Source organism: Pipistrellus hanaki (assembly GCF_964339955.1).
Source record: "Pipistrellus hanaki genome assembly, chromosome: 3".
Lineage (NCBI taxonomy): Eukaryota > Metazoa > Chordata > Mammalia > Chiroptera > Vespertilionidae > Pipistrellus > Pipistrellus hanaki.
The window spans coordinates 142028815-142083305 of NC_140505.1; the positions used below are offsets into that span (position 1 = coordinate 142028815).

The following is a 54491-nucleotide window of genomic DNA, read 5'->3' on the forward strand; positions in this document are numbered from 1 at the left end:
GCATTGGGGAGATGAAATCGGGCCACCTGTGTGAGCAGTGTTTGTGAGCCTGGGTACTCATCTGGGTAATGGGGACACGTGCAAGGACTTCCTCCTCCTTTTGTCCCTAAGACATGGCGAGTGGGGCTGGCCCTGGACCAGCCTTCCGTGGCCTCCTCGGAGACTGCCCACATCTCGCTGCATCAGGAGATTCCCCAACAGGTGCTGGGGAAGAAGCTAGAGGGAGGGAGGGAGAGTGGACCCAGCTACCTGCATAAGGGAGGCCCTGATAATGGTGCTGAGTGCATGAAGTCTCACCTCTGAGCTCCTCCCGCTTGCCAGGCCCCAACCCCGTACTAGGGAGGCCAAGATGAATGAACCATAAGCCATGTGTGAGTCCCCGAGATCTGTCCTGAGAGACGGCTGCGTGCCCTGTGTGGGCACTGAGGACCCCTGGGGGGTGGGACGTCCCTGCATGCGGGGTGGTCTGCAGGCTGGTGGCTACCCACCTGGCTGAGGCTCCCCAGGGCTGGCTGGCCCAAGTCAGCTGGCACTGCACCCAGCGCCACCCTGGGCTGCTGCCATCCTGGCAGACTGGCAGAGGTCGGGCACTGATTATTCAACAGGGAGCTGAACATGGTTTCGGTCTATTATCAGGGCAGATAAAGGCAGTGGCTGAAGCTTGGGGAGCGGTTTGGGCTTACAAATAAGAATCTCCAAAAGCCCTACCACTCCCCTGCCCTGCCTTTGTCTGCCGCTTTGCCTTCCAGTCCCTCCTTGATCCTCTGTGCAGGCAGCCCCGGGGAGGGCACAGCTCCTAAAGAGCCGTGTGCAGTGCCAGGAACAGAAGGCCGAGGACACTGGGACCAGGGGCTGCTGGATGGGAGGAGACCCCAGAGTTCAGAAAGCTCTGCGCGGGAGGCAGAGGGAGCCCGGATGCGAGGAGAACACCAGTCACCACTTTCCGCATTTATCCTTGTGTTTGCCCCACAGCCCGGCACCCAGGATCAGGCACCCAGGAGAGAGGCAAAAAGCATTTCCTGAATGAAGGCACAAATGCCGGGTAGGCAAGATGGCGGGCTGGTTTCTCCAGGGACCAGAATTCTGTCCTGGGGGCACTCAGGAGAGGGGAATCAGGGTCCCCAGCCCTGTCTAGTGGTAGAAGAAAGAGACCTTGACTAAGGGAGCCACAGAAACAAGTGCTAAATAGTAGCCGGCACCGGGCCTTAATTCCACAACTATTTCCTGCCCACCTACTATGTGCCAGTGATGATAGAGCAGTGAACAAAACTTTCATCCTGGGGGCTGTTTGCAAGAGCTCTTCTGCTCAAAGGACATGGGAGGGTCTGTTTGGGGAAACTTTCTGCAGGGAGGGGCAGGCAGAGCAGGCTGAGTGGCCAACGTGAAGGCTCGGAGGCAGACAGGAAGGTGGTGCCTGTGAGCCGAAGGAGAAACACGGTGTTTGGCTCAGGGCTGAGAAACGAGGGTTGCTGGAAGAAGCCTTCCTTGTGGGCTGAGCAGCCAGGCACAGGGGTGGGATGGGAAGTGGCAGGAGGCCACTGAGAGTGCTGTGGCCAGGACCTGGAATGTCCTATGGAGGAAGGAAGCCGATGGGAAGGCCCGGTGTGTCCGAGGAGCAAGGAGCTTCTGTCCCTGGCCCATCCCCACTCCAACTCTTCTCTCATCTCCCTAGTCCCGCCTGGGAGGCGGGAGCCACCAGAGGAAGTGGGGCCCTGTTTGAGTTTCCCTTTGTGCAATTCTCCTTCCTGCTCTCTCCACCCAGGAGCAGGCCTGGCAACCGTGCCAAATGCCACTGACATGAACCCAGCACCCCCATCGCCAGGCGTGGGCTGGGGTTCCCTGTCGGCTGGGCCTACCCTACACCTGGCTCAGGGGGACCAACCCCCACGTGCTTCACCCACAGGCGGGACACCTAAGGAGAGGGGCGGGGGCCTATGGCTGGGTCCCTGCCCTGCCCCAAATGCATGCCTCCCCAAACCCTAGGCCTCATGGGCCTTCGGCAGTTTAGGAGCCTTCCTCTGCCTGTTTCTTTCTCAGGGAGGACCATCAGTCTTCTCGCCCACCGACGGCATTTGGCCAGGAAAGGCGGTTGTCAGAGCCCCCTCCCAATGCTGAGCAGGAACTGCCACCAGGCCTCTGGGGGTCGACTGGTGGTGCTATATGTGACACCCTGGGCCAAGGACCCAATGTCAGCCACGGGCCGGTCCTCGTCAGCCCAGCTCAGCCTGGCAGGGAAGCAGCCAGGTCCTGTGGGGCAGGCTCCAGAGCTCCCTCCAGAGGTGCAGGGGACACCCCGTCCTGACCTTCCTCCAACCCACCTGGGGTCTGGCCACCTACACTATCCAAAGCTCTTTTAAAATATATTTTTTAACTGATTTCAGAGAGGAAGGGAAGGAGAGATAGAAACATTAATGATGAGAGAGAATTATTGATTGGCTGCCTCCTGTATGCCCCACACTGGGCATGTGCCCTGACTGGGAATCAAACTGCGACCTCTGATTCATAGGTCAACACTCAATCACGGAGCCACACTGGCCAGGCCACCCGAAGCTCTTGACGTACCCTGTCACCACAAAGAGAATAAGTGGCCTGTGTGAGAGGGTGGCCTCTTGCTCGTTCCAGAAGGAAATGGCCAGTGAGCACCTGCCGTGGGTCAGGAATGTGCCAGGCGCTGGGACACGGGGGCAGCAACAGCACCTCGTAGGCCTTGTGTCCACGGAGCTGCCACGGGGAGGCAGGACACATAAACAACCAACAGCAAACAATTACAAATTGGGCTAGGTGCTCTGACGGCAGGAAAGTGCAATTAGCCTCCACTCACCTTCCCGCTCCCGCGGCCTGCCCTCATTCCAGAAGGCCCACACCGGCCCAGCCTCCCAGCACGTGGCTGGCCCAGGAACCCGGCTCACCTGGCATTGGGAGAGGGTTGGCAACAGTTTGAGAAACACTGATTAGCTCAACCGGAAAACAAAATGTAAATGAAAATAAAAACAACAACAATTACCCAGGTGGCTCTTACAACCGATGTTTACAAACCACGGAGGCCCAGAGAGGCCAAGCATTTGGCCCCAAACCACACAGCTGGAGAGTGGCAGAGCCCAGACCTGAAACCAGGTCTCCTGCCCAGAGCTCTGCCGTGACCCCATGCTGCCCCCATAACCCTCCTGAGCACTTCCCAGCCTGCGGAAACCTGCAGCCTCCTGGCCCGTCCCAGATCCTGCCGGGCGGAGGGACCAGCGCTGTCAGTAGAAGTGCCCGCGATGATGGCAGTGGTCCATGTCCGCACTGTCCAACACGGACACGTGGCGTCGCTCGGCAGGTTCAGAGAGATGGGGTCAGTTTGGCGGGGTGGAGGTTGGCAGGGGATGTGGAAGAAGGGTATAGAGGAGCTGAGACCCAGAGAGAAAGAAGGGCAACAGGTGCAAAGGATCTTGCTTGATGTTCCAAGATGAGTCTTCTAGGCTTTACCCCCAAGTCCTCAGGGAGCCATGGAAGGACCTCATGCGAAGTAATGAAATGCTCTGATGGTGTCCTCCCCCCGGCCCGGAGCGGTCCCAGCATCTCTGACACTCCCGTGACACTGGCTGCCGTAACCGGCACCGTCCCACACAGACAGCTCTCACCCCCACAAGTATCTCAGCCTGAAACACATGCCTGCCTCCTGCTCAGGTCTCCCTCCTCCTCCAAGCCTTTGCTCACTGCCCCCCCCACACACACACACACATCTCCGGCATCGCAGACACCCTCACGGGGTCGGTGCCTCTCGGGTCTCCACAGCCTTGCCTGGCAGGCAGAGGAGGCTTACTAGACACGGTCTTAACTTCTCTATTCTCGCTGCTAGTTCCCCTTTCTTGGCCCTTGCCCATCCCAAATCTACTTCCAGCTCCCCTACCCCCAGCTGTGGGGCCCTCAGGAGTGTTCTCCACACAGCCATAGGGGCTCAGAGACCCTCAGCCCCGGGCCTGGCCATCCATCCCCGGAACGCAGCCGCTGGACAGGGCCTCCCTCCTGCAGCCTCAGGACAGGCCTTCCCACAGGGACAGTCCGGACAAAGGACAGTCCGGACAAGTCGTCCAGCCTCACCAGGGAGCAGGCCCTGACCCAGGGAGCCTGGCCGCGGAGGTGCCTTAGAAGAGAGGAGGAGCTATGGACAGAAACCTGGGCAGGCTCCTCTGGGAAGCCTTCCTGAAGGAGCAGCCTGACCTCGCCATCATGCCCTGAGTCTAGGATTCTTCCCACCACAGTCCCTGCCTGTCTCTCCCAGCGCCCTGTCCTGCCCCAGAGCCCCAGCCAGGCTGGGATGTGCTCATGAGACATTCATCCAACAACTATGCATCGCTGTCCCGCGTTGTCCCAGGCCTGCCGGCTCCACAGGCCAGGATCCAGGCCAGAGGGAATGAGGAGGTGCTGAAACTGTGACACAGGGATGCCATTCCCATCATGCCATCCGCCCGGCGGCGGGGGCTGCCCAGACGCCTCTCGCCCCGGGGCTGAGACAAAGGCTCTGAGTGGGCAGGACACTGAGAGGGACAGGTAGACAGGAAGACAAGAGAGAAGAGGTGGATGAGAATGAGAGGGAGAAGGTCAGAGGTGTGGGAAGGAGAGAGGTGAAGAGGGAAATGGAAGGCAGGAGAAGGCAGAGCAAATGAGAAAACCCTTTGCTTCTTTAGGGAGCCCCCTCTCCTTGCCTCTGGCTCTTGCCTCTTGCCCTGCCCCTCCTGCCTTCTCTCTGCCTCCTGAAAGATCAGAATCACATCCTGTTGCCAGCTCAGGGGACCACAGGCAAAGCTGGAGACTTGAGGAGGAGAGAGGAGTCGCTGAGGTTTCTGTCCCCTGGACTATGCAAGGACCAACCAGGACAGGCCTCCAGGGTCCCAGAGGGCCTCACTCACTGATGCTGCTCTGCCCCTGGGGTCACCCAAGCTCACGCCCCACAGGAAGGCTCAGTTTTGTGTGGGAGTACTCTCAGGGGGCGTTTGGAGTCTGCCCAGGTACCTCAACATCCCCAAAGAGAGGGAAAATGATACCCACTCTCCGTCTTCCCTCCCCAAACCTGAACGCTTAGGAGCTCGGGGCTCCGTATCAAGGCAGGAGAGGGTCGGGTCAGGTCTTCCATGGGGGTGAAAAGGCAGGGGCCTGGACACTTGACCTGGGACAATGCCAATGCAGGAGGGTTGGCGGAGGGGGGGGGGGGGGGAAGGGTGGAGCTAGGGGAGATTTGGAGAAGGAAGGGGAGGGCTAGGTGTTTCCATGGAGCTGTGTTTGTTTGGGGCCTTTTGACTGCTCTTCCTGTTTGGCAGCCACCGCTGTGACAGCCAAGACAGCTCTCTGACGGCTCCCAGGAGAGACTGCCGGGCCAGGGAGGAAGCAGCAGTGGGTTCCAGGTCCCGGCCGGGCCCAGCCCAGGGCTCAGCCCCAGGGCCCACCCTCCAGCAGGCCGCCCCGTGCTCAGGCCCAGAGACCGCTCTGCAATGCCAGCCTCGAAGCCAGGGACTCAGCATTACCTGTGGCCTATCTAACCCCGGGGGCTGACAGAGGCACCCTGAAGAATCGGGCCTCCAACTTAAAGAAAATTAGAAGGGCCCTGGCCAGGTGACTCCGTTGGTTGGAGCATCATCCTATGCACCAAAAGGTTTTGGGTTCAATTCCCGGTCAGGGCACACACACCTGCTGTGGGCTCAATCCCTGGTGGGGGTGCATACAGGAGGCACCAATCAATGTTTCTCTCTCACATCGATGTTCCTCTCTCTCTCTCTTCCTCTCTCTCTAAAAATCAATTAAAAAAAAATGTATCACCCAGCTGGTGTGGCTCAGTGGATAAGCATTGGCCTATGAACCAGGAGGTCACAGTTCGATTCCTAGTCAGGGCACATGCCCAGGTTGAGGGCTCAATCCCCAGTGTGGGGCGTACAGGAGGCAATTTATCACTGATACTCTCTCATCACTGATGTTTCTATCTCTCTCTCCCTTCCTCTCAGAAATCAATAAAAATATAATTTTTTAAAAAACTTATCTTCAGGTAAGGATTAAAGACTTTAAAAAGAAGAAGATTAGAAGGTAGACCTGAGTCCCACACAGTAAGAAGAGAGCTTCGTTTTTTATCTGCCACCCCTTCCAGGGGTCATCAGGCTCAGAGGCTAAGGTGAGAGGAAGGGCCCACAGCTCCAACTGTCTGGGCTCCAATCCAGCACCAGGACCTCAGACAGTCACCTAACTCCTCGGAGACACAGCCTCCACCTCTGCAAACCAGGCTGGCGAGAATGAAAGCATCCACCTCAAATGAGGATTAAGGAAGCTAATCCATGCAAAGCATTTGGGGCATGCATATCTGACCTGCCCGCGGTCACCTGATTGCGGGGCCATTGCCAGCCCTCCCCTCCCCCACAGAGGGCAGGGGCAGCTGGGTGGGGAGGGCCGGGTGCTGAGTCTGACCACATGCCATCCAGACACCAGGTCAGGGACACGGGGCGGCCATGCAGGTGTGTGCCGAATGTGGCAGCCATGTCAGACGTGGAAACAGACACCACTGCAGTGACCCCATCACTCAGAAGTACCTTGTCAGCCCACCCCAGCACCAGCGCCTGAAACGCAGCCTCAGGATAGACTCATGGCCTTGGTACAGATCGCTGTGCCTTAGTGAGCCAGAAATGCCCCCTTAGTGTGCGGGAAGGAGGTCTGGCGGGGGGGGGGGGGGGGGGGGGGGGGCCCTGCAGTGGCTCCCACCTCCAGCCTCTCTTCCTGCAGTTCCAGCGGGGGCTGAGAGCTCTTCCACCCCAGACCCCTGGACTCTCTCTCAGACACACTCCTCTCCCCGGTGACCACTCCACCCAGGGTGGTGCGCCAGGTCCAAGGAGGGCACACGGAGCCAGCCAGCCAGGGGAAGAGCATCCAGGGACATCAGGCCAGGGAGGGAGGAAGAGGCAGGCCCAGGAGGGGAGGCGTGGAAGGGGAAGAGCGGGCCCCTGGAACTTCAGGAAGGTGGGAGGGGGTGCGGCTGGTGGGGGGTAGGGGGAGGAGAAGGGAGGCTGAGCCTTCTCCTGCCCATCAGAGGCTCTGTAGGAGCAAATTGCCTAATTCATATTTAAAATGAAACAGGGGAAGGAGATGCAGAAGTGAGGAAGGAGGAATGGGAAGCAGGGAGGCAGGGGCCTAGAGGTCAGGTCACATCCATCTCCCCCACCAGACTCGGCTCCCAGAAGGCAGGCACTGGTCGCAGCCCCCCGTTTCCTGGGGGCTTTGTGCCAGCCCCCACCAGGCTCTCTGCATCACCACCTCCTGTGGGGACTGGTAGCTCCGCACCCATCTCACACGTGAGGACACAAACCGAGCACCTGCCTGAGGTCACACTGGTGGGGAGCGGCCAAGCGGAGTCCCAAACCCATGTCTCACTGTCCAAGGCCTGGACCATTCATTTTCTCTCCAGCCTCTGCAACAGTGGGGTGCACTTAGTAGGTGGTTAATAAATGGTAGATCCGAGGAAGGAAGGGGGCGGGGAGGGAGGAAGCATGGCAGAGGAGGAGGAGATAAGCCAGGGAGACTCTTGGGCAGCTGGAAAATAAATAATAAAGGTGTTGTTTTCCAGGACTAGGCTGGCACGGTGCCCAGCATGGCAGCCCTACACTCACTCAGGGAGATGCCCTGTACGCGGGAGCCTAGGGCCTGCGCTTGCCTCATCCCTTCCAGAAGTATGTGGGCCTGGATACGTCAGCCCTCAGGTATGCAGTGAGGTCTGCGGTGAGAGGCAAGCGCACACTCTCTCTCTCCCTCCTCTCCTTCCTTGCTGAGTCTCCCCTTCCTCTTGCCGCCTCTCCACTCCTACCCAGCCAGCTCAGACTTGCCCCCCTCCCTGGAGCCAGGCCCTGCCAGGTTGGGGGCCGTGACCTACCCCCTCAGCGAGGCAGATCCCGGGCCTGGAGGAGTGGTGCGGGGGGGAGGGGCCGGAGCACCACATCACCTCACCATCTAACAGGTTGGTCGGGCTGGGAGGTGCCCGCCCTCCCGCAGCTAATGAGCACTGTGCGACAGGTGTTTGCTCCTCAGTCCCCAGCCCGGCCGGCCTGCGAAGGGAGCCAGCTGCCAGCGCCACCCCACGGAGGTCCCCTCGCTCGCTCATCCCCGTGCCCGCCCCGCTCCGGGCCCGGGGGCCGCGATGGCCTGCCGCTCCTGCGTGGTCGGCTTCAGCAGCCTGAGCAGCTGTGAGGTGGTGCCAGCGGGCGGCCCCCGGCCTGGCACCTCGGAATGGGGCAGCTGCGAAGCCCCCGGGCTGGGCTTCAGCTCACGCAGCCTCACCAGCTGCTGGTCCGCTGGGACCATCCCCAAGGTGACGGTGAACCCCAGCCTGCTGGTGCCCCTGGACTTCAAGGTGGACCCGGCCATCCAGCAGCAGAAGAACCAAGAGAAGGAGGAGATGAAGGTCCTCAACGATAAATTCGCCTCCCTGATCGGCAAGGTAAGGGGAAGCGGGAAGAGGGCCCAGAGAGGGAAGGACGGGCAGGCGGCTGAATTCTTGATTTCTGGAGCATCACGCCCCACCCCTGCCCCCAGCCAATGGGGTGCCGGCGATGCTAACTCCGCATGCTCTGAGCAGAGAGGTGTGGAGGGAAGTCCTGAGCCATCCTGGCATTGTGGGGGGACCCCAGGATGGCCTCTGAGAGATGTCTGGATAATAGTGTGCTGTGTGGCCTGGGGTCACCCTCCCCCCAGGCAGGGGCTAGGAAGGAGCCCTGAGAGTGGCCAAGAGAAGGCCCTCTCGTGGGAACAGCCGATGAAGGCATGGCCTGCGGTCCTCCTCTGGAGCAGAGGGGCAGTGGGGATGACCTCCCAAGGGCCCAGCCTCCTGTCCAGCCCGCTGGATCCGCTCAGCTGCCTGGAGTCAGGAGCACCGGCCGAGCCCCGGAGCGTGTGGAGTTCCGGAAGGAAGGAGGCCGCTGAGTGGGGTGCAGCCATGGAGTCAAGAGATAGGAATGCAGGGGATGGAGGCGGCACGTCAGAGGCAGGCAGCCGGCCAGGCACCCACCTGAGTAGACAGACCGAGTCCCCAGAACCCTGGCTTCCCAGACCCGATGCCAGGGCAGCATGCTGGTCCGGGCACCCGTGTCACCTCCGCCCCAGGGCAAGGGCTTCAGGAGCTGTGAGGAAGCCCTGTCCCCTCCCCAAACCTGCTCCTCACTCACCTCCTTCCAGAAACCTCTCCTGCCAGGCCCTCGGCTCTGCTCCCTCCGGCCCTGCCCAAAAATAATAGTCACAACAGCAGGAGCTGCTGTTACCTAATTGTTTGTGATGTGCCAGACGCCGTGCTGCGTGCTTCCACACTTACCTCTCTTTCCTTCAACCACCTTCGGAAGGAAGTCACTTTATGCCCATTTTACTGATGAGGAAAACTCACCCTTCCTGCCGCCCCCACCAGGAGGCCAGAGCCACCCCTCTGCCCCGACTCATTCTCGCCTGCTCCTCGCTCTCCCTGCCCCTGGGTTCCTCTGCTGTTGCCAGTGTCCCAGGAGGTGGGTGCCCTCAGGGAGGGGCCCAGGGAGGAAGCAGCAGGCTTAGAGCATCGCTGGTGGGAACTCAGCAGATGTGTGTCAGTCAGCCCACACACAACACCCCCAGGCTAGTTCCCTCGCTGTGCACACGAGGAAACTAGGAAACTGCCCATCCAGAGCCCGAGTGCCTTGCCCAAGGTCACACAGCCAGCGAGTCTGAGGCTGGACTTGAACTCGGGTCTGTGAGACACAAAGCCAGCAGTCTCTTTGGAGATAGGAACCGTCTTTCTCCCATGCACGTGCCCAGACCAGCATTCCGGCACCCATACCTGGAGTGCCTGGGCGGGGGCGGGAGCATCCTGCCCAGCCCTGGCGGCTGCAGCGCCCTGCACTGTGGGCCGTTTGGCCTGGGAGGAGAGCAGCCTGCTGCTCTGGGGAGGCGGGTCCCTGCAGAGCCACCTCCTCTCCTAACCCAGATTAATGCCGTAAAAGGAATGCTTCACGAGCTGTGTAATTTGGCTCAGATGGGTGGCTTGTTCCCTGAACTCCAGAGCTGATATTACTCTGTGCCTCTGCCATGGGGGGGTAGGGGGGGAGAGCAGGTACAGGGAGGGGCCTGAGGGGTTGGGGCCTGTGCCCAGGAGCCAAGACAATGCCCTCAAAGGTCTTCGGCAGGACTGGAGCCTCCCGGCCCTCAAGCTTGGGCCTTGAGACAGGGGCTCTGCAGGGTGGGCGCAGGGAGCCTTGGGGGCCAGCCCTCGGGGGGGCCCTGGTGGCTGGGGCTCTGCCCGGAGAATCTCAGCTGACTCACCAATTCTGCGGAGATCTGTTAGCTCAAGTCCCTCTCTATCTCCTTGCAAAGGCCATGAGGCCTGGATGGAAGCAGGCAGCAGTTAAGAGTATGCAATCTGGAGCCAAATTACTGGGTTTGAATCCTGCCATCCCCAACCTCTGACCAGGAAAAATCTTTAACCTCTCTGTGCCTCAGTACACATCCGTGTAATGGGCTTGTCATTATCAAATGGGATCATTAAAAAAAAAAAAAAAAAAAAAAAAAAAACCTTCATGAAGCACTTACCATGCACCAGGTGTGCTGTTTGTTCTGTTAAAAACATCATAAATGGGCCCGGCCCGTGGTGAGCCCATTAGCCCCTTCCATGAGAAGAGGAGGGGAACCCTGCTGGGGGGGAGGGGGGAGCTCCGTGGGTAGGAGTGCAGCAAAGGGCTTGAAAGGCATGTATGGGCTGGGCTGGGGGTGAGATGCCATAACCAGTGTAGGGATGGGAGCTCTAGGCAAAGAGAAGGGACAGGCAAGGGCGCTCTGGCTCCACATCCCCTGTCCCTCCACACCCCCTCTCCCAGAGAAACCAGAGAGCCTGTGAGGAGGCTCTGGCCGCTGAGGGATGTCGGGATAACAATGTGCTGTGTGGCCTGGGGTCACACACCGCCCCCACCCCCCCAATGAGCTAGGGAGGAGCTCTGAGCTGGCCAAGAGGATGGCCCTCACAGGCATAGCTGATGAGGCATGGCCTGCCGTCCTGCTCCAGAGCAGGTGGACAGTGGGGATGGCCTCCCAAGCATTCCACCTGCCTCTCCAGCCCGCTGGCCTGACTCACATCCTATGGAAAAGACCTGTTAGCTCAGGTCCCTCTATCTCCCTGCAAAGGCCATGAGGGCCTTGGTCGTGGGGAAGGAAGAGGAAGGGGTGTGAGGGGGGTGGTATTGGGGAAGACCACCAGGAGTGGGTAAGGCCCTGGAGCAGTGCTGGTTCCTCCGCTCACAGGCTGTGTTCCTGGGCCTTACCCCCTCTGCAGCTCACTCACCCTCCTGCTCTGAGGGTGGCCCTGAGCGCATGCCAGTGGGAGGACTGGTCCAGCGATGAGAGGAGGGGGAGAGCAGAAGCAGCAGCAGGAGAGGAGGCTGAGGGAGAGGGCAATGTCACCATCCGCAGAGGCCCTGGCTGGGCCCGCTCGCCTTCACATGCAGACCACAGAGGGGGTGGAGATGGGGCAGGAGACGGGGCCAGCAGTCAGCCTGAGTGGGGAACTCAAAGGGGTGGTGACACGCCTGGAGACCGGGGTGGCACATGTCTTCCCCTGGGCCTGCGTGGCCTCTGGAAGTCACCGGAGCCGTGCCCTGCCTGAACACAGGAAGGCACATACCAGCCCTTCCTGACCCAGAGGCCCACGGGCTCCCGGGGCAAAGCCAACCTCTGGCTGAAGGCAGGGGGTCTGGCAAACCCCTCACCTGAGGAGTAGGACCTGCAGGCCCACGGACACGCCCGTAGGCTCGCCTGCCTGGAGCCCGTGGGTTGAGGCCCTGGGCTGCTGGTTTCCCCAGGACAAAAGGCACAGCTCTCCCCACCTGGTCTAGCTGCTGGGTGCCAGGGAGGTGGGTCACAGTGAGGTCTGGGCCTCTGTTTCCTCATCTGCACAATGGGAGGCAGGTTTGCTCTCTGAGGTCCCTCCTAGCACTGCCACCCTGTGACCTAAGAGCAGGGGGTCAGCCAGGCGGGAGGAAGGGGAAGGAGAGCCTGGGAGGACGGTGACAATTACCCTGGGCCTCCCTGGCCTTTGTTCGGGGAGGGAGGAGGCCCTCTGTGGGGGTTCAGTGCATCCCCCACCACTGAGACAACAGGCAGCTCCCCCAAGGGCAGCAGGAGGAAGAGGGGGCTGCTCCCGTCCCCACCCCCACAGCCAAAATGCCCCCCGGCTGGACTGGCTGGCCACACGCACCCCCTCTCCCAGGGGCTAGTGCTGCACAAAGGGGTTGGGGGTCAGACTGCGGGAACCTATCGGGTGTAAACGGTGTTTTGCTGCTGTGGGTGGAGGAAGGAGCCTCACGTCTCTCCTCTCACCCCACCCTCAGAGTAAACACGGCTCCTGCTTGTCAAAACGGAGCCGAGGTGGGGCGAGCGGATACCTCCCCTCCAACAAACCCTCTCACACACACAAGCACAACAGAAACCCTCCTGACTGCCACCCCCACTGAACCTGTTTGGCTGCGCCTGCCGCCGACGGCAGGCTTAGGTCAGCTTCAAGCAGAACTTCCCAGCGCCAGTGGGCCTGAGCCGGGGACCATCCCAACAGCCCTGTTGGCGTTGTCACTGACATGATGTGAGCAGGGCAGAGAAAGGGAGAGGAGGCCCACCCGGCACCCACATTCAGAAGGAACGGGGAACCCCTGAAGGTCCAGCACAGGCAGCCACTGTCAGGTGAGAAGCTGGGCCACCCAGTAGCTGGGCGACACTGGACAAGGCACTTGCCTGCCCTGGGCCCCCACCTCCTCCCCTGTGACTGGAGGGCACAGACCAGCCGATCCAAGGCGCCCGGCTGTGATCCTGGGAGCTGGTGCCAGCAGTGGGCAACAAGGGGCCCAGCTCCTCACCTGCAGCCACAGGGAACTCCATGGGGCTGTCCTCACTGCATCCTCATGACCATGACAGCACGCACTGTCCAGAAGCCAGGCCCCGCCACCCGCCTGCCTTCATGGCCTATCCCTGTCCCGGCACCAAGGGGTTAGGGACCCCAAGAAGGGAGCAGACGGCTGTCAGTCTGACGGGAGGGTGGTAGGTCCAGACAGGTGAGGAGCAGATAAACTGAGGGCCTCGTACTGAGGGAGTGGGGCAGGGGCAGGCCGGGGGCGGGGGCTGGGGAGGGGGCTGTTGCAGGAGGTGAGGTGGGGGCACATCTGGGCTGGGGAGGGACTGGAGTGGTGGAAAGGGTCGACCCCAAGAAGGCTGGCACCTGGAGAGGACAGGCAGGGTGGGGAAGAGGCAGGGGAGCCCAGGCTGGCCGGCCCGGACTGGGTGAGGGAAGGAGAGCACTCAGGAGGGACCCTGGCGGCCTGCTGGTGGCTGAGGAGTAGGCGGAGGGTGCCCGTGGAGCAGGAGGGTGCGAAGGAGGCGGAGGTGGAGAGGAGCAGCTGAGCCCACGGCCCCAGCCTCTCTGCTCAAGGCACAGCTGGCCTAGCTAGAGGCAGAAGGGCAGGTGGGCGCAGGGCCCACGGTGACCCGGCAGCAGACAGGAGGCACGGGCAGCAGTGGTTAAAAGATCCTAATCCCAAACTCCCTGCAGTCCACACCTGCTCCACCACTTGCTAATGCTGTGACCCCGGTCAAGTTCACCTCTCTGTGCCCCGGTTCCTCGTGGGCGGAGTGCAACTCACAGCAATACCCCTTTGGATCGCGGTGGGGATTGGATGGGGTTAGCACGTTAAGCATTAGAACAGGCCTGATACCCAGAAGGAGCCACATCATCGCTTGCTCTTGTTTCTATTTCAAGGTACATCCCAGGCGCTCCTCCCCCAACGGCCCACCTCTGTGGGCAGGTGACATTATCCCCAACTTCTAGCTGGGGAAACTGAGGCTCGGCAAGGCTACAAGCCCATGGTTGCCAGGAGGATTAGCATTTAAGCAGTAGCCAGGCCCTACCCTGCTGCGTTTCCAAGGCAAGATGAGACTAGGCTCGTCGAGCGGGGGGGGGGGGGGGGGGGGGGGGGACAGACGGGCCTCTGACACCTCAGGTTCCCTGGAGTCTCCCACCCGAGCCCCAGGCGGGCACAAGGAGCCCTCACCCTCACGCCCTGTCCCCTTCCTTCATCGAGCTGGCCCCGCGCCTCCCCTAGGAAGCTGTGCTAATTGGCTCCACCTCTCTGGATCCCTCCTTATCTCGCCATCTTCTGTTGGAACAATCAGTCGTCAGAGGTGCCATCTGAGCGCTGAGTGAGGGCCCCAGATGGGTGCGCAGCGCCGATGAGCTGCCACCTCCCAGGGGAGCCCCCGAGGGGGCGCGATGGCGGGCCCGGGGCCTCGGGGCCCGAGCCTGGCCCCGTCACCGAAGCCCTCCTGCTCTGCCAGGTGCAGGCCCTGGAGCAGCGGAACCAGCTGCTGGAGACGCGCTGGAGCTTCCTGCAGAGCCAGGGCTCCACGGCCTTCGACCTCGGGCACCTGTACCAGAAGTACGAGGGTCGGCTGCAGGACGAGCTGCGCGCGGTGAGCCAGGAGCGGGGCCAGCTGGAGGCCAACCTGCTGCAGATGCTGGAGAAGGTGGAGGAGTCCCGGATCAGGTAGAGCAGCCCTCTCCCTCGGGGGCGGGGGGCAGGGACTGCGGGTGGGGACCCGGGAACAAGGTCCGAGGCTCTCAAGCCAGACAGAGAGGGAGCTTCTTGAGGAAGCATTTCTTTACTCCAGACATACTCAGTGAGGACCTACTATGTGCTGGGCAGTATTCTAGATTCCAAGGGAATATAGCAGTGAATCCACAGTTCTCCAGCCCCAAATAGGGACGCGTACAACTAGGTCAGGTTCGTGATGGACAGCTAACCACTGCAGCCCTGTCCCCTGTCCCCTCCTCTTGTGTCCATACCACGACAGCCCACACTGTCCAGAAGCCAGGACCAGCCACCCCTCCTGCCTCCGAGGCCTATCCCTGTCCTGGCACCAAGGGGTTAGGGACCCCAAGAAGGGAGTAGGTGGCTGTCAGTCTGATGGGAGGGTGGTAGGTCCAGACAGGTGAGGAGCAGATAAACCGAGGGCTCACACATCCCACTGGCAGTGGGATGTCACGATGGCTTGGATGGGCTGGCAGGGAAGCGAGCGGATGCAGGCAGGAGACAGAAGCAGAGGGTTTTGTTAGAACAGAGAAGCCCTCTTCCACAGGTGGTGTGTGCGGACCTCGGTGGGGTCCAGAGAGATGAGGGAGACACAGCCCCAGCCTGCACTATGCTTTTAGGACTTTGGGGTACAAGCTGGCAGGTGGGATATACCAGTGGTTAGAGACCTGGTCTAGGTCTAGGCTGAAAGAGACTGACTCCCTGCCCCCTCCCACCCTCGCTCTGTGGCCTCTGTCCAGCTGTTTAGCAGGAGAACCTCCGTTTCCTCCTGTCTGGGTGGATTCCAGGTGGGGCTGGTGTGAGGAGCAGGTGGAGAGTTCCGTGTGGCGACGAGTGGCCACTCCCCTACCCCCGAGGAGGCTGAGCGCCCAGCGCACAGGGCCATCCCTGACGCAGGCTTGCTGGGCTGCACTGGCCGGTCTAGAAAGGCAGACCACACACGTGGGCGACTCAGAGGACAGATGACCCTGTCTGATTAGACAGTGGCCAGGGCTTCCCGGACAAGGAGGCTGGGCAGGGCAGAGAGGCCCTGGCCCTGCACCCCCTTCTCAGGTCTGGTTTCCAGCCAGGGTTAGGGGTGGACAGGATGTGGCTCAGCCCCCCTCTCCACCTCCCGTGTTTGGGTCCTGCCCCAACCCCCCCTGACCTGAGCTGAGGCCTGCTGTCTCCAGGGCAGCCAGCAGACAGGGCTGGAGGGTGTGGGCAGCCTGTCCAGAGACCTGGGCTGGGGCTTAGCGTGCCCATCGCCTCTCTGCACCACCTCCTCTGTTCAGGCCACATTCAGAGGGCCCGGTCTCCCAGGACACGCTCCCCACTCAGGGGGCCCCGGTTCTCTCCTCGGCGAGTCTGCCGGGAACTTTTCAGCCAGCAGGCGTGATCTGCAGCCCTGGCCAGGACTGGTCCTTATTGCTGGGCCCCTCCCTGGCCTGGAGGTCACCTCTACTCCAGCCCTGCTCTCCCAGGCCCTGGATAAACACCTAAGGAACCTGACTGCCCACTCTGACCGTAATGGGGGAAGTTATGACTCAGTTCACGGGTATCTGGTCGGTCTTTGGCCCTCGGAGGATCGGAGAAGGCAGAGCTGGGGAAGGCCTTGGGTTACGTAGGGGAGGAATCACAGGCCCGGAGCGGCCAGGGGCTGGTCCTCCGTCACCGAGCCGTGCGTGCTAAAACCCATCCCCGGCCCATGTCATCCAGGGTGAGGGCTGCTCCCATGAGCCCGACCAGATCACATCTGCGGAGATACTTTGTAACTGGAAGTTCTGTACAAACACTGCTCGTTCTAATCTGGCCCAGCCCCCTCCTTTGGCCCGCCGCCTGGTTTCTTTCCATCTGCTGCCTGATTTCACTATCTAGACTCAGGGCTCCCTGTCCTGTCTCCAGGTAGGGAACCCACCTGAGTTGAGGGGAGGGAGGCCAGAGGGCCTCCCGGTCTGCAGGCCAGAGCCCGGGAAGCTGCGGCCTGGCCCGGCAGAGCCCCGGGCCCCCAGGAGCCGGGAGACGCCAGCCCAAGCCCTGACAGGGAGGGTGTGCCTGCCTCCTCCGGGCCGATGAGATCAGCCTCGCTCCCAGATATAAACAAGTTGGGGAGCGAGGGGGGTGTGGGTGCCACGAGCTGAAAGGGCTGAGAACGGGTTTGGGAGCCGGGGACAGGCAGAGCTTGGAGGTGAAATGTGGGGCATGGCGTCTATAGGGATGGAGACTTCCCAAAGCTTGGATGTAGCCAGGGCCCCAGGGATCAGCTAGCCAACCCTCTGCTTACTAAAAGAGAAGCAGAGGCCCAGCTAGAGGCTCAGGCTGCTCCCTTCACAAGAGCACGGGGTTCAGGGGGTGACCTGGGGCCCAAATCCAGCGGAGCCCATGAGGAGGGAGGAGGAAGGCGGCACAGAAGGATGGGAAAGGCAGGGAGGGGTAAAGAGGAGTTTGGCACCACAGAGGCCCCACCTGGACAGCTCTCCCCAGGGGGGCAGAGCTCCTCTATCCAGGGAGGCGGGGAAAAGAGGAAGGCTTGTGTGGGAGAGCCAGTCAACAAGGGGCTGCTCCGATCTGGGATCCCCAGGGCAGGGAATTCCCCGGTTCCCCCGATTCCAGGGGGAGGCCTGTTCAAGTCCGCCTGGCCCGGAGGGTTTGTAAAGGCCGCGCATGCGAGAACCTCCTGAGCTCCCTCTGCAGTGAGGCCTCCCCCGCTTCTCTCTGAACATGCTGAGGCCACGGCAGAGGGGCTGAGGGCTGGAGCTTAAGTGGTAGCAGTAGCAGTAGGTTTAGCAGGCCCCACGCTCGCACGCAGTGAGCAGTCATGTTTTTGCTTATTTCATCCTCACAACATCACCTGGTCAGGAGTGAGGCATGCACAAGTAGCTTATCCAAGGTCACCCGGCTGGAGCCCACCTGGCCTGGCTCTGGGGCCCATGCTTGAGCAGCACACCACAGGAGCCTCCGGGCCCTTCTCTGGGCCTCCATTTCCTCATCTGTGAAACGGGGCCAGCAGCCTTCCTAGCAGAGGACTCTGAGGCAAAGCTTCTTGGGCATTTCGTCCACCCTGGCAAGTCCCTGGCCCGCCCTCCCCCCGCCACCATGGCCTGCACCCTCAGAGCCCCTTGCAGGCTCTGGAAGCTAAGGCGGAAGCAGCCAGGCAGCACCCTGAGTTTCAGACCCAGCGCCCTGCGGGCCCTCACCCCTGCGTCAGCCCCCTCAGCTCCTCAGAAAGGCCAGGCCGGCGGGAAAGAAGGCCTGAGGGCGGCGGGGCAGCAGCTGATGTGGGAGGGGTGACGCTGCCCTGCTGGGAGGTCAGGGACTGGGCAGGCGGCTGTAATTAGAGCCCCAGTGATTCAGGTATTCCCTGGGGAGGAGAGGAGCAAGCAGGAAGCCACAGAACCCCCACATCCCTGGGTCAGGCAGGGCTGGGGGGGGGGGGCTGGCAGACACCCCCCTGCGGAGCCAAGACAGACGTGTGGACTAGAGGAAGAGGGTAAGGTCAGGGATGCAGGGACCCATCTCCCCATCCAACAGTGTCCTTGTTCCAAACACAAGGTGGACTTGGGCAAAGGAGGCAAAGCTGAGGGGAGAGGGCCGTCTTAGCTGAGTGCTGACTGTGCACGTCTGTCATTGTGTCAGGAGGGGACTGCATCGGCCCCGGCACACATGCACGTGTGCACACACACACACACACACACACACGCTCATGCACACACGCATGCACACATGCACACAGGCACACCCCTGTAGATCAGAGATTCAAGGAAGGAAAGATAGAGTTTCCTGCCCAAAATCACACTGAGGGTTCGTCTGACTGTAGAGCCCACATTCCTCCTGCCCTCCCTCTGGAGGGGCACAATGGAATGGTGTCCCGCCATCCAGCAGAAGGGAGGAGGGAGGGGCTGCAGGGAAGGGTAGAGGTGGGAGAGGGGAGGGATGAACGGGATGCTCTATGCAGACCTGAGACTCCTAGGGGAGGAGCTAGGGGGAAGATGAGGGAACAAAGTGTCAGGGTGAAAGGGCTACCAATCCCGAGAGGCTTCCTGGAGGAGGCGAATGTGGAGCAGAGCCAGCAAGGGGGCAGACGCCAGCAGGAGATGACTGGTGAGAGTCAGGAAGGAGAAGGGGGTGGCCTGCCTCCCCAGAGCCAACAGAGGGTGTCACTGGGGGAGGAGGGCTGTGTCACAGAAGAAGAGGGGCTCCATCCACCTGAAGGAAGGACTAGTCTCTGCTCATTGTCACAAGGCACCAAATGAGACAGCAAAAGCCCTAAACCCTGCCCAGGGAGGGCTAACCAAACCCCAAGCTCTCACCACATCCATCTGAGCCACCTCTCTCTCTCTCTGTGTGTGTCTCTCTCCCACCCTCCTCGCCTCCCAGGTACGAAGAGGAGGTCTCCAAGCGCACAGACATGGAGTTTACCTTCGTCCAGCTGAAGAAGGTAGCCTGCCTCGGGCTCCTTCCCCAGGGACCCTCTGCCTGCTTCCCCCCAGGACCCCCCCAGCAAAGCCCTCAGAGGCTTGAGTCCCAAGACCACAGAGATCCCTGTCCCCACCTGCTCCTCCTCCAGGCTCTGAGTCAGGTCTCCCCTGGGAATCGCCCCCATCTGACCCAGGAAGCCAAGGCCCCCACCCCACTCCTGCCCTGGGACCCCCGACTCCCTCTCCCGTCACTCACCACTGCTCCCACCCCCAGGACCTGGACACAGAGTGTCTTCGACGGACCGAACTGGAGACCAAGCTGAAAAGCCTGCAGAGCTTCGTGGACCTGATGAAAACCGTCTACGAGCAGGTGAGGAGCAAGGCAGTGTCCCGCCGAGCCACATGCTGCCTGGCCCGCGGCCGGCGTGCGGGGGAGGGGAGGAGGTCGGTGGGGCGTGGAGCCGCACGGTCACTCTGGTCACTCGCTGCTTCTGGCCACAGTCGTAACGATTTCCGAGCCCCTTCCTGCACTGCTGTCCATCATCCAACCTGTCCCTGGTCACGTGTCTTGTGGAGCAGGGGCAGGTGGGTTCCCCAAAGACCTCTCTCCGGGAGCAAACGTGCCTTCCTGGTGCTGAGGGCACACGGGGACCAGGGGCCTCTGGACAAGGGTGAGGAGGTGGCCTCAGAGCGGGAATCTCAGAGCCACTCCTACTGAGCCTCATCCCGGCAGCCTGACTGCAGGTCCCTGGGTTCAGCTCTGATAGCCACACGCTTCGCCTTCCCTTGTTCTGAGCCAAGGCAGGGAAGACCATGGTCAGAGTCTCTGGTTCCGAGACAACACCAGCTTCTACCACACAAAAAGGACCCAGTAAATCCAGACAGAGAGCCTCCAGACACACTGCCTTGTCCCATCGTTCTCAGCAGAGCCTGGGGGACCATGGCCCAGCGAGGCCTAGCAGAGCCAGTGCAGTCGGCAGCGGGGGCCTGCACAGGCTTCTGGGCACTGCCCCTCCATGCCACTCCGTCTCCTGGGCATCCTTTGGGATATGTGTCCTCCTCTCCACACCCCCTGTTTCAGGGGTGAGACCTTAGAGGGGTGATGCTTCAATTCAGCTCCGAGCAGGCAGCCCACTGCAAACAGCTGGTGCCCGGCTATGGCAGTGCAGCCAAGGTCAGAGCAGGGATCAGCGTCACCGCCACAATCAGGAAGTTCTGCTAACATGGTCCTGGGGGCCACTGACCACCACGTCACGGCTCCTCCGATGGAGAGGGAGGGAGTGTCAGGGCTACACAGACTCTCTGCCCCAATTCCCTGTGGGCGCAGCCTCGGCAGGCAGCAGCAGGGCCCGTGTTTCTGAATCTGACCTCTGCTCTGCTCAGCCCAAAGCCCACACTCCGAGCCAGGTCAGAGGTCCCACAGGCATGGAGCTATGGCGGGAGGAAGGCCAGGCATAACCAGTTGTATAGCTGAGCATGGCAGAGCTGTTTGGCTCCTGTTCCACGTAGACCAGTGTTTCCCAAAGTGTGGTACGCGTACCCCCAGGGGTACGGGAAGAGTTTGGTGGGGATACACGTTGCACCGGAGTTCGGTGGGGATATGCACTGCACTGTGCTTAGCTGCACATAATTCTGCGTTCTAGTGAGTACGAGGGGTACTCAGTGTTATGAAAATTATAGAAGGGGTATACATATGTCAAAAGTTTGGGAAACACTGATGTAGATGTTTCAGCCCTTGGACCCCAGGCCTGACTCTGGCTCTTTACCAGTTCTATGACTTTGGACAAGTTACTTCTCTGCTCTGTGGCTATAGAACGGGGAAAGTAATAGCAGCAGGCTCGTAGGCTCATGATGAGGCCTAAAGCCATTCATCCATCTAACAAATGTGAACTCAGATGCCAGACACTGCTATCACAGCAAGTGAGCAAGGCGGCCAAGGTGCCTGCTCTCAGGGGTGCAGCTGAGCTAAGAGGGGACAATAATAAGCAACTAAACAAGCATCTGAAGAAAGAACCTTTTGGAGAGTGAGAAGCCCTGGGCTGAAAGAAACCAGTGATGCTATCATGCTGGAGGGAGGGGAAAGCTTTGGACCCCAAGGTCAAGGGGCATCTCAGAGGAGGTGCACCCAGCCCAGAGGAAACTCGAGGAGGTTTCAGGCAGAAGGAAGAGCTGTGCAAACACCGAGGGCAGACGTGAGTTTGGTGATGAAAGGGGAGAAAGAGCCAGGGCAGAGTGGGCAGGGCTTGGGCCCAGAGCCAGGCTGTGGACCTTATTCTAAGTGTTCTGGGCGACCCTGGGGGGAGGGGGGCTGGGAGGGTGCTGCAGAGCCGGGGAGGAGGGGGTGCGCTTGGCTGTGCTGGCGGGAGAGTACCATGGGAAGGGACGGCAGTGAGAGCCGCAGGGATTCAGCTCAGAGCCGGCACTGGTGCCTTGGGAGGCAGTGAGGTCTGCGTTTCTCTCCAAGGGCCACTGCAGGCTGCGAAGGCAAGACTGACTCTTTGCTAAAAAGGCTCCCTGCGCAGTGAGCTTCTACGCAGCACTAACAGAAATACAGTGAGCCACATGTCACTGTACAGTATTTTATACACAATGATGTAATTTAATGTGTAATTTTAAGTTTTCTAGTAGCCACATTCTTTTAATAAAAGGAACATAAAATAATAATTTTAATAATACATTTTATTTAGCTCAATATATCCAAAATGTGATTATTCTATATGTGATCAATATGAAAAACAGGCTGGGTTTTTTCCCTCATATTGTCTTCAAGATCTTAGGTGTAGGTTACACTGACAGCCCACCTCAGTGTGACTACATACAGCTAGTGGCCACTGCGTCAGGCAGAGCAGGGCTAAGCACAGGAGGGGCAGCCATGGCCACTCGGGGAGGAGGAAAACGTGGCAGATGTGAGACGCCCCGGAGGGCTGGACATGCTGCTTTCAACTCTGGAGCAGATACCAGATCAGCAAAGCATGGGCTACCCATGCAGGCCCACCTCCGTGTCCCCGAAAACAGCCCTCTCTTCTCCCCAAAACACACACACACACACACACACACCACACACACACACACCACATACATACACATGCACACCACACACATACACACGCCACACACATACACATACATACATCACACATACATATACCCTGCACATACCACACATACATACACACAGCCTATACACACACACACACACCACACACACCACACACACCACACACATACACATATCACACATACACACACCGCACACACATAATACATACACATGCACACCACACCACACATACACACACCATACAAACATGCATACATACATACGCATACCACACTGCATACACACATATATACACACACCACACACATATACACGCACGCATACACACACGTCACACACACACACACACACACACACACACACGCCTGAAAGCCTTTCCCAGGAGCCAAAGGCCATGGCCTGCTTGGGCCGTGGGCACACTGCATCCTCCTGGGCAGTCCCCCTGCCCTCCTTAGGGCACAGGCTGGTGAGAGAAGCCCAGGTGACAGGCTCACATCCCCCTCAGCTACCAGAGTGCGTTCCAGGCCCTGCGTGTATCTGGGCCCGGCTGCGGCCAGCCAGAACGCCGCCTCCCCCGCCCATAATCAGGGAGATTAGCCAAAGCCGAGGACACCCCCCTGCAGCCAGGCACACCTCCCGGGACACGATTGCTGCACCGGGAACCTGCCGAGGCTAAGCTGCCTTGGCGCCTGCCTCGGGGCGTCGGCTGCTCTGCCCTGGACACTTCCCCCGGCTCCACCGTCTTCACAAGTTACGAAAACATCCCTCGCCACTGTTTACTGAGGGCCTTCTGGATCCCGCACTGCACACGTGCCTTCCAGACATAATCTCATCTAATCCTCAGAGCTCTGTGAGGAGGGAAAATGGTTAAAACAACACAGCCGTCAGAGAGCTTGGATGTGAATCCTGGCTCAGTAATATGTGAACTCAGCAGGTTCTTCTGTCGCTTCAAGCCTCAGTTTCCCCATCTGTAAATTAGCAGAATAGCAGCACTACCGCACTGGCCTGCTGTGAAGATTTATGTTGTTACTATAGCCCCAAACCCTCAGAGCAGTGCCTGGCCCATGGGAAGTATTGTAAACAGGAGCTTGTAAGAGGTGGTGGCATTCAGAGCCCAATGCCCTTCTCACACTTCACTGAGCACCATGGCGGGAGCCCTCAGGCCTGGGCCACAGGAGCGTGCCCACCGGATCCACGTGGCGGCTCCTCAGAGGAGCTCTGAACTGTACTCCGGCATCGTGCTTGCCAGCGTGGAGTGACATTCTCCCGGGGCCCAGCCCGGGTGGCACTGCCGCGCCACACAAGGCAGCATTGTTCCACCCTGCGCAGCCCGTGGGGCTGGCGTGTCTGAACAGGCCTGCAGATGTCCCAAACCCTCCACTTCCTGCTTCTGTTTACCACGCTCCTGCGTACCTGCTCCATCAGCTGTTTCGCCAGGCCTGTACCCTGGCAGGGAAGCCCTCCTACTGTGTGTGTTGACAGTGCCCTGGCCTGTTCCCGAACTGAAACAAATGCCAACCTAGGCCTGGGCTGGCAGTGCTAACGGAGGGCCTTCTTCAGAACCCGCTGACCCCCGCCACCTGGTAGCTGCATCTCTGTCCCCCGCCGAGCAGGCCTGGCCGGGATGTGGGTTCCATGTGGGAAATGCCAGTCTCCGTGGTAACCAGGGGCGGCAGAGGTGGGTGTGAGTCTGTGGGCACCGTTAACCTTATTCTGGCACGGGGCAGGCCCTCCCTTGCTTTTGACCCAGGATCTCTGTTCATCTGAAGGTCACCCAAAACCCTTGTCAGGAAACCCCCTAAAGGGCAGCTGGCCACGGGGCTCAGGGCCCTCAGCTTCGCGGCAGAGACAGGATGGAGGCTCCAGCGAGGCTCAGGATGCCGGCACTGCCCAGCTTCCTCTTCCGGAGCCCATCCTTGTCAGCAGGGATGCTGGTGGGCGGAGCTGGCCAGTGAGCAGACGGGGAAGATGGCTCACTCAGCGGCCCCTGGGACACTAGCTGAGCCACCCGGGCCCTGCATTCTATGGCTTCAGGGTTACAGCTGCAGGTCAGAGGCACCTGCCTTGGCAGGTAGAGACTCCAGAAGCTCACACACAACCTCTCTGAGCATAAAGACAGGTGGAGGGTCAAGGACAGGCCCAAAGTCAGGAAACAGGGTCAGCATTCGGTCATGAGCCAAAATCGAACCTGGATCAGAGCACACCTCCAGTTCCAACTGCCGGTTTTTAGAAACGCAGCGGCAGAGGTGCATGCTAGGCACCAGCACAGAGGACAATCAGTAAAATGCAGAGTGCGGGGCGCTTCAAGACAAGCAACCCAGTGTTCTCAATTTTTAAAAATAGCAACAACAGCAACAAAAATAGCAGAGAGATGGCAGGGGTTCCTGCATATACAGCGAGAGAGGCTTAGAGACATAAGGACCAGCCACAGTATATGCACTTTGTTTGGATCCTGATTCAAACAAACAAGTAAAAATATATAAATATATCAGAAAGATATAAATATCTTTCTGGACAAAATCTGATGCCTGAAGGAGAGGCCAAGGATGGGCTGTGAATGCCGGTGGGAGCAACCACGTCTGCACCCCACTCTCTCCTCCAGGACAGCTTCGCCCCCACTGCCTGGCCTCCTCCCGGCCTCTAGGAGCCTTGGCCACCTGACTCACTCTGTACCATGCTGGCCTCCTCCTTCCCACTGGGCCCCACCTCCTTTCTCCCTCCCCCCCCCCCCCATCCTCCACTCCCCAACAGATGCCAGCAGGTCTTTAGCGCCTCCAGGGGAAGCAGCCAGGGCCAGAGAGGAGACACCTCACAGCCCCTTACGAAGACCCTGCCCCCACCTGCCTCTCTGCACACCCCTGAGCATTCAGGCCACGTGCTATTAGGTGTCCCAGCAAGAGCCAGTCTGGGGCCTTCTAGCTGTCCTAGACAGCCGCTTCCCCTCCTGTCTCCGCCCCTCTACGGGGCATTCCCAGTGGCCACATAACCTCTTTGCCCCGGGCTCCTTTCCTGTCTGTGATCTGGGCTCACACTCCTGCAGGCCTGGTGAGGGTGGAATGCCAGGCTGCCCGGGGGTCACTCAGCACACAGCCTGGCCTGGGTGAGCCCCGGGAAAATGGGAGGCTTTACCACTCTGGCCTTTTCTGAGCGAGAAGAGGACAGAGAGGAGGGACCGAGAGGGACCCTATAGGACAGAGAGAGGAGGGAAATGTTGAGGTTGAATCGCGTTGTCATTGTTGCGGGGCGAGCCCCTCAGCTAGATGGGGAGGGGCCCGCATTTTGGGGTGACCCTGATGCCCTCCGGCCTCAGGCTCTGGCAGCGGGAGGGGAGTCTAGGCTTGTCAGTCTCTGGTCCCACTCCTGCCCCTCAGCATTCTTGGACTTCCCTCCCAACATGTGTCAACAAACTGAGCTGCTCCCTTACCGGGTGTGGAGGGCCTGGGGGTGAAATGGTTCTGCCAGGCCCTCAGGGAGCTCCCCATCTGGGGGAAGGAGGGGTGTAAGCTGCACATCACTGAGCCCCAGTGGTGCAACCTGAGCAGAGAGAACACCTCCCCCAGGCCCAAAGGTCCGGCAGCCAGGAGGAAGGTGTGTGCCCAGGGGAGAGTGGGGAGAGTGAAGAACTAGGCTTGCAGAACAAGGTAGGCCTGGAGCCAGGAGTCCTCCCTGCGCCCCTCTCCTCTGCTCAGCGAGGAAAGCCCAAGGGTGGGCAAGCAGAGTGCAAGCTTGGGAGGCGGTCCCGCTCTGATGGTCTCTGCAGGAAGACAGAGGAGCCTACCCTCCCCTCGCCTTGGGGATAAAGGGACTCAGGGGCGCCCCCCACCAGCCCTGAACCCCCACGTCTGTGCCGCCAGGAGCTGAAGGACCTGGCAGCCCAAGTGAAGGACATGTCCGTGACCGTGGGCATGGACAGGCGCTGCCACATCGACCTGAGCGGCATTGTGGAGGAGGTGAAGGCCCAGTATGACGCCATCGCGGCTCGCAGCCAGGAGGAGGCGGAGGCGTACTCCCGCAGGCAGGTTGGTGGCTGACCGCGCGGTGGGAGAGGCGGCCGGGGCAGCAGGGGCTGCACGGGTGGCGGCTGAGGCCACCTCAGGCGTGTCTGAGATCCTGGGGACGGAGGGGAAGCACAGGGGCAGCGGCCACAGCAGTCAGTTCACAGGCAGGCGGGGAGAATTGGGAGCTCAGCGTTGTGCTGGGCCCCGAGGGGCGATGTGGGCCGGGAGAGCCCACAGTCTGTTCCCCGCAGAAGCTCAGGGTGCTGTGCCACCCAGCAGTGCTAGGCCAGGTGTGGGCACAGCATGTGCGGCTCAGTCTAGGGCAGCTGTAGGAGGCGTGGGGGGGCAGGACAGGGCGTAGGAGCGGGGAGGCTGGCTTCCGTGGTGGCTGCAGCGGAGGGGGCTGGGGTGAGAGGAAAAAGAGCAGCAAGGAATGAGAAGCAGGGTACTCAGGGGGGGGCAGTAGATGGGGGAATGGGACACAGTGAGCAGTTCTTGCCCACCAACCCCTCTCCGCCCTCCAGCTGGAGGAGCGGGCCGCCTGCTCAGCCGAGTTTGGGAACAGCCTCCAGAGCAGCCGCAGCGAGATTGCTGACCTCAATGTGCGCATCCAGAAGCTCCGGTCCCAGATCCTCTCCGTCAAGAGCCACGTGAGTCTGGAGGACCCCCTGGGGGTGATAGGAGCAGGGAGGAGCACGGGGACACATGTTCTCCCCCTCTCTCCCTTTCCCTTCCCTTCCCCCTCCCCCACCGCTCACACACATAGACACACAGACACTCACTCATGCATGCTGAGTACATGCAAGAGGAGTGGCCTAAGTGACCTGCAGGTCCCTGAGCACCTCTGAGCCTCCGTTTCCTCCCTGTCCTACTACATGGCTCTGAGAATCACAGGATCTCTGCCTGAGAGAGGGCTCTGTGGACCGGCCGGGGCTGTTCGGCTGTTAGAGAGCCCCCACCAACCACGCCCAGAGCCTGCCACCTCCCGCCAACCTCCCAGAGAGGAGCGAGTGATGGGCCCTCAGAGCAAGTGCTGCCCGGGAAGGACAGCTGAGACGGGTGGCCTCTTTGGTGGCCTCCGGAAAGTGTCTCCTCAGGTCGCTCTGAACTCCCTGTTGCCATGCAACCTATTACCACACCCAGGAACGGCCTGCTGAGCCCTCCCTCCCCACACACACCCCTCCCGTGAGGTGGGCTCCCGGGCCTGGCCCGCTCTCTCCCTCTCACCCCTGCTCGCTGACCCTCCCCTCTGCCCTCCTGGCTGCAGTGCCTGAAACTGGAGGAGAACATCAAGGAGGCGGAGGAGCAGGGGGAGCTGGCCTTCCAGGACGCCAAGGCCAAGCTGGCCCAGCTGGAGGAGGCCCTGCAGCAGGCCAAGAAGGACATGGCGCGGCAGCTGCGCGAGTACCAGGAGCTCATGAACACCAAGCTGGCCCTGGACATCGAGATCGCCACCTACCGCAAGCTGGTGGAGGGCGAGGAGAGCAGGTGAGGGGTGGGGCCGAGGGGGTGCGGTGGGGGGAGAGGGAGAACCAGAGAACCGGCGCCCCGCAGAGCCAGCCTCACCCTCCGGCACCATACTGGGAGCCTGGCGGGCCGGGGTCCATGTCCTGGCTCAGCCACGTACAAACTGAGACGTTGCCCAGCTTCTTGAAGTCTCATTTTCCCATCTGGAACATGGGCTGATCGTAAGCACGCTCCACCCTGTGGTGAAGAGAATTCGTGATTCTGCATGTAAGAGCCTGTCACCAATAAGCACTCGGTATATGTTCGCCATTTACGCACGGGAGAGGGGACAGAAGCATAGAGAGGGCAAGCTGGCTAGCCAGGGCCACACCGCAGGGCAGCCCAGGGCTGGGCATGACAACCAAGAGTCGCCTTCTGCCTGCCAGTCCCCAGGCCCCAAGCCCAGAGGAGCATAAGCCGCAGGCTCCCTTCTCAGCCCACCCTCTCCCTCCTTCCCCAGGATGGACCTGGCTCCGGCCGCGGTGGTCAGCACTGTGCAGTCCAGACCCAGGACGGGTGAGTCTGTTTGCCCCGCAGAGGGGAGGGGGGCGGGGCGTGGGGGGCGTGGCCCTCCCGGCATCACTTTAAGGGGCTCCCACACCTCCAGCCCCTCCCCTCCCCCGCCCCTTGTGTTCCCTGTAGTAGCGGCCTCCAGGGCCCACCTGGCCAGAGCCCCCTTCCGGAGGAAGAAGAAAAGCAGCGGCCCCGTGATCAAAATCACCGAGATGTCGGAGAAGCTGCTCCTGCAGGAGTCCGAGGCCTCGGAGTGAGGCGGCCGGACCGGGAGCCCAGGCGCCCTGCGGCAGAGAGCCTGGAGCCAGTCTCACCACGCTCTTCAGAGCCTCTGGGAGGCCAACCCGATTCTGCACTGAGAGGAGCTCAAACCACGAGTGTTTTCTCCCGGTTCCCCGGGCTGGGACAGGACCGCCACCCCTTTCCAAAGTCACTCCACTCTGCACCAGTGCTTCCCACTCCCGCCTTCCACCCTTCCGGCCAGAGGTTTCCTGACGGGGCAAACTGGAATGGGGGTCCGTTTCACCGCCACCTCCTCGCTCCTCTGAGACTCCCCCGCAACAGAGGGCTCCGGGTGGGTCCCTTCGACCCTTCCACCCAACCCTCACCCTACACTCACATCCCAAGCCTGGCCTCACCTCGCCTCAACCTCTGTGCAAGGCTGGTGCCCCCGTTCACCCAGTCTCAGCCATGGACCAGGACAGTGAGGATCTGAAGTTTGGGAGAAGGGGCTGGGTGCGCTGGCTTTCCTGCACCCCCTGGGCTCCCCAGAGATCTGACAGTATTAAGGAGCGAGGGAAGGAGGCTCCCTGGGCATTGAGATCTGAGCCTGGGCCTCTGGGATCAGCCCAAACCCCTGTGCCCTCCCTCCTGCTGCGGGATCCTCCCAGCAGGTCACACAGAAACGGGCAGGCTGCCCAAGCAGCGCCCAGCACCTTCTCCAGAAGCTATTCTTGCCATGACGAACTCCCTGGGCAGGGGGAGGCTGGACGGCAGCCTGAGACCAGGCCGCAGAATCAGGTCCTCCCTTCCCCGCCCTGCATCCTGGGGTTCACCACCCTGCCCGCGATCTCAGCTCTCTGCCCCTCCCTCAGCTCCCCACCCCAGCCTGAAACCTGGCTTTGGTGTACCAGCGCCTGGCCCCACCCCTGTCCTGAAACCGTGGGCCCATTTCCCATGAGTCCCTCCTCAGCGTCTCTGTTCTCCCCATCAAGCCAAGCAGCCTGGCCCTGCCCTCCTCTGCACTCACTGAGGAGCCCAGGAACACCCCAACCCTGTGGAGGTAGAGCTCCTCCTTTTCTCTCTCCCCCCTCCGCCCTCCGCCCTCCGCCCTCCATGTCCATTCCCTGACTCCGCCGGCGGCGGGGCCATGATGAAGGCACAGTCCAGGACGGTCTGGGACCTTCTGAGCCCCAGTGACAGCCAAAGAGAAATTCTGCATCCGATAAGATTTGAGGCTGGGAGGGGCGCTCCTCTTTCTTCCTCTTGGCTTTTATCTTTGTAGATTGCAGGGGATCTTGGCGGCGTCAGCCTCCCACTCCACAAGCCGCCTCCTCTCTTTCCCGCCCTCCTCCCGACCTGCCCCTTGCTCCCCTCCTGGTCTAGCCCCAGTCTTGGATTCATTCATCTCCTTTCCCAGGAGGCGTGGCTCCTCCTAGGGCTCAGGTCTTCCAGGCCTGTGGGGGGCGCTGAAGGGCTACTGACTCAGGCTCAGACACACTCATCCTGAGATCGCAAAGGGTGCTGATTGCTGCTTTTTCTCTGCCTATTTATTGGTTTCCAAGGGAGCAAATTTTCAGTGGGGATACAAGATACATATAAAATATATATATTATTTTTTCATAACTTATGTGGCTGTTAACTTATTGCTTCCCTTCCTTTTCTGCATAATCAGTGCTATATTCTACTTGAATAGATAACGTATCCTAGCCACCCCATCCGACTGGCTGACCACCTTGGGGCAAAGCCCCCTTCTCCCTGCCAAGGGATGAATAAAGTACTGAGATCTGTTTGCGGCTAAAGCTATGTGTCTATTTGTACATCCCTCTTGGGGTTGGTCAGTCGCTGGTCAAACACATTGACCCCAGGACTTTGGGAATTCCCCAGCTATGGGGAAAGGGAGTCAGGTACCCAGTTACTTCTTCAGGCCAATACAACTCGGGCACGGAAGGTCTCCTGCCCCACCATCCTACAAGGAACTGCACCAGGGTTGACCTACATTCCCCGTGCCTCCTGACAGGCCCAGGCACCCTGTGGCTGCCTTAGCAAGCATAGAAATGAGGTATTCCCCCAAGTGGTATCGGGTTCCCTCTCAAGCACGACATCAGGGGTTGGCCAGAATCTATTCTGATGGGTACAGGCCTAATCCTGCCAAGTCAAATTCTAGATCAACAGACAAGAATTGAGGACCTTCTCCAAGCCCAGCCCGGTGCTAGGATACCTACAATTATTCCCCACCCCTCCACCTCGGGAAGCTCACAGTCAACCTGAGAGAGAACTTCTCTACTCACGATGGCCATTCTGGGCTTCCGGGCCAAGGGAAGAAGGTCAATGAGAGGGGCTTGTGCAAGTAAACCAGGAATCAGACTGAAGGAAGAACCTGTGTCTCAAAGACAAGAATCTTAAGGGCAAAGTAGGAACTTGGAAGCACTGAGACCTCAGAAATATGAGCCTCAGTTTCCTCCTCCGTAAAATGGAGCATATACCTTCCCTACTTACCTAACAGGGCACTTGAGGATCTGACAATAGTTATGTTCATTCCTATCAGCAATAACACACCTCTGAACAGCTCTACAAATGTGAAGGATTATTAGTGATGTTGTCATTGTTATTACAGCAGATATTATGGATTAAAGACAACCCACTGGTTGGTAAACCAAATACAGGCAAGTAAGCCGAGAGCCGGGTGAATAAACCACATTCCTATGGAGGAGGGGCCTAGAGCCAATTAGCTTATTTTATCTTTGTTTTGTATTCTATTCTCTATTCTAATTTCTGAATTTTGAATTTATAAACACTAATTTGAATTTCTGAATCTGAATTCCACAGTCAAAAATATATAGCACATTGCCCTGGCCAGATGGCTCAGTTGGTTGGAGCAACGTCCAGCGCAACAAAAGGTTGCGGGTTCGATTCCTGGTCAGAGCACATACCTAGGTTTCAGGTTCGTCCCCAATAGGGGCATGTATGGGAGGCAACCAACTGATGTTTCTCTCTCTTTCCCTGCTTCTCTCTCTAAAATCAGTAACCGTATCTTCAGGTGGGAATTGTTATTTCCTTCCTTCTACTTGCTTTGAAATTATACTTTTTAAACATATTTTTATTGATTTCAGAGAGAAGAGAGAGGGAGAGAGAGATAGAAACATCAGTGATGAGAGAGAATCATTTCATTGATTGGCTGCCTCCTGCACACCCCACGCTGGGGATCGAGCCTGCTACCTGGGTAGAAATCGAACTGTGACATCCTGGCTCATAGGTTGCCTCTCAATCGCAGAGCCACTCCAGCTGGCTGAAATTATTATTTTTATCATTGTTCAACTTCTTGAGTTGAATGATTTAATTTTCCATCCTTCTTCCTTTTTAATATAAGATACTCTGAAGACCATAAATTTCCTTCTACGTACCCTTGTGACTGCTCCCTATCATTTTCAAATGTAGCATTTTTATTAGCATTTAGTTAAAATGATTTCATTCTTTGACTCATAAGTTATTTAGAAATTCCTCCAAACATGGGTCATTCGTGTCACAAGCATTACCTGAGCACACACTTAGCCTGCGCCTGGCTCTGCTCCAGATGCTTAGGGAAGACATTGCATTTGTCCAACGCTCATTTCTGCACTTGGATCCCCTCACCCTCGATGTTAGCCATGCTTCAGTTGTCTATTTTTGTGCCTTCTGACCCCTAAGTCTCTAAACTCCTTGGGGGCAACATTGGACCCCATTACGTCCCCAGGGCCTTGCACAGTGCCTGGCCCATAGTAGGTTTTCAGTAAATGTAAGATGAATAAATGAATAATGTGCCCCCCCAACTGAGCTCTCCTAGCCTAAATGTCTCATGAAGGTAGTTAATGCAATGCCTTCTACACTGAAGGAACACAGAGAAGGAAGGAGGGAAGGAGGGAAGGAGGGAAAGAAGGAAGGAAGAAAGGGAGGAAGGAAGGAAGGGAGAGAGGAAGGAAGGAAGAAAGGGAGGGAGGGAGGAAGGAAGGAAGGAAGGAAGGAAGGAAGGGAGATAGAGGGAGGGAGGGAGGGAGGGAGGGAGATAGAGAGGGAGGGAGGGAGGGAGGGAGGGAGGAAGGAAGGAAGGGAGGGAGGAAGGAAGGAAGGGAGGGAGGGAGGGAGGAAGGGAGGAAGGAAGGGAGGGAGGAAGGAAGAGAGGGAGGGAGGGAGGGAGGGAGGGAGGGAGGGAGGGAGGGAGGGAGGACACCACAAAGTTCCTACTAAACAAGGACGCTCTCCTGCCCCTGCTGCTGGCAGCTCTGAGTGGATCTCTAGGAGGCTGAGTCTGATTCCTGCTCCCGGGCCAGCTCCCCCCCTCCTCCTCCCACTCCTGCCCTCTGGAGCAATCCAGTGCTAGGGCACCGCCCTGCTCTGAGCACCGGAGTAAGGCCCTTCCTGGGCTTGGGCTGTTCTCCTCATCTCTGGTCCCGCTCACCGCTGTGAGGCGGCAGAACAGGCGTCATTAGCTGAGGCCCAGGGAGGCCAAGCGCTGTCACTCTGCTCACCCAGCCATCAGAGGAAGCATGTTGATTCCACGGAACCATTTTTACCTGAAGACTGCCTGCCACAGGGGCCGTGAAAATGACCAAACCTGCCGGAACCGGTTTGGCTCAGTGGTAGAACGTCGGTCTGCGGACTGAAGGGTCCCAGGTTCGATTCCGGTCAAGGGCATGTACATTGGTTGCGAGCATATCCCCTGTAGGGGGTGTGCAAGAGGCAGCTGGTCAATGTTTCTCTCTCATTGACATTTCTAGCTCTCTATCTCTCTCCCTTCCTCTCTGTAAAATATCAATAAAATATATTTTTTTTAAAGAAAAAAAAAAGATGGAATAATAAAAATATTTAAGAAAAAAGAAAGAAAGAAAGAAAGAAAGAAAGAAAGAAAGAAAGAAAGAAAGAAAGAAAGGAAGAAAGAAAGAAAGGACTGTCAAGTGAGTACCCGGTAACTCCAGAGAAAGCTTCCTCTAAGGGGCCCAGGGCCAGAGCCAAAGGCAGGCCCCAGGTGCTGGGGTTGCTTGCACGGCCCCACCTCCTGTCCCTGCCTCTGGTTTATGTAGGCCTGAGAAAAACAGCTAGAAGGGAATGGTCCCTGCGTTTGGGCAGCTCTGGAGGCTAAGGGAGTGGGGGAGCTAAGAAAAGACCCACAAAAATGAGAGACAGATAGAACCAGAGATGCCTGGGCAGAGCTCAAGGCCTCAGCACTGGGACCTGCAGATCAGCTGGGATTTTAGTCCAAGAGGGCTTCCTGGAGGAGGGGAGGGGGGTGGCTTGGAAAGAGGGGGTGTTCGGGCTGGCACAGAGGAAGGGAGTGGAAATGGCCTGGGGGAGGAGCAGATTCGCTCAGCCTCCAGCCGGGGCAGAGAGCAGGCTATATGTCACCAAGTACGGGCTGAGGAAGCCTGAGCTGAGAAGGAGGAAACTATGGGAGCACATGTTATAATGCACAATAACCCCTAAGCCCCCAGGAGATAAAGCATCTGTGTGCAGGGACTGTGTCTCATTCAGCTGTGCACCCGGTGTCTAGCAGGGCGCCAAGCATGCAGTCGGTGCTTACTAAATGCTGGATAGAGGAATGACAGCAGGTGCTTGCAGCTACTGAGGGATGAAAGCTTCACTATCATGAAGGACTTTGGGGCACCTGCTCTGTGCTGCACCCTGTGCTAGGCGCAGTGGGAGAGGGGGGGAGGAAATAAAGGGGTCCTTGCCTTCAAGAGGCTAAGGGCTTCATGGTCCCTATTGAACCAAGTCCTGTTGTGGTCAGCGGCCACGTGCCCCTAGGGGGCCTTGGGCAAGGTGTGTCCCCTCTCCGCAGCTGCTTTTCCGCCTGTACAATGCAGAGGTGAGCTGGGTGCTTCTGCAGATCCCTGCTGTGTCCTCCCTGCTCCCCTCAGCGCACGGCTAACAAGCCCGCTGCCCTCGCTGTGTGGTCTGGGGCAACCTCCCGCAGATAAAGCGCCCGCCTCATAGATGGCTGTGAAGCTTGGATGAGGCTCCTGAAAGGAACCCGGCCCAGTGCCCGGCACAGGTGAGTGCTCATTGGGAGAGCCTTTCCCCTGACCCCGGGGATGTGAGGAAGGACCACCTGCCCAGGCTCACCTGCATCCTGCCCGCCCCGCCCCGCCCCGCCCCGTCCAGGAGAGGCCTGGGGCCGCTGAGGACTAGAAAGGTACGAGGTGGCCCAGCCCTCCCTTTCCGGGGAAGCTGGCCGCCCACATTCCATTAGGGAAACATCAGTGCCTGCCAGGCCGGTTGCACGGTGGCAGCCACTGCCCTCTGCCAGCCGTGGTGAGACCAGCACTTCTTAGCAGCCTGAGCCGCGCCAGCTTCCCCTCTCCCGCGGAGGAGGAGAAGGGGCTGTGTGTCCAAGCGCTAAACCCAGAGCCCAGGTCCCCACACTCTCAGCTCGGATACTGGGCCGAGGCACTCAGAGGCGCCCGGAGCTGGGGCCACAGGTTGAGCCATCTCTCCACTCCTTTCCCCTGCGCTTCCCACAGGGCCAGGCTCAGCACCTTCCCCTGAGGGGGCAGCCACAGGCCTCTGACCCTCACCCCACCTGGAATACCCCAGTTCTGGCTCCTCATTTGTCAGCTCAGATGCCGTCTCCTCAGAGAGACCTGCCCATCTGCAATAGCCCCCATGACTCCACAGGACTGTTATTTCCTGCTTCGTTATGACTGGCTGTGCTCTTCCCAGCATTCAGCGCAGCCCGCTTCATCTTGTAGGCCAGGGGTCCTCAAACTTTTTAAAGTGGGGGCCAGATCACGGTCTCTCAGAGAGCTGGAGGGCCGGACTATATGAACTACTAATTCCTACTGTAACACCTCGGCTGCGCTCACTGCCCAAAAAACCTGGCGGGCCGGATCAGACTCCTCTGCGGGCCGCATGTGGCCCACGGGCCATAGTTTGAAGACCCCTGTAGGCTTTCCCGTCTCTAGTGTACCAAAAGATCCAATCAGGAAGAGAGAGACCGGCCCGGTGTTTTAAAAGGGATTAGACATGAGGAACTGGTAGTGTGGGTGCTGAAAGCATTGGAAAGGGGAGGGGGTATTCTAGAGGCCAGCACACGGGGAGGGCAACCAGCCTGGAGCTGAGGGGCCTTTCCCAACCCAGGAGCTGGGGCAAGAGCCCCAGGGGCCTGGTTCTGGGACATGGGAGCAGGGAGATGGATGAAGAAAGATGCTTTCCCTCCCCTGGGAAGAGGTGGGACATAAAGGCCTGGAGATCGCTCTGAGGAGGTGGCTGCGGCCCAGGTGAGTGTGGGTAACACCTGCAAATCCCCTGCTGGGACCCTTGTTCAGAAACCACCAACATCCTCCCAAAAATAAACAAGCGAGACTACATCAGACTCAAAAGCGTTTACTGCAACAAAATGAAAAGCAACCTAGTAAATAGAAGAAAATATTTGTGAATCTTACATCTGATCAGAAGATAACATCCAAATTATATAAAGATCTCATACAACTCAATACCAAAAACAAAACAAACAAAATCCAATTTAAACAGTGGGCAGAGGAACATTTTTCCAAAGCGATAGATAGATGGCCAATGGGTACATGAGAAGGTGCTCAGCATCACGAATTAGTAGGGAAATGCAAATCAAGACCCCACGCCTGTCAGAATGCTATTCTCAAAAAGATAAGAAAGAACTGTTGGTGAGGGTGTGAAGAAAGGCACCCTTGTATATTGTTGGTGGGAATGTAAATTGGTGCAGCCACTATGGAAAACAGTATGGAGGTTCCTCAAAAAAATTAAAAATAGAACTACTCTATGATCCGGCAACTCCACTTCTGGGTAGTTATCTCAAGGAAACAAAATCACCATCCCTAAGAGATAACTCCCATGTAAATTGTAGCATTATTTACAAATAGCCAAGACATGGAAATAACTATGTTTGGATCCATGGTTTAAAAAAATTGTGGAATATAGAGGCAGGTGATTGATGTTTCTCTGTCAGCATTGATATTCCTGTCTCTCTCCCTCTTCCTTCCTCTCTCTGAAAACAATTAAAAACATGGTGTGTGTTTTTAAGTTGTGGAATAGCCCTAACCGGTTTGGCTCAGTGAATAGAGCATCAGCCTATAGACTGAAGGGTCCTAGGTTCGATTCTGGTCAAGGGCATATGCCCGGGTTGTGGACTTGATCCCCAGTAAGGGGCATGCAGGAGGCAGCTAACCAATGATTCTCTCATCACTGATATTTCTATCTCTTTTCCCTCTTCCTTCTTCTCTGAAATCAATAAAAAAAAAAAAAATTTAAGTTGTGGAATATGTATATAATGGCATACTATTCAGCCATAAAAAAGAAATCCTGCCATTTGCAACATCTTGGATGGACCTTGAGGGTATTACATTAAGTGAAATAAATCAGAGAAAGACAGATAGTGTATGATCTCATTTATATGTGGAAATTCGAAAAAAGCAAATTCAAAAGCAGAGAATGGTTATCAGAGATGGGGGTGATGGTGTAGGGGCGAGAGAGAGAGAGAGGGGGGGGGGGAAGAAGAAGAAGGAGGAGGAGGAAGAGGAGGAGGAGGAGGAGGAGAGGGAGGAAGAAAGAGAAGGAGGAAGAAAGATCAGAAGAAGAGAGGGAGGAAGACCCTGTCCCCCTCCTTTGATTGCTAGATTTTTATCTTACGTTTTTAATTTTTTTTCAAGGGGAGAAACCTGCCTCTCCTTGTCCCAACTAAGGCATGAGAATTTGGTGGCTGTTACCATGGCCACTCATCTTCTGACCCAAAGAGAGCAAGAAAGAACCAGAATCCTCCTGCCTCCTCCCCCGCCTCACCCTTAGTCCTCCCACCCCTGCCAGGCTGGTGCCAGCTGTGGTTCAGCTGCAGCCTCTAGTCAGCCTCCTCCCTGCACCAGCCCCAAGACACTGCCACCTCAGAGCCAGCCCCCACCCCCACACCACAAATACCCAGTAATGCCTACTGTGTGCCAGGCATGCTTCCGGCTCTGTGGATACAGCGTGAGCAAATCTGCCCAGACCCCTGATTACATGGAGTTCAGTCTTATGGGGAGACAGACAAGAGAGAAGTGCATTGAACAAGACAGAGTCCGCCCAATGCAATAACAAAAGCTGTGGAGGACAATAAAGGAGACGCGTGCAGAGGGGGTGTAGGGGAAGCTCAGGGAAAGTCAACTGAGAAGCGGACATTTCATCAAAACCCAGAGGAGGTGAAGGCACAGGCCACAGGGTGCCCAGAGACCGGCACTCAAGCAGAGGGAATAGCAAAGGCAGCAGCCCTGCCCGGAGGCCAGTGTGGCTGCGGCAGAGGGAAGACGGGATCGGGATTGCCGGAGGAGACTGGGGGCCCAGACTGTGCTAAATCGTGGGTCACTGTTGGATTTCAGCTTTGACTAAGAAGGAGGGTTTGGGGTGGCGAGTTTCGGGATCTGACTTCTGTGATGAGAGGCAGAGGCCAGAACAGCAAGACCTGAATTCTCCCAGCCCAGCCTTGGACAAGAAATAAAAGAGAGAAAGGCCTCTTCTGCCGGTCTTTTACCCCATAATTTCCATCTCCAAGAATCAGAGGGTGGGGGATAGTTTTCATTTCGACAAGCCCTAGGACACATACTCCCTTGTTAGAATGCCAGCTCCTTAAGGCAGATGCCACCACATGTGACTGGCTCATCCCTGTAGCCCCAGTACCTCACAAGGGGTGGCACTTAGTAAGTACTCATTAAATCCTATTTATTTAAAAAAAAAAAAAAAAAAAAAAAAAAAAAAAAAAAAAAAAAAAATTGAAGGTTGCCCAGGGAGCGTGGCTTAGAGGTTGAGCACCAGCCTACACAGGGAAGTCACGGTTCAATTCCAGGCCAGGGCACATGCCCGGGTTGTGGGCTCAACCCCCAGTGTGGGGCATGCAGGAGGCAGCCGATCAATGACTCTTTCTCATCATTGATGTTTCTATCTGAAAGATGAAATAGAGAGGGGCCGGAGACCGGGATGCCAGGACACAGACTCTATTAAAGAGGCGAGTACCACTGCCGGCTGCTTCCAGAGAGAGAGAGGGGAAGAGAGCGAGGGCAAGGGCCGGAGTCCATGTACTTTTAAGGGGAGGATAGGGGACGGGGCTTAGAGCACTCAGCACATCCTGATTGGTGGTTTCATGTAAGGCCTATGATTAGGGACCTAGGGACTTAGGAATCGGGGGCTTAGGGTATTTGGCAGGGGCTGATTGATGGTTCAGAGCTCAGGAATGTCCGGCTGCAAGTGGAGTTTACGTCTGTCCATCAACTGGAGAAAGGGAGGATCTATCACTATCTTTCTCTCCCTCTTCCTTCTTCTCTCCAAAATCAATAATATATATATATATATATATATATATATATATATATATATATATTTTTTTTTTTTTTTTTTTTTTTTTTTTTTTAAGAAAGAAACTGCAGCTTTACCGGGGAGGAGGCTCTGGCAGCTTGTAATCACCTCCACAGCCGCTCTGTGTGTCCATGCCTCTGCTCGGCCCCTGCCAGACCAGACATCGGCCCCATTTCAGGAGAGGTTGAGGGGCTTGCTTAGGGTCACCCCAAGGCAGAGCTGGAATCAGGTCTCAGTCCTGTGTGCTCCAGAGCTCTTGCCCTCTTCTCACAGGCACAAAGGCCCAGGACACCCTGTCAGGCCAGGGCGGTCCCCCCTGCCCCCATTTGGCTCACCGGAGCCATCAAACAACAGCCCATAATACTCAGGAGGAGGAGGGAGCTGTCCTTTTGTGCTGGTCCCTCTGAGGGGCTGTGATTCTATTAGTGGGGGGTTGGAAATCTGTCCCTCTGGAGGACGGGGTGTATATCTGACCCTCTGGGTGTCTGACCCTCTTGTTGCAAAGTCCGTCGTGTCCCCCCCCCCCCCCCCCCCCCCCCCCCGTCCCCCGACTCCCACCCTCACCTGCAGGTGGGTCTGTTTGAACCAGTCTTTCAGCCCCACCCTCTGGATTCCTTTCCCGCCTGCACTGCTCTCCCCGCCATCCGCGGAGCCCGCGCGCCACCTGCTGGCCGCTGCTCCGCCTGCACCTCCATGCCCAGCAGGAGCGTAGAGCTGGGTACAGAAAGGTGGTGCAATGTGTAGTTCCTGAGGCTAGGATTTGGCCCAGCGCTGTCCCCCATACTGTGAACCACAGAGGATTCCCACCTAGAGCCTCTGTCACCCTTCAATCCCCTCAGGAGTTGAGGGGGGATTGCCTGGCACACACAGAAGTTGGGACAGGCCACAGACCCGCCCTGCGGGCCCTGGGACTCTCCTGTAGGCTCCGTAGAGAAGTTCCCTAGGAGAAGGGTAGACAGAGGAGACAGGGCAGGACCAGGGCTCTGGGCCAGTCCACGGCGGGTCCTCTGCCCCTGCTTGGGGGCTGAAGGAAACCCAGGTTCCCTCTCATCCCATCTGCCTTTCTCCCATTCAGCCCCATCCCTGCCAATCCTATTCCTCTCCAACATGCCCTTCCTTCAAACCCTCAGAGGTTCCTGTGCCCCCTACACAGCCATCACACACCCTGTGTGGTGCTGACTTATGTTCTGAGTCAGGAGCCTGGGAAGAAGGTGGTGAGCTGGAGAGCCAGGTCAGCCTTTGAGAGGACCCTGCACAGGCACACAGTTATGCACACACTCAGCATGTGCACACCTGCACACATGAATGCTGGTGCCCTTGCACACATACACATGCAGGCAGGCATGCACACATACATGTACACAATGTGTGTCACGTGCTCACACATGAGCATTGGTATATACCTCCACTGGCACCCAGGTATCCACACCTACAAACAGGCACCCCTAGACAGATACAAACCAATGCGGGTCCACCATGAAAGCCCACATCTACACACACACCCATTAGGCAATGCTCACGTGCACACACATCATACACGTCACACACATCACACACGCCTGGGGGTAAAGCCACACTCTGGAGTCAGAAAGGCCTCGGTTGGAACCTTAGGTCGGCTTTACCACTCACTTGCTCTGTGACCTTGGGTAAGTGCAACTTTTCAGAGCCTCAGTTTCCCTTTCTATAAAAGAGGGTGATCTGGGTGCCCGTCGGGGTGTCAGGATGCGAGGAGCCGATGAGTGGGCCCCGCCTGGTAATAGTAAGCGCTCAGCGAGTGTCAGCAGGCAGAGCCCTCTCAGGCCTGCGTGTGACCATCACTAAAGTAACAAGAAAGGCTCATACCCTTCGTACTCTCCTGTTCGTGTATGAAGCAATGAGCCCCCGAGCCCCGAGGCCCCGGCTCGGGCTCACACATGTGCACGCACTGTTTCTGCTGTTTGCGCAGGCTGCTTAGCGACACGCTGCGCTGACGAGCGTGTGGGCCCTAGTGGGAGCCCAGCCCGCCCGCCCCAGCCTGTTGGGACAGGACCTGGCCCGGGTGCCCGCATTCCTGCTGCCTTCCCTCTCCTCTGAGCCAGAGTGGGTACAAAATGGAGAACCTAGGGACACACGCACCTCCCAAGCCACCGAGGCTTGCCCTGCCTGCAGTGAGTTGGGGTGTTTTAGGGGACCCTCCCTGAAACAGGGAATCCAGGGGTCCTCCTGGGGCTCTCCAGTGCCTGACAGCCTCCTTCCAGCTCCGTCCAGCTCCCCACAAGCCCCAGGCTGCCGAGACTATGCTCTGGCGGGTTGACAGGTGGGGGCCCTGTCCCCCCACACACACTCCCCCGTGGCCTCCTGGGCAAAGGAAGCCAGCCGATATTTCTGTGGCCGCCTCTCCCTAGGACCCTAAGTTCCCTCACAAAACCCTGCCCCACCAAGCCACCCTGCTCCATGGCCACCAGAACCTGGGCTGGAGGGAGTGGAGCTCTGGCCCTGGCCCAGGCAGAGCCCACTGGCTGATAAGCTAACTCTGAAGACCTAGCCGGGATGAGGGGCAGCCGCGTGGCAGGTTGCCTCTTTAAAGAGTGCCTTTCAGTCGCCAAGCCCCCAGCCCACCAGGCCCCAAATGGACAATCTGGGAATCTCCCCCTGCCTGTCCTCTCCCCCAGGTGGCCAGGGGCACCTGGCAAAGGCGGACGCAACCGCTTGGACCCTTCCCCTTCCCTGTTCCCCCAAAATAGGTCAGGGCACGCCATGCCCTGGGTATGGGCTGTAGAGGGTAGTGCAGGGAAGCCAGGGGTGACATTCCAGCACATGAAGGGAGCCTGGTGCTCATTTTACAGATGGAGAAACCGGCTCTGAGGAAGGGCCTTGCTCTGAGCCACACGGTGGAGGTGGGTGTTAGGCCAGGAGCTACACTCGCTTTGGACATAGCCAAGGCTCAAGCAAATCTCACCCCTTCTCTGTGTGCTGGGACTGCCCTCCCGGTGGGGTAGAAAGGGGTGAGGGGGGCGGGGAGACACCCCAAAATCAGCTGATTTCCTGTTGGGAGGATGAGCAGGCTACAGGACTTCCCAGGGCCCAGCCTTTGGGAAGACAGGATTACCAATGCCTAGACAGGCTCCCTTCTGGAACCGCTAGGGCCAGAATGAGAGGGTCACTGGTGTGACCACAGACAAGCGTGGGCTTGGGAAAGGGGACCCTGAACAAATTCTGAGACCCACCCCCTCTCCACCGCTGTGGTTTTGTAGTTTTAATCCAACCCCAAAAACTGTGGATAAGGAGATGGAGAAAGTGCACTGGACTGGGCGTCAGGGGCCCTGTGTCTAGCTCTGCTTCTGCCAACAACTCGCAGGGGGAAACTGAGGCTCGGTGGACCTATCTGTCGAGTGGAAATGGAGTCTGTGACCGCCTTGGCTCCCACCACCGAGTGCTGCAGGAAAGTGCCCTTCCCAGGCTGTCTCTCCCTCACGCCAGGGAGGTGCCTCCCCGTGCCCTCGTCTTGGCCCTGCTGGCCAAGGGCAAGGTCAGCCCTCCCCAGCCCCCTCCAGGCTCCCTGGGCCTTGTCTCCCACTGAGACAGCAGACGAGAGAGGCCAGGCCGGGCCTGTCGCCGACACAGACCAATGGTCCCCTGCCACCTGGGGGCTGCCACCAGCTGTGGGTGGGGTGGGGGAGACCGGGAGGCCCCTTCTGAGGAGCCCTGCCCTGGGGGAGCGGCCAGTCTGGTGGGGGACGTGGGCAGGGGCGTCCTCTAGTCCTGTCTTGAGCCACTGTCCGTGAGCCTCTCCTCTGGGTAAACGCTCACAAAATTCTTAGCAAAACAGGGTCAGGGTCAGCTTTCAGCAGATGGGGAAACTGAGGCCCCGGGCCAGGACTCCAGCGCAGCTCCCATTGCCTCCAGCGGGACAGGTGGAGGCGGGGGGGGGGGGGGGAGGGCGGGGGGGCACCGAAACCCACCCACAGGGCAGGTGTGTGTCACGCTAATGGTCGCACAGGGTCCTCAGACCCTGAAACTGGAATCCGGGCCCATCCCAGCGGCCCAGACGGGGGCGGGGCCGGGTGTGGCGCCAGGCCGGGCGGGGCTGGAAGCCAGTGTTCCAGGGCAGACACCTGGTGCCGCCCTCCGCCCGCGGGCCGGCGTGCCCGGGCAGGGAGGCCGCTCGGGCCGCCGGGACCGGACCAGACGGGACGCGGGCGGCGCCGCCACATCTAAGCCCCAGCGCATTCCGGCGCCCCGCCCGGGGTGGGGGGTGGGGGGGCAGGAGGAGTCCCCACCCCGCAAAGCCGATCGGGCACCGCCCTCTGCCGGCTACCGCGGGCTGCTGCAAGTCCCCCCGAAAAGGTGGCCGCCATCCCAGTCCCGGGGGCCTCCCCAGGTCCCACTCCCCCATCCATCACCCCTCAAACACCTCCTTCCCGAGCCCGGGGCGGGAGGTCCTGCAGAAGGACGCAGCCGGCGTCCTGCAGGGCCCCCTGCCCTCTCTGAGCTGCCCAGGCTCTGAGCCACACGCTCAGCACCCCCAGGCCACACCAGCTACGCCCTCTGCCCAGACTGAAGCCAGGCTGCGGAAGGGCCCCCCCCGCCCCCCCCCCCCCGCGTTTCCCGACTCCCCTTGCCCAAGAAGTGGGCAGAACTGGAGCCTCCTTCTCTCCCTGGCTCAGCGACTCACTCAGCCTCCGAGCCCACCTGCCAGGCTACCCTTGGTGCCTGTCCCCTACTGTCCCACAGCCCGGCCAGGCATGCCCACCCAATCCTCGCCTGTCTATGTTAAGACCAGTTTGGCTCAGTGGATAGAGCGCCCGCCTGCGGACTGAAAGGTCCCAGGTTCGATTCAGGTCAAGGGCATGTACCTTGGTTGCAGGCACATCCCCAATTGGGGGTGTGCAGAAGGCAGCTGATCGATGTTACTCTCTCATCGATGTTTCTAGCTCTCTGTCTCTCTCCCTTCCTCTCTGTAAAAAAATCAATAAAATATATATTTTTAAAAAGACCCCTCGAAGTATCAGAAGCCAAAGGCTTACTGGGCACTACAGCATTCCTGCTTTATGAGCATTGACTCAACACTCCCGCCCAGAACAAACGCTGCTCCCTCGGCCCCCGCCTCACACTCACACACATGCACACCCCTTGTGCCTGTCAGTAACTCCACTTTCCTAGGTCTGGGCTTCTGCGGCTCTCCTGTCCAAGCCCCCCACCCCCAGACCCACTCCTGCTGTGCTTCAGGACATTGGGCACCCTGCCTGTCCTCCCTCAGCCGCTGTGCCCAGTGCCCAGGCAGCTCCGTGGGCGGCAGGAGCGGGGGAAGGAGCGTGGACGCTGGTCCCAGCCACGGAGCTCTGCGGTGTGGCCAGGGAGCACGTGGCCCCCTCTGAGCCCAGTCTCCGCGTTGGGTGGAAGAGACCACGTCAGACCTGCCCGTCCGGGGGTTCAGGGTGGGCCCTGGCCTGTTCGTTTCCAGACTCCCCGTGTGCTCTCCTCTCTCGAGGTCGCCATGTTTTGTATGCAGTAATGCTCACTAAATGCATGAACGAATAGTTAGCTGTTCACAGACTGTGGCCCAGCTCTCAGCCCCACCCTGAGCCTGGGACCCTCTATCTTCCCTGCCCTGGCCCTCCTGGCTTCTAGAACTCTCTAATCATTAGAGTCTAATGTATTCTGGTCCAGGCCCAGGAAAGTCAGTGACCCAGAGGAGGGATGATCTACACACAGGCCTGGCTGTCTCCTCCTCCCTCTAACCTTCCCCAGGGCCTACCCCCAGCCTACAGCCAGGAGACCGACGGTCCAAGTTCACAGGCGTCCCGATGGCCCCATTAGAGCGGTGGGAGCCAAGGTCCCTGTGCTGGCCCCTGCAGCGTCTACCCTAGGGCTTCCCATTGGGAGAGTCAGGACGAGTCAGCTGGCCATGGTTTTCACACACAGCTGAAGAGCTGCCCTCAACAAGCCCATAACAGACGCGTACTGAGCACCAGCTGGTGTCGGGAGGCACTGCCCCCAGCACCTGGGACACAGGCTAGTGTAGGACACAGAGAATATGCTGGAAACCAGCTCCGATGCGGAGTCAAGGCCAGCATCTGGGGCAGCAGACAGCACATCTGGGAGAGGGGAGTGGACGCAAAGTGTTGGGGGGGGGGGGGGTAGGTCAGAGCCAGCAGGTTGGGGATGGCGTGGAGAAGGGCACCCCCAGTGGGAATTCAGACCGGGCCTCAGGGTTCCCCAAACCCTACAGCTGGAGGGGAGCATGGGGCCCTGGCGATGCTGACCTCCAGCTTACTGTGGCCTGAGCACCGGGCAGTCTGCGTCCGCCAGTGGACAGGACGGGAGAGGGGGTTCACACACCACAGGAGAGACTAGAGCCAGGCAACAGACAGAGCTTCCTGCTGGGACTGCCTAATCCCAAACGGGCAAGAGACCGAGGGGTTCCCTGACCCCCGGGGCTTTCCAGAAGGGGTGCCCCCACAGCAGCTGTAAGAGGGGTCCTTTCTGCACTCCGCAGGGGAGGCTGGGAACGAAGGAGGACGGCTCAGCCGTTCTCACACGTTCGGCCTTGTTTGTTCACACGCAGAAGCTGCTTTGTCAGCTTCTTGGAAAACCTCTGCAATTACTGCGCTGGGAGGAGGCAGGCCAGGAGCTCCTGCACCAGCACAGGGGGCGGAAGGAGAGAGGGGACCAGGGCCTGGCTCCTCCATCAGGCCCGGCTCAGTACCTGCCCTCCTCCCCTCCCCCTCTCCCCTTTCCCGGCTGGACAATCTACGTGCACTCACCCAAGCCGAACCCAGCACCCCGCAGGCCCAGGCCCAGACAGATAGGGAGCAGGGAAACACTCAGTCTACCCCTAGGAAATGGGGCAGGACGGGGGTCGGGGGTCCTGGGCTCCAGTCCCAGCTCAGGGCCTGCGTTCCCACGCTCCCCAGCCAGGGCCCGGACTAGATCATGAAGGACAGTCCTGGCTCCCATATTTCTAGAACCAACTGGAACAAACACCCGCTTCCTTCCCTGTGCCCAGGGGGCGTCCAGGGCACAGCGTGGTCTGTCTCCAGGCCCATCTCTGCCCTACCAGGCTGTCAGCCCTCTCTGCTAAGCTCACTTGCCAACGTGTCCTGGTAGAAGGGCCGTGGCAAGGGTCAAACTAGATAATGTTTGAAAAACGCTTTGGAGACGTCGTCAGTGCTTTTATCTCCAGGTTGAAATTCCAAGAAGGTGCATCTGGCACACGCAGAATGACGGCACAGGCAATATCCCAGCGTGCCCTGGCTGGGGAGGGAGCATGGCCAGGCGAGGGCCAGCTTCTCCGGGGAGTGCCAGTCGGAAAAGGGAAGTGGGGGTGTTCCAGGCGAGGAGACAGGACTGAGAGGGGACCCCCCATTTCTCAGCAGTAGGCAACCTGAGCCAGGCTGCCCCACCTGGAAAGCTGGCCAGAACTGGCCTGGAACCGAGCTGCTTGGGACAGGGAGGGTGGTCCTTGCCTAGAGAACCCCGCGAGGCAGAGAGGGGAGCTGCTGGGTTGGGGAAGGGGGCAGGGCTGTGCTGGGCATGGCGGCTACGGCCTGGGCCTGGGACGTGTCTGGGACACTCGCTGGGGCTTAGGGTCCTCGGGTGAAATCACAGCCCCCAGCCCACCCACCCCTCATTGGACAGAAGAGGAAATTGAGGCTCCCACAGGAGTGCTCACTGAGCCACACAGCCACCAGGCTGCCTCTCCAAGCCCCGGCTGCCTCTTCTCCTCCCAGGTGGGGAGAGCCAGCCTCCCCCATGCCAGGTGCCCCCCGGGTCTCCCTGGGTGAGGGTGAGTGAGGCGGGTGCTGGCTGGAGGCCAGGCTGGGACAGCACAGAAGCCACTGTTCTGCCTGGGCAGGCGGGCGGGCGGGCGGGCGGGCGGGTGGGGCGGGGCAGGGCGGGGTGGGGTGGGCAGCCTGGAGGCAGGGAGGTAGCCTATCCTCTCGCCTGGCAGGAGGCATTTCTTACCTTATAAGGTGCTTTCTCCTCTCCCTCAAACAGCTCTGACCAAGAGCCGGGTGGGGTTGTGGGTGGAGGGGCCAGGCCAGCTCTCGGGCCGCACCCAACTCACCCCCACCTGCGCCAGAACCACCCTCCTGGGACCGAGGGTGGAAGCACCTGGTCCATTGGGGGCTCCAGCCCCAGGTGGCTTTTGAAGACTCAAGCCCGGCCTGGGAGCCAGCACCGGTTCTCCATCCTCGCCCTGCGGGAGGAGCTGTCCACTCCTCAGTGCCCACAGGGGTCGGGCAGAGCATGGCGACCCTCAGGCCTGCCTCTGCCCCGCCACGCTGGTCAGCCTCGTTCAACTCCCTGCCGGCTCCGGGTAAAGGACCAAATGCTTTTACCCTGCACTTCTTCCACCTGCCCGCTTACAGCAGTGCGGCTCCCTGCACCTCCACACACGTACCACACACACCTCACACACATTCATACACACTCATGGACCACCACACACACACCCTCACACACACTCATGGACCACCACACACACACCCTCACACACACTCATGGACCACCACACACACACCCTCACACACACTCATGGACCACCACACACACACCCTCACACACACTCATGGGCCACCACACACACACCCTCACACACACTCATGGACCACCACACACACACCCTCACACACACTCATGGACCACCACACACACCCCTCACACACACTCATGGATCACCACACACAATCCTCACATACACACACTCATACACACACTTATACACACACTCATGTACCACCACACACACACACCCTCACACACACTCATGTACCACACACCCCTCACACACATTCATACACACTCATGTACCACCACACACACCCCCTCACACACTCATGGACCACCACACACACACCCTCACACACACTCATGTACCACACACCCCTCACACACATTCATACACACTCATGTACCACCACACACACCCCCTCACACACTCATGGACCACCACACACACACCCTCACACACACTCATGTACCACACACCCCTCACACACATTCATACACACTCATGTACCACCACACACACACCCTCAGACACACTCATGGACCACACACACACACCCTCACACACACTCATGGACCACACACACCTCACACACATTCATACACACTCCTGTATCACCACACACACACCCTCACACACACTCATGGACCACACACACAACCCTCACATACACATACTCATACACACACTCATGTACCACCACACACACACACTCATGTATCACACACACCCACACTCATGGACCACACACACCCTCACACACACTCATGGACCACACACACAACCCTCACATACACATACTCATACACACACTCATGTACCACCACACACACATTCATGTACCACACACACCCTCACACACACTCTCACACACACTTATGTACCACCACACACACACCCTCACACACACTCATGTACCACCACACACATACCCTCACATACACACACTCATATACACACTCATGTACCACCACACACATACCCTCACACACACTCATGTACCACCACACACACACTCTCACACACACTCTCACACACACTCATGGACCACACACACAACCCTCACATACACACACTCATACACACACTCATGTACCACCACACACACATTCATGTACCACACACACCCTCACACACACTCTCACACACACTTATGTACCACCACACACACACCGACTCACACACTCATGGACCACCACACACACACCCTCACATACACACACTCATGTACCACCACACACATACCCTCACACACACTCATGTACCACACACACACACTCTCACACACACTCATGGACCACACACACAACCCTCACATACACACACTCATACACACACTCATGTACCACCACACACACACACTCATGTACCACACACACCCTCACACACACTCTCACACACACTTATGTACCACCACACACACCCTCATACACACACTCATGTACCACACACGCTCTCACACACACACACACACACACACACTCATACACACACTTACAGATGACATACACACAGCCGCCTGTGTGGAGGGCCTGGTGGCCATGTGGAAACCCAGGTTCTGCCTCCCGGGGCAGTGAGGCCAGCTGGGCCCTCTGGCTCCATCCTCGGGTGTGTGGAAGGGTCTGGTGCCCAGGCCCAGGGACTGAGAGGGGCACAGGGCTGTTCACCTGCTCCGACCCGGTGGCCCCTGCTGAGTCGGTGAGGGTGGTGTCCAGTGGGTCCACGTGGTGGCTAGACGGAAGCAGGCAGGGGCCAGGCCACCGCTCTGCGTTCCCATGCCTGGCACCGGCAGCAGAGTGAATGCCCAGTAAGGAGCGTGAGGCTGGCTGGTCACTACTTCGCTGGGTGACTTTGGGCAACTATCAGCTCCCTGAGCCCCAGGTTCCCCGTCAGGAAAGTGCGGGGTGATAATTGCCTCCCCTCAGAGTTGTTTCAAGGTCCCCTGGGGTGTCCTTCCCTAGGCAGCGGGGGAGGGCCAGTGTGCCCCTCAGGGTCTCTGGCTGCATCTCAGGTGCCACCCCAGCAGGAGGGAGCCCAGGGACACGGCCTAGAAAGGCTGGCAGCACTGGAAAAAGCCAGGCCACTGGTTGTGGGCCTGAGGGAGGGGCTGTCTCTGCTCCACCACTGTGGGCCCCATGGGGTCCGACCCGCCTGGGAGGCACAGGGGCACCTGGCTAGGTGTGTCTGCCAGTGACTCAAGCTGGATGCCAAGGCCCTGAGCTGGTGGCTTTGTTCTCCCTCTGGCCGGGTAAGGTACATGCCGCAGCCCTGAGTCATCAGGGAGTGGCCCAGCCAGCCTGGCGGCGCCTCAGACACACACACAGCCACATGCGTGCACAGCCACTCACTGGGGTTAGCACATGGGGCCTGGGGCCGCGGAGCCCGCCTGGTGTGGGTGCTGCCCTCGCTGCCTTTTCCAGGCGGCTGAGAAGCAGGAGGAGGCCCAGGCAGGAGGGCAGGCAGCAAGGGTGGGGGACCGGACTGAATTCACTGACAAGGAGGAGCCCCAGGTCCCAGGCTCAGTCCAGTGGGAAACGGGGCCCCTGTTTCGGCTGACATCTAGGCCTGGAGAGTTGGGGCTCAGCTGCAGAATGCCACCTGCTCGGGGCCCAGCCTCGGCTCAGAGGGTGGGGGAGAGCCTGGCACCACCAGGACCCAGTCTCCCACCAAGGCTGCACATCTGGGTGCTTCCCTGTGCCCACGCCCTACCCCATCCCAAAGCCCAGCTCTGGCCTGTGTCTACCCTCAGACCCAGCTTTTGCCCAAAATTGCAATGTCAGCCCTACTCCTGCTCCAAACCCACAACATCCCTCCAACCCTACCCTGTTCCTAATCCCTAGCCCATGTCCCAGTGGCACCCCACTCCCTGCCTCTACCCTCACCACCAAACCGACCCTACGTGCCCCAAGCTCCCCCAAACCCACTTCTCTCCCGACAGGTGTCCACCATCTGACCATCAGAGACTGTCCTGGACCAGGCCGAGCTGGGAGCTCCGGCCGGGCGGGGCCCCAGCACCGTGGGGCAGAGCCCACATCCCCAGATGGGATGGAAGGTCGAAGGGCAGGGGCTGGGGTCAGGACAGACTCCCAGGAGAAAACGGCAGGTTCTCGGCCTGCACCCCCTGCCCTGCAGCCAAGGCCCCTGGGGACCCCATGCTAGGACTCACATGAGGGCACATCTGAGGGGTCATTCAGACTCTGGGCCAGCCCCAGCCTGCCTGTCCTCCAGCAGGTGGGGCGGGGGGGGCGGGCAGGAGCTCAGGGCAGTCCAGGTGCCCACTGTGCCTACCAGGTCCGGTCCCCACTCCTCTACCCCAAACCCTGGGACGCCTGAGCTTAGGGAGGGAGGGAACCAAACCCAGGCCCTGGAACTGACGCCAACATCCCCAGGGGGACCCAGCACACCCTCTCGGCACCCCGACCCCCTTCCCTGGACTGTAGGCCCAGCAGGAGAAGAGGGGGCAGGGCTGACTGGCTGGTGTTGGGCCCCTCTTCCCCCCGCCCCCACCCCGCCCGGCAGGGCTGCATTCCCCACAAGCCAGGACCTGCCTCCCCACCCTCCCATCTCCGAGGCGGCCACTGCAGCCACGCAGGCCGGGCCTCCCCACCTCGAGCCTGAGGCCTTCTGCCGCAGTTTCTGTCACAGGATCCCCCAGAAATCTCTCAGGCAGGCCCAAGCGCCCCAAACCCCTCAGGCCTGCATAGCCTCTCTCACCCCCTCTGCCCTCTGCCCGCGCTCCTGCCCCCGCGGTGGTGGGACGGCCTGAATGGGTTCTTTCTTCAGCCAGCAGCCACTTACTGTGAGGAGCCGGGGCCGCAGAGTGGGACCGTCAGGACTTCGGCCGCCCGGCCTCACCACCATGGGCAAGGGAGGCCCAGAGAGGGCACAGCACTGCACATACCACCCGGGAGGGCTGGGCACAGGCTGCCTCGCCCCACCTCAGGCCTTGGCCAGTCCAGGGCTCACCCCATCGCCCCCCGAAGCCTGGAAAGTGTGTGGGGCATCTGGAGGCAGTGGGAGTCGAGGAGAGGCAGGGGACTCGGGGCCAGGGAAGGCAGGGCCAGGCCCCTGGGAAGGGAAGTTCCTCCCGCCATCCATCCTGAGTCCTTACAACGCAGGACTCTCCTGGCTCTGCCCGGCCCCTCCATGCCAGCCCCCGAGCCGAGCAGAGGGACCCAGCTCTCCATGCTCCAGGGCCAGTCCTCCCAAAGCTCAGCTCTATCCAGGCACCCCCTTCCCGCCCCCCGACACTGCTCCCAGTCACCTGCTGCCTATGGATTCACTGCAGGCCTCGTCACTAGTAGTGAAGGACCCCCACCCACATCACCCCCGGCAACCGGACCCCGCTGTCTGCACCCACACCGCCCCCGATGCTTCAGAGAGGCTGTGCGGTTTCGGCACCCTGGCCTGGGTCAAATTAGGTAATGTTTGAAGGTTGAGTCTGAGGCCTGAGCTCTGGGCAGGCCCTCCTGGGAAGAGACACAGGTTGGTGAGGGAGACAGGAATTCCCACCTGTCCTTCAAACACCGCCCAACTGTGGCCCCACCTCCTCCAGGGGTCTTTACAGCCCGCTCTTCCATCAGAGGGGCTTTCCCTTCTCTGTAGCCCAAACCACTGTGCTCTCTCTGATGGTCTATCCCCTCCCTGTCCTGGAGCTCTGTCTTTGCCCCCCAACCCTGCGACCCCCACGTTCTGAGCGCACAGACGATCCGGTGCAGTAGCAGGAGATGGACTATGACTTCACAGTGGTCTTGTCGGATACCTCCATCCCTCCCAGCCGGCTTCAGGCCACTGGGAGGGCGCCAGGGGCTGGGCTTCTGGTTCTCACAACGGGCTTGTGGCATTGGTGTGATTGTCCCCATTTTACTGACAAGGACACTGACAGGCTGACAGGGTAAGTGATTGCCCAAGTGGAGAAGTGGGAATTAGACCTCAAAGCCCAGATGGAACTGGGGTTCCCTGGGAAAGAGCCAACGACCGACCGAACTGTCACCTAAGTCCTTGTGATCCTACTGCAGAGTCCCCAAGCCTGGAGGGTGGGGGCCCACCAGGACCCCAGGGCACCTCCACCAAAACCCATAGGTGGGGGAACAATGCCCACCCAGTCCAGAGCCCCAGCCACACACACCCTCCAAGCCTAGTGTGCAAACCCAGCACCCACAGCCTAGCACGCTACCCACGCACCGCACCCCGCCCTGCCCCCCTGGGCCTCTCACTCCACATCCGGACCAACCGGCCAGACAGGCTGGGATGGCGCAGGCCCAGGAGGCTCCAGAGGCTCCCGCCCCCACTGGCAGCTCGTGCAGCCTTCCATGGGGCAGGAGCGCCCCCAGCCGCCCAGTGTGGGACAGGCAGGGCATGGGAACCCAATCCAGGGCCCAGGCCAGAAACAGGGGTGCTGTTTGCCCCAGGACCCCTGCCCGCCTCACCATTTCTTGATTTTCTCGTGCACCCGGGGCAAGTTAGAGAGGTGAACCAGGACCAGAGGAGAGGAAAAGGCAGGCCTGGGACCACATGAGCATACACTGGAGGGAGGAACACAGAGCCGAAGGTTTTGACCTTGGACTTGGTGGATTAGGCCAGAGCTGGAAAGAAAAAATGAAATGGGCTCCCAGAGTTCTGATTCCGGGTGGATGCCGAGAGCAAAGCTGGAGCCACAAGTGAGACAGATCTGGGAAGGTGGCTGAAGGACTCGTCTTGGACACAGTGGCCTTGAGTGTCATAGCAACATCTGGTGGACACTCACCCCTAAATGTCTAGAGCAGTGGTTCTCAACCTTTCTAATGCTACAACCCTTTAATGCAGTTAAGAGATATTCAATGGCCAAGACCAGTTTGACTCAGTGGATAGAGCGTCGGCCTTCAAACTGAAAGGTCCTGGGTTTGATTCCGGTCAAGGGCATGTACCTTGGTTGCAGGCACATCCCCAGTAGGGGGTGTGCAAGAGGCAGCTAATCGATGTTTCTCTCTCATCGATGTTTCTAACTCTCTATCCCTCTCTCTTCCTCTCTGTAAAAAATCAATAAAATATATTTTTTTTTAAAGAGAGAGATACTCAATGAAGAAGCTGCCCCCTGGTGGTCAGTGCGCTCCCACAGAGGGAGCTGGGCTCACAGCTGGCGAGTGCAGTGGTGATACTGCCTCCTCACAGCAAGCTCAGTGTAAGGAGCAGCGAGCAGGCAGACAGTAAGGAGCGAGGGGTCCCGGACTGTGAGAGGGATGTCTGACTGCCGGCTTAGGCCTGATCCCCAGGCAGAGCAGGCCTAAGCTGGCAGGCAGACATCCCCTGAGGGGTCCCAGACTTCAAGAGGATGCAGGCCAGGCTGAGGGACACCTCCCATTCGTGCACTGGACCTGTAATGTTTAACAGTGTTCTAACAAGGTGCCCACATCTACATTTGCATTGAGCAAGCAAATTATGTAATCAGTCCTAACCATACCGGTAGTATGTGAGATGGTCACTGCTGTGAAGAAAAATAAAACAGGAAACGGGGATGGTAATGACAAGAAGAAAGGATAATGAATGTAAACAGGGCCCTAGCCGGTGTGTTAAGTGGTTAGACCATCAGCCTGCACACCAAAGGATTATGGTTTTGATTTCTGGTCAAGGGCACGTACCTGGGTTGCAGGTTCGATCCCCAGCCTCTGCTAGGGTGTGTGTGGGAGGCAACCAATCAATGTGTCTCTCTTACATCCATGTTTCTCTCTCTCCTCCCCCCCCCCCCCCCCCGCCAACTCCCTCCCTTCCAACTCCCTCCCTTTCACTCTCTCTTACAAAAAAAGAAAGATAAATAGGAAGGTCAGGGAAGTTTTCATTGGAAGGTGCTGTTTAGTGAAGACCAACCAGGCCACGGAGCAGCAGGTGGAGGAGGGCGAGAGCAGCGGCCTGAGGTGGGAGCATGGCCAGTGTGCTCAAAGCAAGGCCAGAGGCCAGTGTGGCCAAGGGGAGCCATGGAAAGAGGGCGGGAGGAGGTGAGGCTGGGGGCCCGAGGGCCCCACAGGCTATGTCTGGACTTGGCTTTACTGCGAAAAAGACAAGAAAATACTGAAGACTCGTGACCAGGAAGCTGACGTGATCTGACAAGGATTTATTTACCAGGAGCCTTCCTGCTGCTGAATGGAGAAGCGCCTTCAGGGGTGGGGGCAGAAGCAGCGGGCAGGTTCTAACATCTCTGTCATCTCTGTCTTCCTGAGAGCCCTGGTGGGCTGGGGAGGGAGGAGAGAGGAGAGGCATCCGGACGATGCCCAAGTGTCCGGTTTGGGGAACCAGGTGGGCGGAGGAGCCATTCCACACAACGAGACAGGGACCATGGAAGAGGGCGGTGTGGACAGGGCGAGGGGAGATGAGGGGTCCACGGGCTGACCACAGGCCCGGCTTCTGCTCCCCCTT

General features: G+C 59.0%; 1 protein-coding gene across 2 annotated transcripts; it reads left to right on the forward strand.

The window, feature by feature from the left end:
• Window positions 1–7896: 7896 nt before the first annotated feature.
• On the forward strand, window positions 7897–29911 carry KRT80 (keratin 80). 2 transcript variants are annotated; one of them, XM_084877486.1, is made up of 9 exons: window positions 7897–8449; window positions 14338–14546; window positions 18948–19008; window positions 19263–19358; window positions 25904–26068; window positions 26572–26697; window positions 27315–27535; window positions 28014–28069; window positions 28196–29911. In XM_084877486.1, the coding sequence occupies exons 1-9, from the start codon at window positions 8150–8152 to the stop codon at window positions 28321–28323; spliced, it is 1362 nt and encodes a 453-aa protein (XP_084733612.1). In that variant the 5' UTR covers window positions 7897–8149; the 3' UTR covers window positions 28324–29911. The 2 variants fall into 2 exon arrangements, with proteins under 2 accessions (XP_084733612.1, XP_084733611.1); XM_084877485.1 differs by having other exon boundaries at window positions 8019–8449; window positions 28161–28325.
• Window positions 29912–54491: the final 24580 nt, after the last annotated feature.

Coding starts and splice junctions, on each gene's coding strand:
- KRT80 (XM_084877486.1), top strand. CDS start 8,150: ATGGCCTGCCGCTCCTGCGTGGTCGGCTTCAGCAGCCTGAGCAGCTGT. Junction 8,450..14,337: donor TCGCCTCCCTGATCGGCAAG/GTAAGGGGAAGC, acceptor CTGCTCTGCCAG/GTGCAGGCCCTGGAGCAGCG. Junction 28,070..28,195: donor GCAGTCCAGACCCAGGACGG/GTGAGTCTGTTT, acceptor TGTTCCCTGTAG/TAGCGGCCTCCAGGGCCCAC.